General features: G+C 35.5%; 1 protein-coding gene and 2 long non-coding RNA genes across 11 annotated transcripts in view; 2 read left to right on the top strand and 1 right to left on the bottom strand.

Moving 5' to 3' along the window:
* The window catches only part of LOC18432928 (uncharacterized), an 11,303-nt gene extending 6,000 nt beyond the window's left edge, over positions 1-5,303 (top strand). For 2 of the 9 annotated variants that reach the window (XM_020666433.2, XM_020666434.2), the window contains exons 2-3: positions 3,767-3,863; positions 4,024-4,314. In XM_020666433.2, the coding sequence (XP_020522092.1) occupies positions 3,781-3,863; positions 4,024-4,153 (213 nt within the window). In that variant the 5' untranslated portion in view covers positions 3,767-3,780 and the 3' untranslated portion in view covers positions 4,154-4,314. Of the gene's footprint in view, positions 1-3,709; positions 3,864-4,023; positions 4,315-4,342 lie in introns of those variants that run through there. The other 7 variants (XM_020666436.2, XM_020666438.2, XM_088872146.1 and 4 more) reach the window with 7 other exon arrangements.
* Positions 5,304-31,826: 26,523 nt separating this feature from the next.
* LOC148781359 (uncharacterized) lies at positions 31,827-41,316 on the bottom strand. Its single transcript, XR_016059377.1, has 2 exons — positions 38,294-41,316; positions 31,827-32,347 (listed from the first exon to the last, which is right to left on the bottom strand). It is a non-coding gene; the product is annotated as an uncharacterized LOC148781359 (long non-coding RNA).
* Positions 41,316-43,686, top strand: LOC148781360 (uncharacterized). The gene is made up of 2 exons (XR_016059378.1): positions 41,316-41,436; positions 42,552-43,686. It is a non-coding gene; the product is annotated as an uncharacterized LOC148781360 (long non-coding RNA).
* The last annotated feature ends 17,262 nt before the right edge of the window (positions 43,687-60,948 follow it).

The raw sequence follows: 60,948 nt of genomic DNA on the forward strand, positions 1-60,948 counted from the left end.
TATAATATATCTTTTAACATATATTGGCCTCATGTCACTAAAACATGAATGAACAGTTGAAATGGCTTATTCACAGCTCTCTAGAAGCCAAAGGTTCCAGTTCATTCAAACATAGGTACCCAGAACTTCCTTAACATTCCGCATAGGTTATCAAACACAGTTACAAACAATTGCAGAAAGATAACATTCCAATTCTCAGGAACGAAGAACTTCTAGGGAACATTTACCTTCCAGCAAGCAAACAGGCCCTTAAAATCATTTGGAAGTGCTTGACCTAAATCATCTTGACACTTTTTTCATATCTAGATTTTTGGTATATATATCGGGATCCTTAAGACATTATTTAACCAAACTGCGCCTCACATATGTGACATTGTAGCGTGTGACCTAAAATCCTACAACTGCTTATCGGCACAGTTTTGAAGCTAGCGGCACTTTTGGAAACTATTATTATCGAAAAAAATCCAAAGATTAGATTTTTTACGCATGTCCTGAAGTTTCTTATGTAAGTTTCTTGTTTGACTTTCACTTGGTTTCCATGCTTTCCTCTTGGTGCTCCACATAATGTGTGCTTTCCCTGGTTCATTATGCTTTTTACTTCATTTCCCATGCATATTCAGGCAATACATTGCCATGAATTTGTAATCTGTTTCTCTATTAAATCCCTCTGGGTTCCCATTCTTCTTTCTACCGTAGTCCATTTTTTGTTTGGTGTCTGTACACACATTCATTACCCTAGTTAGTTTTTATCTTCCTCTGGCTATTCATACGGACTCTACAGTTTGTCATGCATTAGCTGGGAAATTAACCTTTCAAAGTGATCATAAACGCGTTTTGAAATGAATATATTCGCATTCAACTTAGTTAGGCACTTGAATGCGTTTTATCATCAAAGACTCGGGTTTGGTCCAAGCATTAATTTTTACATTAAATATACCAGAGTTAGTCCCAACAAATTGTTTTTGTGGTAGTATGTATCCTCTCTTTATATTTGACCTCAAGATTGAATCTTGTGGTTTGCACAAGGTGTTTTTGCCAAAACTGAAAAAGTTGCTGAGTTTTTTGGCCAAAAAATGTAAAACTCGGATGAGTTGCCTTGTTTTTGGGTGTATCAAACTGAAGACTGACTTCAAGCTTATAAATCTTGAGTTTGGGACTATGTAGAGTGTGAGTGTGTAGATTCTTGCTATAAGAGGATGGCTGACTGCTGACAATATTTGACAAACAAGGTAACTTTGTTGTGAAGTGTAACATTTAGATATTTTCGTGTTGGTTTAGGTATCTTCTTACCATGTGAAACTTTGTGACACTGACTCCCTGGAGTTTTTATGCCTTCTTACTCTCCAAATCCTGATTATTATTGACAAACTTCCAACTCATATAATGGTTAATATGTCTAACCTAACTTTAAATGTATCGTTGTGATTTTGGTCAGAAAACTTGCATATATAGGGATAAGGAGATGAACTTAATATTTTCCTTTTAGTCTATGTTATCTAAATATCTGAGCAGGTATAAGGAGATGAACTTAATATTTTCCTTTTAGTCTATGTTATTTAAATATTTGAGCAGGGACAGTAACAAAAAAAAAAATCTGAGGGATTTTCTTTGGGAAAATTACGTACATGTCCGTTATGGTTTGCGTTATTACGAAACTACCGAATAGTTTCCGTTATTATCAGTGATTCAAAAAGCGGATCGCCTAGCGCCTAGGCGGTCCAGAAGGCCTGGGCACATCGCTCAGGCCTAGGCGGCCAATCTAGGCGGCAGTCTCTGAGCGGCCGCCTAGGCGGGTACGGAACCCGCCTAATGGTGGAATTTTTTTTTTTTTTTGAAAGTTGATAAAAATTGATCAAAACATTACCCATATTAGATTTAATTTTTGATGTTTTATAAATTTAATGGGTGGGTTTTTTAGAAGATTTTGAGTCCTTAGAACCATATTTGACTGACCATCCTTTTTGGATTCGACTGGGCCGCCCAAGTTCTGGGCGCCTGCCTAGGCGCTGGGCCCCCCAGGCCGTCTAGGACCCGCCTAGCGCTTTTTGAAACTATGGTTATTACCTATCTGTCCGTTTTTTTTTATGTCAAAACGAAATTTTTTAAAAAAGACAACTTTACTCTTTTCGGTTGTTGAACAACCGAAAAGGCTGGATTTTCGGTTGTTCAAAAAGCGAAATGGTTGGATTTTCGGTTGTTGAACAACCGAAAATAGAAAGTGCAACATTGTTTTGAATAGAATGCGGAGGTTTGGCGGTGAGTCATGAAAGCGGAAGAATAGGGAGGGTGAGCAGATAAACATAGCAACCAAATGACTACTACCATCTCTTTTCATCTTTGTCCTTGACGTAGAGAGAGAACCCCTTTTTTTTCTCCCTTTGCTATTGTGTGTTGAGGAGGATGGTTCAACTTTATCCTTGACCTAGAGAGAGAACCCCTTTATTTTTCTTCCTTTGCTATTGCGTGTTGAGGAGGATGGGGGCTGTGAAATCGCAGCATCGCACGAACGAGAGCAATAAGATGGGGGCTGTGAAATCGCATCGTCGGATGAGAGCAATAAGGAAAGAAAAGGGGTTCTCTCTCTAGGTCAAGGATACAGAGCCATTCGGTTGCTATGTTTATCTGCTCACCCTCCCTATTCTTCCGCTTTCTTGACTCAACGCCAGACCTCCACATTCTATTCAAAACAATGTCACAGGTCCTATTTTCTGTTGTTCAACAACAAAAAATAGAACATTATCGGATGTTGAACAACCGAAAATGCTCTATTTTATGATGTTGAACAACCGAAAATAAGACTTTGAGTATTAGGTTGTTTAACAATCAAAAACAAGATATTTTCGGATGTTGAACAATCGAAAATCCAGCGATTTCGGTTTTTGAACAACCGAAAATCTAGCCATTTTGGTTCAACAATCGAAAAAGGGTAAAGTTGTTTTTTTTTAAAATTTCCGTTTGACATGAAAAAAAAGGATAGATAGGTATTAATGGAAACTATTCGGTAGTTTCGTAATAACGCAAACTATAGCGGATATGTACGTAATTTTTTCTTTTTTTTTACTGTGTCATATCTTCATTTCACATTGCATAATTTAATTATTGTTCAACATTTGAAGGCAGATGGTAGATATCATTGACTAATGGTGAAACACTTCAAGTTTCATGATCAATTCTTCCATTATAAAATTGCTTATTCTTTTATTCCATTTTGTTACTAAATTTGTCTTTTGTGATCAACCGCGATGTCATGAAAGAAACTGGCCCAGTGGAATGCTTAAATTTCAACCAAAAACAAAAACAAATATCTTCCATGTCTGCTGTTTCTGTTTTAGTATGTAATGTATGACTTATGCAAATTTAATCCTCGCCTCATAAAATTTGTCTGCATGGTGCATATATTATTTTTTATTGGATATTTACATATCATATGTCCATGTATAGTATGTTAAACTGGATTCTCAAGGATCTAGATCATTGTTTCTTCTGAGAGTTAATGCCATGAGTTAAACCGATTGATCGCTATTTATGATGCTCTTTGGCTTCTCTCTCTTGGAGTTTTTGTTCTTGGTATCTCACAGTACTCTTCTTGGACTTGTCATTTAATTTACACCCTTGGAATTTTTAGGAATTGTGCTGATTGATCTACCGGAATAGGCTTATACTATTTTGCCAAGTGTTGTTGGGAATCAACTACTAACTATTAAAATAGCTCTTTTTATGTCTTTAACAGTTGAAGACTGATGTTTATTGCACAAAATTTCACCAGGATCTCAATCTGCAATGTCTCGATCCCGTAATATCATATTGGCCTCTGGATTACTTGCCTTTGCTGCTGCTGGCTTGTCTTTTCCTTTTGTCTTGGGGTACGCATTATATACTGAATCAAGTTTATGAACTTGTTTTGTATTTCAATTTGTTCCTTTTCCTGTGTGTATCATCTCAAATTGCTAGTTTTTCTTTTCGTCGTTTTGTTTCAGTTTGTTTTTTGTGGGTAAGTTGGGATTCTTTCTCTTCTTTGTTCAGGACATCGAGGATGAGACCTGTAATTGATCCCACAAAACCATTACCCCCACAGGCAACTTTTAGAGGGCCATATGTGAACACGGGATCACAAGATATTGGTCCAGACCCTGGTCGTAACCAAAAGCTCTAATTCTTGGTGGTTTCATGGTGAGTAGGATATGGTGTGCTTCTACCTGAATTGCATATGTACTTTTTTTATACATCTCAACTGTAAGAATTACTGTTCTAGAATTACAGACACAAAGGAATTTCATTTTAACCTTTAGATAAAGGTAGTGCTACTTCTTAACATAACTAGGGTGAAAAACTTATTATGTAGATGGGCTGTTGCTTAATATGGCTTTGATCTCTGGAAACAAGAAATTCTGGCTGGCAATGGGCCAGGCCAAGCCAGCCCTGGTCCTGATACCCGTGGGACGGCCCAGGCCCAGCCCAACTGAGTCGGATCAAATGGACCAGGCAAACAGGCTGGTCCTATCTTGGCCTTGGACCAGGCTCGCCCCTCAGGCATGGTGACGCAGCCTTCAGGCCACATTTTGTGGCCCATGACCTTATTTTAAGGGCCGGACCGACTAGTCCAGGCCGGCCTGCCCAGCTTATGATTGGTTTTTGTTTATTCTCCCTCATGGTTTAGCTGTTTTTGTTCGCGTTATGATTGATTTTCTATTAGATAAACTCAACATTTGGTAGCATCAGCAGCATAAAAAAAAAACATTTGGTAGCATCAATAATTATTCCAGGTCATAGTTTCTCTGAACTTCTTAGTACATTTCAGAAATGATGCACCCTTCCAAGGTGCCTGAGAAGGTAATAGTTCACCATATGAAGCAAGATTTTGTTGACATGGCATGTGCTTTGGATGAATAGCCTGATGCCGGTTACTTGAGCAGTTGTTTATATGGTGAGATCTGTAGCTTGTTGTTGAAAGCAGGTTATATATATGAATGGAGTTAAGAGATTCTCTACTTCAAACCATGGAAATTGTATATACCCTTCCTTGTTTCCTTCAGAGGTTTGTGCAATTCCTTTGTATTTATGGTTAAATTTAGCCTCACATGTGAACGTGAGGGAGTGCGGGGAATGGGGTGGGGGTTAAGATTTTATTTGTTACAGATGTTTAATTTAGTTTGTCAAAGTTGGTGTCCTTAGAGGAAGGAGCTTCCCAGAGGAAGGAGCTGACGTAGCACTAGAGCACACTGTAAACTTACTCTCCCTCGAGCAAAAGAGCTTCTTGGGAAGATTTTTTTGATATGAAATTTTGGGATCCATTTTAGGGTTAACACACTTTTTAATGGTCTCTATTAAATATTAGAATCTTAACCTTTTAGGCACACAAAGTATGTTTCATGTTTTTTTTTTTTGTTTTCTAATATATATATGTAATGGAGTTGGTTGCTAAATCAAGGAGGTTATATTCCATAATTTAGGGACCTAAAGATATTTCTAGACAAGGCTTTCCTTTTTTTTTTTTTTTTTGGTAATTTCCAAAAATATCATTTTTTAACAAATTTGAAGACTGCATAAATTCTTTGAAAATTATGTTCATTTCCATTTTTTTAACTTTTTGTAATTCTTTTTAACTGAACTCCAATGCCCTACTCTCATGCTTCAGGTTGTTTTATAGACCATCACATTACTATTACTACCGTGATGGTCATAATAGTATTGTAATGGTCGTTTTAGAACATTGAACTGTGATAGTACCTTGATGATCCGAATATCATGGTCCTAATAGACCTGTGACGCGCATTGTGGTAAATTTTTTATTATAGAAAGTTAAAGAATAGGTATGGATGTAGATTTCAAGCAATTTGGGTATTTTTCAAATTTATTAAAAAAAGGGATATTTCTAATAATTGCCTGATAATTATAATCCTTTTTGGAATAGAAGGGATAGGGTCAAATAATTCCAGGGAAAATGGTTCTAAATCTTTTTCTTCATCATGATGTTTGATTTAGAGAATGAAGGGCCGAGATTGAAAGCATCTCTTCACTTCATAGGTCACCTCAAATCAATTGTCCAAATTGAATCCGAGATGGAATGCCCTACCCAAAAAACTAGAAATAGGAGTTATCCCATAGAAGGGAATCAGTCCACTCAGAGCTTCTCTCTCTCATCTCTCTTTCTACCCCACGTTCTAACCCTAGCTAGAAATAAAGGGAAGGTGCCATGCCTCACTTAGGTTTCCATTTACTTGGGTGCATGACCTAGCCTATATGTTTTGTGAAAGCTCGAAGTATGTTTCTAGCTATGCACTTTCATACCTTTTAGTGTTCGGTTGGATTAGATAAACATATCCAAATATAGAAAAAACATCAATAAAGGTGATGAAGTGTGACATCTTTCTATAAGCTTAACCATTGAAGGGCTCTTAATTGTCGAAGTGGATTATATTCAATAACTCATGAGCTCTCTCCCTTTTATTGAATGATATTTTAGTCATTTTTTTAGACAAGCAGTGCTGACAGTTTGAAATTTTGGTATTATTTAGATTTGGAATAAGACATTACTTTATTAATCTATTTATTTTGTCTTTTCTTATGTGGCCAAGCTTAAGATGACAAGTATATGCATCAACAACTATTACACAATCAACATAACCAGAATAAGTTGAAATTTTATTATTAGCTTTCTCATTTACATGAAGAAAGAACAAGTTGTGGTCATCAATGAAGTGTCACCAAACATAAATTTGTCCACGCTTTTCAATTGATACTTTCAATGATCGGAAGCGGATTTCAAAGCTCTTTCTAATGACAAAATATAAATCAGTTAATACAAGGTCAATTGTCCCTATATACAACTATAAGTTCCTACACCTAATACATAAGAATAGATGTTGATCTCCATGTAGATGTGTTTCTCTCCAGCTTTTTTTTCTTTGAAGTCATCGAAGAAGCATTTTGAGGTTGCAATATGTCGATTAGCGCCTGAGGTTACCCATCATCTTTTGATGTCGTGGTCTGCCATCAGGCACTCAGAAACCACACAAACAACTTCATACCTCTTGCTTCTATTTTTCGCTATTATTTAGATTTTGTGGGTTTCTATTCTGTGGGCAGCGGTTCTTGAAGTGACCTGACTGACCACATAAGAAGTATTTTGGCGGTCCTAGTTTAGATTCTTCGTTGTAGGGCTTAGTTCATCTGTTTTTGAACCTATTGTTCATCTTATTAAGCTTTCTTTGAAATTTAGGATTGGGTTAGCTAGCCTTGGAAGGTCCTTGAGCAAGTATGAGCTCACTCGTTTTATCTTTGCTCATATGTTCTTGTTTTAAGGGTAGTTGCATAGGTAGGTTTGTAAGAGATTTGACATTCAACCTAAGTGCAATTGTTACCCTCCTCCATGTAGGTGAAAGGCTATTTAAGATTGTAGAAACTTGCATGTGCTCAAGGACTTCTTTCCGAGCAATGGCTAAGTCTTTAGCCGTAATAAGCATTTTGTTTACATGTTCCACTACATTATTACCTATTTTATTTGAATGAGTTATATTGCTGTAATAGCAATTGGAGGTGTGTTTCAGATATTGAGTCATACTTAGTTTTTATTTCCTCCAGCATTTTCTTTGATGTTTTATGATGCTTGAAAGCCTTAATAAAGTCATCTTGCATAAAAGTTAACATGGAAGTTTTGCTATGAGGTCATCTTCTAAAATTTTTTCGAAGTTTTTTTTATCTTTTTCAGTTGGTTTATCATCAACTGCTGGTAGATCATCTTTTAGTACATATGTGATTATATCTTGGATGAGGATATATTTCATCTTCCTCTTCCACATCCCAAAATTGTTTCTGCTCAATTTTTCAACTTTTAAAAGTTTAGCTATTACAATTCTACTAGTCATTTGCTAAGTTTTGTGTGAACAACCTAATACTTTCTAAGTTCTAAAGAAGCTAAACAAGGCACCAAAAATTTATTATATGGTCAATACTTGTACAGAGATAGCTGCAATTATTTCATAAAACAATAACAGTTATTAAGTGATGCATTAAAGAAAATTTAAATAGGTAATCTCTCAATCTATAAGTAAGTCCTAGGACTATCAAGGATAAAATTCCCCCTTATATTTACTTATTTGGGGTGCAAGAGCAATATCAAGGGTGTGTGAGCCCTTATAATAGAATAACAAATATCCAGTATGAGATTCTTTAGAAGACAAATTAATTTATGTATCACACCAAGCCAGTAAGTGCATTAATTGCGTTCAAATATCAACAAAATAAGTCTTCCATAAATTTTTTTTTAAATGGAATATCAGCAATATATAAGGCAACAAAATAGCAAAATATGAATTCTCTAGGTCATTTGTTATCTCATTAGGGACCGTTAGATACAAACAATATAAAATAATGGATTCATACCAAAATTAACGCTTAGCAGTAGGAGATAACAAAATCAACCCTTAGAAGGGTTTGTAGGTACACAACAAAGTTTGGAGAGAGAACACGTGGGCTAAAGGTTTGTGATGGGCTGGCATAAATAATAGAGAGAGAGGGAGCGTTTTATGGCATGCTCAAATAAGTGCCTCCTCTAAAGATGAGTTATTCAAAACTCTCCTTAGCCCCTTCAAACACGTTTCAAAAAACAAAAACAACTGTCCATAGTTGTTATCATCAATACAACGTGGGATCCAATCCCAAGCCCTTATTTTTGTAGATGTTGCAGAGAGTTCCAATCCTAAACCCTTATTTTTATGGATGTTGCAGATAGTAAATCAAAGTGGTCAACTGCCTCTATTTTTATAGATGCTGTAGAGAGTAAATCAAAGTGATTAACTAAAAAAAATACTTAGTCAATCCCATATCACACAGTATTATATATCCATATCACAACTTATCAGACAAAGCAAACAATAGAACCGTAAGTGGAGTCAACTCACCCTCACAATTCAAACACTAAACCAAACCCCATAAAAAATGGGATAAAGGTGATTTGAAATTGATTAATACAAAGGGAGTGCACGCATACTTATCCTTTAATTAATTAACACTGTGAACCAAGATAACGTTGTGAACCAAGATAAGATAGCAACATGTGATATTTGAAGCACGATTGATACACAAAAGATAAACTGGGCATACAAATCACTTTAGCTCTATCGTTAAAAAAAATTCATAGTAAAAAAAATAGGGAAGATGGAACCCGGATGCTCTGATACTAATGATAGTAAAAATTGATGAAGCGTGGATGAGACTAAACCCGATATCATAGAAGGGGTACCATGAGGCTGGTGATCGCAGAGCCCCGAATTTTGCTCCCTTTGCTTTTTAGAGAAAAAAAATGTACGCCTTTTCTTTGTTATTCGCATCATCTCTCTGGCTTACCATTTTATAGGGAGAAGAAAGGGTTGTATTTCTCCAATGGGTCTCTAAGAAAAAAGAGGTGTTCATTGATCTCAGGGATATTCATCCAATGTTCATATAGATGTTGGACCATATGAACGTTGGATATAATTTTGAGATAATTATAATGAACACGGTTTCCTCACTTGTAGGCTATGATACGTAAGGCCTCATAGCCATACGTGTGAACAATTTTTTCAAACACATTTCCCAATCAAGTGGTTCGTATTTTCAATATTACATCTTGCTTGCTCGATGAGAAATCAATAAATTTTGATTTTGTCAACCAAATAGTTTAAACTTTCATTTCTATTAAAATTCTTTAGTATATGTAGAAAGTCAAACATGCACAAAATATGCATATCATGATAAATTTAATCCACATAAATAGAAAGCCAGCTGGGCCTTTCTTCAAATTTTTAAAAATCTGAATTGTGAAGTTCTGTTTTGTCAAAGATACCTTAAATCTCTCCTTTGCTCACATATTCCAAAAGCGTTTCTCCCTTGGAATTTTGGTTTGGGCAGAATCGTAGGCCAGAGCGACAAATGGTTCATAAGAAAGAGATCTTGTCTCGGTCTTGTTCGCCACGGATCATAATTCAAGGGGGCACTATAACCTACCACTAATGACAAAGTTCATGCACGAATCAAAAAGGGGTTATTAGGGGTTTTATTGTTATATTTTGTTTATTGATTAATAAAAAAGGGGTTGTCTATAAAGAGACCATTTATTTTTTTATGTATGGAGGTCACAATCATTCCGACTCGTTAGATGTCAAATTGAATGGTTTGGAGTGAGTGAGTCATAAAATACGAGAAATTTTGTATTTTTGGGAACTTTGTATCTGTTCAACAACACTCTTACAACCACCTATAATGATGTCAAATTGGATGGATTAGAATGAGTTACGAAGTTCGAGAATTTTTTTTAGAGAATTTTGTATTTATTAAGTAGCACTCTTATCATCATCCATTTTGAAATTTAAAAGATAAGAATGATTATGATCTTCATGTACAAAAGATAAGTGGTCTTTTTATGGATAATCCCTTAATAAAAAGTTTCGAATATTTTTTTTTTTTTAAAAAAGTGTAGTTTCCTTTCGCATCGATTTTGGGTGTGAAAACTCGCCAAGCAACCTTGTGCTTAGCTCCGCTTGCAGTACGGCTGCATGAAAAAGAAAGAATGAGTAGATTTGGATACTAACACGCTCCATCGGCTTATCTCTCTCCCCTTCTTTCTTTTTTTCCCTTATTTTCAGAATTTCTAGATATTTATGCTTCAATTCTGGTGCCCATTTTTCTTGATAACATACCAGTCATGAAACACAAAGGAATTTATTATGTATTAAAAAAGAATTTGCTGGAATGAAGTGAAAAATGGGAAAAAGTGATCAAAATTTCCAATTTCGAATCTTATAAAAGCAAATATCTTATAGGTTAATTACATATTGAAAAAAGAAAAATATCTAGAAGGCCAATTCCATGGTTAGTTCTGAATACCCATTATGACATTCAATATAAATTTGTTTTTTTTGATAGAAGTCATGAACTTTATTAATAAATCCTTACGAAAAGGAGATTACATCAGAGGAAACAAAAAGAGATGATAGAGTTGTGCCTCCTTTAGCAAGATAGTCTGTCAAAGAATTTGCTCTCCGGTAAACATGAAGAAAGGCGATAGATAACGGTTTGACTATGTCCATGATCTGAAGCCAACACGACTTTAACTCCCATGAAACCTGACGCTCCTTATTGCACCAATGAATCACATTCATAAAATCACCCTCAATCACACATGAATTGCCAATGTTTCTAGTAAAGATCTTCAAACCTTCAAGAGCCCTTAGTAGCTTTGTATGATTTGTAGTGGCTATACCAGCCGGCCCTGAAAGATAAAAATGACTTCACCAAATGCATTACGGAGCACCCCTCCTATTAATCCACTTAAGGACGGTTTTACCCATAAGCTTCTTGGTCTAACCTTAAAGCTTCCCATGAGAAAAAGATGATGCAAATTTAACAAAACATCAGGTTGCGAGAATCCCCCACCATTCTTTAGTAATTGATACCCAATACCAGATGGAAACTTTAATCTTGGATAGCACTCTCTCAAATGGTAAACAAACCCCGTCAAAAATCCGTTTACTCCCATCTTTCCACAATTCCCACAACACTGCCCCTCTTGCTATTTTCCAAATCACACGACCCAGGGAAGGTAAAAATGTTGAAAGGTTAACTGTGACACAACACCAATCGCAGATTGGGGTAGAATAGAGTTCACCCCAAGTAACCCAAACAACCAATACCAAATCCTAGAGGCAAAAGGGCAATGAATAAACAGATGGGGACCAGATTTACCATCCCGTTTACACATCAAACATATATTAGACAAAATTTTTCCCCTTTCTATCAAATTATCCACCATCAGAATCTTATCTTAAGAAGCCAACCAGATAAAGATCTGAACCATATGAAGGATAGGCCACTTCCAAATTTGAGCCACTACCGGAAGGGGCCATCTCTATCTATCATTAAAAAGAAGATAGTAACAAGATTTCACTGTAAAAACACCGTCACTTTCCATCTCCCAAACTATGTCATCTGCCCCTCTATGAGATAAATATACTCCCTTCAACATACCCATCAACTGATTCCATTGGGAGAAAAGGACTTCATTCAGCCTCTTATAGGGAAGATTAATATTCTATTAGATCATACTACCTCTAACTTCAGCAACCTCCGCTACTTTGGCATTGGGAAGACTCACCTTCAAAAACAGATATGGGAATATAGCCTTAAGAGAATAATCATCCAACCATTTGTGGTGCCAAAAAGATATACTCTCCCCATCTCCCAGCACCCACCAAAAGTATCCCTCAATCATAGGTTTACACTTAAAAATACATTTTCATAAAGCCGATATATCTCTGCCTCTACCTCCACCTATCCATAAATCATGTCTATCCATATCATATTTCGACAATAAGACCAAATATCAAAGCTCATCCCTTAAATTAAAGCTTCGCACCACCACTTACACAGAAGAGCCTCATTCACATTTTCAACTTTCTTAATACCAAGACCAACCTCACTTTTAGGGGTGCATACACGATCCCACCTCAACAAATGATATTTCCTCTCCTTCCCAAACAAACCCCAAAAAAAGTTATGCATTATTCTCTCGATCTTCTTACACAAAGAGGCTGGCATCTACGACAAAGATATATGATAGATGGGGAGGCTTGCTAAGCAAGATCTTAATAGCATAACCCTGCCACCTTTTGGTAGGTACTTTGGCTTCTACAAATCAAGCTTAACTTGAATTCTTTCCAATATATTATCCCACAATGAAATAGAAGGCCGAGAGTCCAAGATGGGTAAACCTAGATAAATAAATGGAAAGCAACCAACTTTGCAACCCAAACTAGAGGCCACAGTGTGTGTGAGGGATGAGAAGCAATGAATTCCAATCATGGAGGTCTTATGGAAATTAACTTTTAAACCCATAGCCACTCCACAACGTTCCAAAAATCTAGTGATATTACTGATTTGACTGTTATCTACCTTACAAAAGATTAGGGTATCATCTGCATAATGCAAATGAGATACACTAGGACCCATCTCAGCAACTTTAAAACCTGAAAAATTCTGACAACTTTCCACCCTCTTAATCATCAAACTGAAACATTCAATGTAAATAGTAAATAAGAATAGAGACAAGGGATCTCCTTGCCTCAAACCCCTCGAGGCATTAAATAAACCAATCGGGCTCCCTTTAAAAAGGACCGAAAAATGTGCTGATGAAAGACAACCAAAGATCCAATTCCTCCATCTATACATATTATTTATTATTTCCAATAATACTCCCCATTCCACCCCATTATAGGCCTTTTCTATATTTAATTTAATGATGACTCCAGGGAGTTGAGTTCTCAATATAGAATGAATACATTTTTCAGCCACCAATGCACAGTCCGAAATTTGACAATCTTGAATAAAAGCTGATTGGGTGCTAGATATAAGGAAAGGTAACACCACTTTTAAACGTACCATCAATACCTTTGCCACTATTTCGTAGAGGCTGGAAAGTAAACTTATCAATCTAATATCAGACAACTCTAAAATAACCGATTTTTTAGGAATAAGAGCAATGAAAATCGAGTTGACCCCTTTAAAGATTTCCCCCCTATTCATAAAACCCCTAACCATTTCCAGCAATTCATACTCAACCAAATCCCAAAATTTACGAGAGAAGAAAAGCAGAAAGTCATTAGGACCAGGAGCTTTATCACCTGGCAATAAGAAACTATTGTTTTAAGTTCTTTTAATGAAATATCCCTTTATACCTTCAACTTTTGCTCTTCAGCTAAGACTTTGAAAGGCACTCTATCCAACTTTGGTGTAGAAGACACCTCAGTTGTAAAGGCTCTATTAAAATGGTTCACAACACCACTTTCCATAACGCCATTATCCTTAAAATCAACCCTTGGAATAGATAGAACGGAAATATCATTTTCCTCCCTTCTTACACTTGCAATAGAATGGAAGAATTTCGTGTTTAGATTACTCTCCTTTAACCATTTAGTTTTTTACCTTTGCTTCCAATATAGCTCTTCCAACCTCGCAAATCATTCAAAGATTTCAGCTTGGCACTTCTCTCCACTATCAAATCATCAGTCAACACACCCAAATTTTGGATATTGAGATCCAAAAATTCAATGTCCCCCAGAATCACATCAATTTTGGATTTGATATTATACCTATTCTCTTTTTTCCAGTTGATTAATTTATGGTTAATGTTAATCAACTTTTTATGTAACTTGAAATCCAAAGAACTAACTGAATTAGTATTTTCCCAAGTCAACTTAATGATCTCTATCATTGCTTTCTCCTCAAGCCATCCAATCTCCAATCTGAAGGGCCTTGGCCCCCCTCTCTCCGAGCTGGTATGCAATAAAATTGGGGTGTAGTATGAAGACAAACGTTGTCACACCCCAAGAATTTACAATACTATTATTCCTTAGATGTGACGGACAAAACATATATACATCTATTGATAGGACAAATTTACAGTGGCGAGGTCTTACATAGTAAATAAAGAAAGCTAGCACAACAACAGTATCTTCCAAGGTTGATCTTGACTAGCACTCAAAATGAATCCGTAGTTATCCTGAAAAAAATGTTTACCACAGTTCGATGAGTTTGGCTACTCAGTAAGTGATCATCATAATCCTAAAAATAATCATGATTGAAAGATATCAATATTTTCCAAAATGAGATCTATTAACAGAAATGCATCAACAGTTTCACTTTCAATAAATGCATAATTTAAGTATAATCCGAGTAATTGAAATGCTTATAACACTTTTAACGGCAGTACATAATTCAAAGGATTTCACAAAATACCCTACTGGCGTCCCAAGTAGGTCACCTATATACCCCATCAGCGTCCTGATGGGTCCACTTAATCCCTATCGGCGTCCCAGATAGGTCCACTTAATCCCTCAGGTCCACTTATACCTCACCGGCGTACCGGATGAGTCCACTTATACCTCACGGGCGAACCGGATGAGTCCACTTGCATACTTAAATTATTTCTAAATCTCTTTAAACATTCGAAAGCAGCAATATCATGTACTCAACATATCACTGAAACCATTAATATGAATTTCACTTAAACCATTAATAACAGTCACTCTCTATAATATTTCAAAAATAACCAATCAAATATTTTGGGCTCAAATTTAGAAAGGTCGCAGTTTGTAAAGGCATTCTAGCATAATTACCAATTTAATATGTATAGAAAAACTCTTATAAAAATTCAAGAATACAGAATTATCACAATTTATGGAATATCAATTCACAAATAAACATTTCACAACAATACTATAATCAATTGCAAAAATGTCAATTTTTAAATAATAAGGCAGTCATTTGCACATGAATTTTACAATGTCTAAATATTCAAAACAGTAGAAAGAAATATCACAATTTTACTAAAAGCAAAAATATCACATTTATTTCTACCAATAGACAAGAAAAATAAATAAATTTATTTTTCTAATTTACAGCATTCAAAATTTCTAACATAGATAAAATATCACAATTTTTATTAAAAAGATTATTTTTCAAGATAATGGGGTCACGTGCGCATAAAATTTATCGCGCCTAAAATTCATGATAATAAGCAGAAATAATTATTTCATTTCATTTTTAAAAAGAATGGATTATTTTTCGAGACAATGGGGTCACTTACACATAAAACTTATAAAATAAAGATCCTGGACGGAAATATCACTATTTATTAAAAACAGACTATTTTTCAGGAAGACGATGTCCCTTACCCACAATTATTTGAGAGGGAGCTTCCGATAAAAAAATTCGGTTCGAGAGAGAAGTTCACTGTGTTTCGACCAGAGAGAGAGATCTCAAAATTTTGTTTTAGGGTGGGAGTGCTCACATCCCCTATTTAAATTCTTATAACGTATTATTATATTATTTTATTACGCTCTACCTCATACTTGAGGTGTCGCGTTAAAAGTCTGCTTTGATCGTACGAAAACCACGTCCGCTAAAGGACGTTGCCAGCTGCAAGCAGCAGGAGGCAAAAGCAGGTAAAAAAAAAGTTAAACCAAAGTAAAATTTTTGAAAATAGTGATGGTCCCCAAGGACCATCATACTCAATCAGACCATCACCTATTAAAAGCATCATTTCCACTTTTTTTTTTTTTTTTTTTTTTTTTTTTTTTTTTTTGAAATTTTAGGATTGTTACAAACGTGGTAAGACCTTGACAAACGATAACGGAAAGGCTTCTGCCCAACTCCCAAATAGAAAAAATCTATCTAACTTTGACATATATAGATTAGTGATACGTTGATTCGACCATATATTTTGAACCCACTACCACTAAAGCCACGAGGGAGTTATTTTCTATAAAACTGTTAAACATTCTCATAGCTAAATTGATCGAAATCCCAGCCAAACATTCACCAGGCCATCTGATAAAGTTAAAATCCTCTCCAATACATACATTAAAATTAAAATTATGAATCACATAACTCATATCATTCAGAAACCCCTCTTTTAAGGTAGGCAAATTCAAACTACAAACATTCATCAAACCCCATGAAAACCCTTGCATAGGGCCATGGAAACTAAGAAGTAAACACCTATCTTTGACAACTGTCTCAAAATTATGTAGGATTAAAGGGTCTCACAAGACCCACAAACCACCTGATGCTCCAATAGTATCAATACCACAAAAAGCCACTGCCCTTGAGCCCCATACCTCTCTAGCCCCAGCAAGATTTGGGCTAGGGAGTGTGGTCTCTTGCAACAGTAACACCACAAGTTTATGTTTAAGTACCAAAAATAGAACATCCCTCTTTCGTCTAGGATTCCCTGAACCCCTTATATTTCAAGATAAAAAATTCATTAAAAGAGAATGTTAGAAGAAGAACTTGGTCCATCAGGACCTTGCCCTAAGTAGAACTCCTCAAGCATGAGAGCATCATCCATAGCCGAGTCCGCTAAGTCCGAAGTATCTGTTGCATCACAATCCCCCTTGGCACCACAATGTATCCTCCGTGAGGTCAATGATGGTAGGTTCATCAAACACAATCCCCCTTGGCACCACAACAATGTTTTTAATGATCCCATGAGCCTCCAACCAGGAGGCGATCTAGAACCCCTGCAAGGAAATTTCTTCTTTTTAGGGGCCTTCCCTGTAACAATTGGGACTTATCATCTTTTGTTGAAGTCTTCAATGCATCAACTTCTGCAGCCTCCTTTCCTGCCTGCTTCAAGGCCTATCTCTTAGCTTTAACCTCCTTCACAAATACCCCCAATGGCACATTTAGGTCCATGCCCATATCTTGAGTGATTGCACCAATCTTTGTCTCTTCAGGGTCAACAGAATGATTGATCGTAATGTCCTCAGCAGTAGGTAGCAGAAGTAGAGGGGCCTCCATTTGGGGTATCATATTCAAGGGGGTAGGCTCTTCCACTTCTGCCACAATTGAGTTCGGATCAAAAGAGTCCACCTCCTAGTTACTACCCTCTTCATTCACCTCCTGGTCACTACTCGCTCCAACGAGTAATGGTGACTCAATAACAACATCATGTAACTCATCATCTACCTCTACAACCATTACGACTAACAGATCAATAAGTAAAAGGTCAAAATGGTTTCTAGGACTCTAAGGCTGACCTTTTATCACAACGGTACGATAAGGCAGAGGATGCATGCTTTTCGATCTCCAAAGGAATAGCGGTAGATACCAAGCAAGAGTCGGCAAAGGACCCTGATACCAGCCTTTTGAGATGAAGACCAGAAGAAGGAATCCCCACCCTGCCAAAATATTTTCCTTCCCTGTTGAGTTCAACGGCCTCTTTTTGGGGACGATATGCATGTATTGCAAATCTGCTACCACAAAGATACGCCTCTCACTTTCCAAAGCCACGCCATCAATCGCCTTTTTTTCGGAACTCGCACCATCAGAAAGAGATGCTTCTACAACACCGCCAGAAATAGAATGAAGTGCTCCTGCAGGACCACCATCAACAACACTCTGATCCAACTGAGCCGCACGGCCAATGACTTTCTCCAAATGTGCCAACAATTCAGCTGATTTCTCCCCATTGTCAGTTATAGAAGGAATAATTGACATATTCACAACCAATAAATCTGGGAATCTAGCAATAGGGATCCACCATTTCACAATTTTGAGATTTTTGAATTTCAAATCACCCCCGTATAAATCTCGCCTAAAAAGTGTTTCTGGTAGCACCTCCTAACGTTCTTTCTCTTCGTTATTCGATTTCCTCTGGCACCAAAACCTAGCTCTGGCAAAGGTTTGCTTGGTTTTCGGTGAGAAACCACAGTCCACTAACACCTACGAGGGACAAACCCTATGATTAACTTCTTGACTAACGGTTGGCTTAGAAACTTCATTCTCCCGTCCCGTCCCTCAGCAGTAATAGAGACAAGGAAGAATTCTTTATCCACTTGTAGACTGATACTACCAGGCAAAGTAGAATCAAATGTTTTCCAAATCTTAACACGCACATTACTACAATCTGCCGCAGTAAAGGTAGCCCAGTCCACATCAATGTAAATACCACAACAATCAGCTAATTTCTGAATGACCAACATATTCCAAACGTGCAAAGGGATAGCCCAGAGCTTAATCCAAACTTGATCCTTACGCACAAAGGATACATAATTCGAGGCTTTCTAAGGATCCAGAGACAACAAAGAGCCTCTAAATCTACAAAATCTGTTACTAATAGCATTCAAAATATCTTCCTCTGAGTGAAGTTTAAAAACCACCTTATTCAGTCCAATGAGTTTGACCTCAGGGTGATACCCTAAATCCCAACCTCATCTACTCCAGACATTAAGACCAAAAAGCTCCTTGATCAGTGGTGAAAAAGAACCAGTAACAAAAAAAATTAGATGAAATCTCTACCTTCTCGACCTCCGACCGCTGATTCAAAACAGTTGGGAGGCCATTACGAACTAGTTTTACATCCATCACAACCAGCCGGATCATCGCCATGGATAACCATCTTTCGCCCTCCTACCGACCCCTATGTCCATCCTAGTACTATTCCCTCCTTAATTTTTTGAATCCTCATCTTTTCTCCTCCGATGACATTCAATATAATTGTAAACCCAAAATTTCCTCTACTTCTTGCTGGAGTGCTAGCCCGACACTAATAAGGACACGATTAGGGAGACCTAAGCTAGTACTCCAAGTGCTGGATCAAGGTTCAAAAAAAAAAAAGAAAATCAAATATTGTACCAGAAAAAATCAAATACATTACAAAATAAATAAAAGGAGGACCCTTGTGTAAATGTGAAAAAATTGGGATTATCTTTAAAATTTGAAAATAAAAAGGATTTTTATGTTCATTACCCAACAAACAAAAATGGAATATTTCATGTGTAGTTTCCTTTTTATTCAAAATCCGTGAGTTTGACAAAATCTGAGGAATGAGAAGATGGAATATGGACATGCACATACAAGAAGTTCAGCCAAGTGGACTCAGACTCAGTAAGGTGTCAAATAGTCTAGAAGATCAGGAGGTGAGGCACATGTACAATGCTTGGATGAGTACTATAAAATAGACTTGCCCAAGTTCTATAGTACTGTGGCTAGTCGACATAGTACTCACTCGCATTGTATTTTGTTCTTGACACAAAAAAAGAAAGGGGCAGAAAATCACTCCCTTTACTCATCTCTGTCTATAAAACAACTTCTTCTATTTCTCAATCCACAACGTTAGAAAAACAACCCAACATTCCCTCCCCTCCCCCCTTCTCTCTGTGCAATGTCCTTTTAAAAGCCCTCTTATCTAGCTCTGCAACTTTGTAAAAACCCTAGACTCTGTGTGTGTACGCCTCATCCTTGGATTTCCCTTCAACAGCCTTCCATGCATCCCATTTCGTTTCCAACAGCCTTCAACAACCTCCAATGAGCTGTCCATGCCTTCTCATTTTCCATATTACATAGGCAGGGACTCGCCCAAGTTACTCAAGCAGAGGCGAGTCTCGAGCCCAAGCCGATCAAGGGAATATGTTCGAAAAAAAATAGAATTTAGATATTTGAAAATTTGAACAAAAACATTATTGGCCTTCTATATTTTTTGAATTACTTATTTATCTCCACAAATATTTCATGGAAAAGTAAATAAGGAGACTATTTATTTTAATATAATGAGGTCACAATCATTATTGTCAATCAAATTTTAAATCAAGTGGTTGTGAGTGTGTTATTGAACAGGTTCAAAAATTTTTAAAAAATTCTCCAACTTCATGATGTTCTCCAAGCCATCTAATTTGACATCTAGTGGCTATATAGATAAATAGTCTTATGGTATATAATCCTATATTTTACTGTGTTTATTTGACTGGTAGCCCATATTTCAAACTTTTTTTATAGATTTGATATTTTCTATTGTTTGGTTATCAAAAATAGAATTTGTACTCTGTAAGGCACATTCCATCATGCATATAGTGATGAAACTAAATTCTACGATGCATTTCATCGAACATACGGTGTTTGCAACAATATCATGAGTTCCCTAGAATAGAAGGTGGCGAGAAATATAACTGGTTTAACTATATATATATATATATATATATATATATATATATATATATATATATATATATATATAAGCAATTACGCGACGTCTATGGGCGAAATTAAACAGTGTTTTCAACCAAAGGCTCGGTGCCATCTGATTTTTTCAGACGATGAGGATTTAAGACCGCCACGGACCTAGCTTATCACTGATGCAGCAAGTCTGTGGTTGTAAAAAAAATACAGAACTGCCACGAATCACGTGTCATTCATTGCAGTTATGTTCAATAATTGCTTACTCGATATATATGATCTCTAGCATGATATGATCCAAACACCATCAACTTACGGTAAATCTTTCTCTGTTACATACAAAAGTAGTCTTTGTTTAGGAGTCTTCGACCCAATTGACCACCCGATGTCTATTAGGTTCTCATGTAGTTTCTGGTGCCATTTTTTTTTTTTTTTTGACGAAAAAGCCATCGGAGGATTGGCTCTACAAGTTTTGTGGAGACAAATTTCAGTTGTTGCAGAATAAGGGATTTGCAATTATAGAACCTACACCACCTGGAACTATCCCTCCAAATATGTCTCTTGAAAATCCTATCCCCCGACTGAGAAAACACACAAGGTCCTTGTGTCCCATATCCTCAGAGAGTCTCTACGCTGTTGCAATGAAAATACCTTCAATCATTAGTCCCTTTCATTTGAAATAGTTTTTTCAGAAGTTTGGCCCTTTAGCATCAACATTACCTTCGGCTTTCTATACTTCTCCATCATAATTCCCATTAGTGTAAGGGAAGTTAAATATTTGGCAATTATTAACAACATTATGTAATGTTGTTAATATATTATGTAAGGGTGTGGTTTGCATAAGGTTGCAACCTTAAACAAGCAAATTAGGGTGCACCTCCAATCATGAGATGCAATTTCGATATAAATAATTCTTATAATAGTGTGAGAATATATTTGGATTTTTAATTATAAAACATTGAACTCCATAAAAGTTCAAATCAAACAGATATATAAATGCATGAGAATCTTGAAAACGGGCAGTCCAGATAATGGGCCTCAGGGTGTGGTTTGCATAAGGTTGCAACCTTAAACAAGCAAATTAGGGTGCACCTCCAATCATGAGATGCAATTTCGATATAAATAATTCTTATAATAGTGTGAGAATATATTTGGATTTTTAATTATAAAACATTGAACTCCATAAAAGTTCAAATCAAACAGATATATAAATGCATGAGAATCTTGAAAACGGGCAGTCCAGATAATGGGCCTCAGTGACAGTAGAGCACACATTTAAATAATGTCAAAAAATGTGGTTTCAATTTAGAGAGCTGGAGAAGCCATGGGTGGAGACGATGGCGAGGTTGATTGTGAGATAGATTGTTTGGGCGCTTCAGTTGTTCATGTAAGGTTTGGTCTTTCATCAGGTCTACTAGCAGGGGCTGGTTTTCATTGTGGGCTCCTTCTCCCCACCTTCTAATGACTTCTTTGATTTGAGCGACTGGGCTAGGAGGGGATGGGGTTTATCCTCTACCCCTATTGTTAAACTGATGGGAGACAACAAGATAGCTTTCTTGACGCGAGCTAAGGAGGTTGCTCTAGTTGCTTTGGGCAATCGGTTTGTTAGGATACGCGGCAAGTTGCTATCTTTGAATTTGTGGAAACCTTCTGCTCATTTATCTTATTTAGAAGGAAAGCATTTGGATTGGTCTTTCTGGTATTCCCATCCATGCATAGATCCTAGATACTATCCAAAAGATTGCTATATGTTGTGGAGAATTTTGTGATATGGACAAAGACTCCTTTGTGGGGATTGATGTTAGTGTTGTCTGAGTTCGTATTTGAAAACTCAGAGGGGCGTCCATCCCCAAAGTAGTGAGTTGATGGTGAGCCAAGATTCTTTCGCCATTGCGGTCTCTCCGGTGGTGAGAAAAAAGCTAACAATGCCTGAGGGTGCCCCTCAACCTGTTGTTGAGGATGGCTGGACGGTGGTTCAGTGTCATGGTTCAAAGTTCAGGGTAAGGAATGACCCTCAAAATAAATTTTCGGCTGTTTGGAATTTTCAATAGTTGCGAGGCTGCCCGAAGTTCAGAAAAGGAGTTACAAATTTTCAAATTTTGAAAATTCACAAAAGATGGATTCTGGTGGGGCGTTTTACGAAAGTACCGACGTCTTCTCCATTAGGTGCTGGTAACGATGTGGAGGGTGTTTTTTGTTAGAATAGTAATGTGGGCACACCTGTTTTGGATGCTCAAAATATGGGGGAAAATCATTCTAAAGGTAGCGAATCCCTGCATGAAGTCTTTTCGGCTCAATTTTCGTGGATGGTTAGGTTGGCTGCCCTAGATTTTTCGTTGACGATGGACAGAGAGTTGCAGGCTAAGGCAATGCCCCCATTTTACTTCTTGGATGCTGGTTCTAAGTTTTCTGCTGCTCCTAAGGTTTTCAAGACTAATTCCTTCCTTTTTCTCTCGGTGCTGGTGGTTGCGAATCAGCGCCACCTCGCTTCGTTGGCTTCCATTGTGCTGATATCTTTGCTTGAAAGTATATATCCTCTTTATCATGGCAGTGGAGCAAGGCATATTCGTTCCACCCCGAGACCGTCTTTTGATCCTTTGATGGTGGATCCATTAGCGATTGTGGCCGTTGAGGAGATTCCTGAGCCCTAGCTGTTGGAAGAAGGTGCAGATGAAGTTATTCTGGATGCTTTGAACTTGATTGCTGCAGATGACTCTATTCCTGAGGGTAACTTACGGGTTCATCTTCCCGTGTGACAATGGATGTTCCTCCTCCTCTTAATGTTAGCCCATAAGAGTCTCATCCACTATTGCTTCAGTTTGTGGCTGATAACCCAATTAACACTAGTATGGATATCTCGAAGGAAGAAGTTAAGATTGCCTCTGAGTTGAATAAGATTGGCTCTATTGCTTATGACTGTGGTATGGATTTTAATGTGCCAATTAGAGATGTTTTTAAAGAGATCATTGCTAAGAAAAAGGCCAAGAAGAAAGTGAAAGTTTCTGAGTGTAAGGAGCCAGAAGGTGATGTGGAGTTTACTCCATCGGCCTCTAGGGGCAAGTTGAAGAACAAAGCTAAAGTGTTTTCTAAAGGAACAAGGTCCTCAGCTAGGTTGCAGGCATGAGGAGATTTGTCGATTAAAGCTGCTGCACTTGGAGTCATCATTTCGGATGATCATGTGTTTGACGGTAGCTCAGATTCTTCGTCTGGGGATGGGATGCTTGGAGATAGTCTTGTTGAAGCAAGGATCGTATAAGAAGTTTATTTTGGTGCTAGCAGGGAGGGCCTAGGTTCTTCCTCAATTAACCCTCTTTAAATGATTGTAATTTCTTGGAATGTTCAAGGTCTGGGTGACCTCAAACGAAAAAAGCATGTTCATTTTCTGGTTCTTAAATTTAGACTAACAGTTCTGTTGTTGCACGAAACTAAACTCCCATGCCCCACCTTGTCTGGGGTTAGGGAAGTTTGGGGTCCAGGTTATGTGGATTTTGTGGGGGTGGCTTCTGTTGGAGCTTCATGGGGCCTTTGGATTCTTTGGGATCCTTCTGTCATTCGTTATTTTTTTTGCGATGGAAAGATCTAACCTTCTGTTGGTCGATTTTGTGGGCCCTTCTTGTGATTTTAAATAGGGCTTGTTGAATGTTTATGGTCCTCAAACTTTTGTTCTTAAAGAAGTTTTTGTCAATGAAATGTCTGATGCTCTTAATTCATTTGATTTTTCTATCTGTTTAGGAGAGGATTTTAACTTTATTAGATGGCCGGACGAATGCAATCATGGTGGGTCAATTACTGCTGCTATGCAACTTTTTAATAGATTCATTGAAACTTTTGCATTGATTGACCTTCCAATTTCGGGCACTGTCTATACTTGGACTAATGGTAGTTCAATGAATTTATCTATATCTAAGCTCGATAAATTCCTGATTTATGGTGATTGGTCTGAGTGTTTCCCTCTGGTTTCGGTTAAAGCATTACCTCGACTCTCCTCCGATCATACCCCTATCATTCTGTGCTCTAAAATTATTTTTAAAGGTCTGAAACCTTTTAGATTGGAAATAGGTTGGTTTCAGGAGAAAGATGTGATTGAGATTGTCAAGAGTACTCGGGAGAATAACATCTCTTTCGGTTATATGGATTTTCAACTTCACAAGAAGCTTCTGAATATTAAACACAAGCTGCTTTCTTGGAATAAGGAGAAGGGGTTTAATATCATAAGCAAAATTGAGAAGTTTTGAGTAAAATTGAGGTGGTGGATTCAGCTGTACAAAGCTTCGATGTTTTATTAGATGAGGTAATTGCTATTAAACACAGTTATACTCAGGAGTTACTTGAGCATAGGAGAGTTGAAGAAGTTTATTAGAAGCAGAGATCTCCGGTTAAATGGTTGAAGGAAGGGGATTTGACGCGCACTCCGTAAAATGATGTGTCTGGCCTTTTGATTCAGGGTGTTGACCCAGAAGATGATTCTGGTATGTCTGATGCAATCATTAGATATTTCAAAAAGGCTTTTTCCTCTGAGATTAAAACTACCCCTAAGCTGCATAGGGTCGGCTTTAATTATCTCTCTTCTGATTTGGCTTCTTTTTTGGAAAAAGATGTCTCTTTGGTTGAATTAAAACGAGCGGTATTCTCATTATTAGAAGATAAAGCTCCTGGTCCAGATGGATACCCTATCATCATTTTCCAAACCCTTTGGTGTTTGGTTTGCAATGAACTTCTAGAGATGGTTAGGGGGTTTTTGAGGAGAGGGGAGCTTTTCAGAGGTGTCAACTCTACCCTTATTGCATTTATTCCTAAGAAGTCTATGATCACTTCCTTTAGTGATATCAGACCAATTAACTCTTGATCAGTCTCTATAAAATTGTGACCAAAGTGCTTGTAGAAAGGCTTAAGGTGGTTTTGTCGTCTATCATTTCGGGTTCTTAGACAGCTTCCATTAAAGAAGGCTGATCACGGATAGTGTTATGGTAGCCCAGGAGTGCATTCATTCTCGGATTCTTGAGGGTGCTCATGGAATTGTGGTCAACATAGATATGAAAAAAGCTTATGATAGGGTGGAATGGAGCGTCCTTCTAGAGATCATGAAGAATATGAGGTTTGGGGATAAATGGAGAAATTAGATTTTCAGGTGCCTCTCATCTCTTCATTTTTCCATTTTATTAAAAAGTAGCTCTATTGGTTATTTTAGGGCTTCAAGGGGTCTCCATCAAGGTGATCCCCTCTCTCCCTTTTTATTCACAATCTATGCAAAGTATTTTAACTTGTTTGTCCGAAACATTGAGATTAATGGACATTTTGCTGGCTTCCAGTTACCAAATGGGAGTCCCTGTATCTCTCACCTTCAATATGCTGATGATATGTTGCTCTTTTGTGATGCTAATGTGGATAAGGTCGACAATATAGCGATCTTTTTAAAATGTTACGAAGTTGCTTTAGGCCTTAAGGTGAACTTTGGAAAAACTTCTGTGAGTATCAATTGTGATGATTCAATGGTGACTGTTTTGGTTGAGGCTTTGGATTCCAAGGTGGACCATTTCCTAATTATGTATCTTGGCATGACTATTTAAGATGGTCATTTGCCTGTGGCAGTTTGAGATAAAGTGATTGAGCGGATTCAAATTAAGCTTGATATGTAGAAATACAAATATCTTTTTTTGGGTGGTAGGATCACTTTGATTAAGGCTTGTTTAGCTAATCTCCCAATTTATCAGATGTCTTTTCTTCAAGTTCCCTCTTCGATGGCTAGAAAGATTGAAATGCTTATGAGGATCTTCCTTTGGGGCTCTTTAGGGGACTCCAAAAAATTTCGATCTTCTTAGATAGGATAGGATGCGTACACCAAAAGGGGAAGGGGGTTTGGGGATTAGGAAAATCAAGTTCGTTAATCAGGCTTTACTCTGTAAATGGTGGTGGAAAAGTTTAAATTTTAAAGATCAGTTTTGGTATAAAGTGATAAGCTCCAAGTATGGTGATGATATATTCAATATATGGCTTGGTGGCAGGCTTGGTAGTAGGAGGGTGTCACATTTTGGAGATCGATTTACTCATGTAAGGCTCTTATCCATAGAGATATCAGATGGTCAGTTGGTGATGGTAGTAATATTTCATTTTGGCACCATAGGTGGTTAGATACCTCTCCTTTAAAATATGTGTTTCCTTTGATTTTCAATAGGGTGGATAATCCTAATGCGTTGATTTCGGATCTCTTTGAGAGGAGGGGGAATCAGATTGAGTGGAAGATTATTCTACCATATAGTAGAATTCCCGATGAGCTGTTCTCGGAGTTTAGTGGTTTGTTCTCAACGCTAAATGATTTGTATGTACCCCTTAATGCAATAGATGAGGTGGTATGGGATATCGCAAAAGATGGTTTCTATTCGGTTAAATCAATGTACCACCTTTTATTTCTTTATCGATGGAGATGATCAATGCCTGAAATTGTTGCTATCTGGAAGTGGCCGCTACCTCTTAAGATCCAAGTTGTTTTGTGGCTGGCGGTTCAAAACAAAGTATGGACAATTGATAATCTCATTAAAAGAGGGAAAATTTTGCCTAATATATGCCTATTATGTAAAAAGGATGCTGAAACAGGTGCTCATCTTTTTCTTCATTGCCTTTTTACTAGTAGTATATGGAGTTGGTTTTTCTCAGGTTAAAGTGGCGTTGATCTTACCTCTAGACGTCTTAGGACTTATTGGAGCATTATCTGTCTCTTCTTTACCCCAAACTGGTGCGGTAATTTGGCTAATAGCAAGAGGGGTAATTTTATGGGAAGTGTGAAAGGAGTGAAATAGAAGAGTGTTACAATAGGCAGAATTTTGGATCGTATACTTCATTCTATTTGGATGTTTTTGTCTCTCACAAAGGTGGGGAGAGATATTATGGAAGTTGATGTTAGGAGAAATCTTTACAATCTTTTCTAGCTGAGTTATAGGAAATGTAAGCCCAAAGGGAGATGGATCGCTCAATTAAGAGGTGTTTTTAAACTCAATTTTGATAGAAGCTCGCTTGGCAATCCAGGTCCAGCGGGTTTTGGAGGAGCCTTACTGGATTAGGAAGGACTCATTCTTTTTTCTTATTCAGGTCATTGAGGTGAGAAAACTGTAAATCACGTTTTTTGGCTCTTCCGCATGGCCTGAAATTACTGAGTGACAGGTTTTTAGGTTCGACTTACATTATTGAAGGAGATTCCCTCAATGTGATCAAGTGGTGCAAGGGGGAGATGAAGTTTACCTTGAGAATTGCATTCTATTTTGCTCAAAATTTTGCACTTGTCCCGATCTTTTTCTCTTTCCTTCGTCCATGTTTTCCGGGAAGCTAATGTTTTGGCTGATGGTTTAGCTAAAAATGACACTTCTCTTTTTGAAATTTTAGTCTCTTACAATGTAATCTCTATTTAGCTCTTAAATAAATTTTTTGAATCATGTCAAAAAAAAAAAAAAGACAGTTCAGATAATGTGTTGCAAGATGCACAATTTTTAAGACTTAAAATTTCTTGTTTTCTCAATAATTATACATATCAATGTCAAGATGATCAATTGGTTATTTTTACGAAATCAAAACAACCTTTGCCGAAGGCTTTTAGAAGTGCACCTTAATTCTACATTTTTAAGGTGTCAACCTTGTATAAACTTTCTCTATTAGGTAATGTGGTCCTTTCTTTTTAGAATTATCAATTTAAGTGAGGCATGTATGGTATGCTACAGTCAAGCCCCATTCTGAACAAGATGTATGGTACGATAGTTATATATGATGCCAGTTCCCTTTGTAGAAAATCAATCAATCTCTCTCTCTCTCTCTCTCTCTCACTCAGTTGAACTAGTAATAGAGAGAAACAAAGATACCTAAATAAAAATTTTATGAGAAAATGGCACTTCTTTCTCTGTCTCTCTTGAATCACAAATGAGACTTTCCTCTGGCGTCTCTCTGTCTAGTGTGAGAACTACAATAGTTTTAGTGGTAGCGCACTATTCTTTTGTAGCTCTGATAAAATTATTCTTGGATAATAGCTCTTCTTTCTCTCTCTCTTGAATTATAGTAGAGAGTTTATGCTCTTGTTTCTCTATCTTTCTTTGGCATGAAAGTTATAGTGGTTCTGGTGGTATTAGACAAATTTTTTTTTTTTTTTTTGCAAGATTTCCATACGACTGGGGGTAATTTATATAATTACACTATGGTCCATATTTTCACATATTTTACAGTGGGTCATCTTTTTTGTGATTTTTATATTTGTCATGTTTAATAGTTTGCCCTGGTTCAGTATTACAAATATCAAGCCAAATTACATTTTTATTTTTATTAAAAAATATATCCATGTTAATATTTTCTTATAAGGTCCCACTCTTAAACAATCGTAGTAAGGAACATATCCATATCTACAAATATGTTTTCAGCATGTATATAGGGAAGCTAATGACATTGCTAACGGCTTAGCAAAACTAGGGGTGTCTTTGTATCAGGTAGTTATTTCAGATGTTTGTCCTTTCTGACTGGTTGTAACCTTTGACTAATTAATAAAAGCATAAGTAAAATTGTCAAAAAAAAGAAAAGAAGGAACATATCCAAATCTTATTAAAAGATGCAGTTTCGGTTATGTAAACACTTACGATTGCTTAAAAATTTATTTCCTACACAATTATGAAAATTAATGGTCCAAAAATAGTTTAGATCAAGCATATCTTTCATCACTTGAAAATTTTGTAACTAGGTAATCTAGATAATATTTTAGAAGATGCACATTTTTTAAGACTTGAAATGGTGTAGATAATCAATTCTAGTATTTTTTAACATCACAACAACCTTTTTGGGTAAAAAAAATTGAGTCAACATATATTGAACATTAGAAAGTTATACCTTAAGGGAAAAGCTTCTACGCTTCCCCTATAGCATAAAAGATATATACTTCCCCCTTCATCTAGCCGTCCAATTGAGATCAAGTGAGCTATTAACCATTTAATCTAGATTCGATGCTTCATGGTTATTTTTTATTTTTTTTATCCTACCTATAAGGAATTGAAATAGGGGTACGTGTCATCATCTCAATAGCGCACACCCAAATAAAATATTAAAAAAATATTTTTTGATAAAATACAATAACCAAAATACCCCTAGAACATGGGGCATTTTAGTCATTTTATTTTATTGACAATTTTCTTTTTATATTTTTTACAAGTGCGAGTTCAAGAGAGGATTGGACGTCCAAATTTTGGTGCAAAAATATTTTGAATAAAAAAATAAAAATAAAATAGTATAGAGGGTGACATTGTGATAGGGGTCATCTAAGCCATCCATTTAGAATGGACGGTTGGATAGGGCGAAGTATAGAAGTTTTGTGCTGTAGGAAAAGCATAGAAAGCTTGCATGTTGTTAAAAAGGAGGTTGAATCTATCCATCAGTCTTCTCAATAACGTTGAGTGGTTTCTACTTGCATAAGATGTCTAATATTGGGATCCCAGTAGGATCATTTTTCTTAACCGACTTGAAAGAAAGTAGCTATATTGAAATCATAATACAAGCACTAGAAATAAAATATAAATACGGATAGAGAAATCCCAAAGTAGTTTTTATCTACGAGTATCGCATCTTGAGATCTACTTGACCAATGAGAGTTATATTATAGGTTTTAGATTATAGAGTTACCTCTATATAATCCTTGACAAAACCTAGTAAAATAACATTTTTTGTCTTGCACTCATAATTGACAACACCAACTAATTACAAATATGGAAGTATATAATGAAACCATTTACCTTGGGTACAAGGTGGTCAAAATTAATCTTGATCAATAGATGTAAAATTGCATGGCTACATTTATTTCATTGTCCAAGCTCAAAGCTCAAAAGAATTTTTCTCGAACTTTGTGACATCCAAGTTATTAGATTTTACATTGGATGGTTATAAATAATTATGACATCCCTAAGACAAAGTTAAATGATTACATTGTATACAATCCTATTATAAATAAATTATTTTATTGCTAAACCATTATACAAGAAGAGGACCTTCAGAATAGCGGAGACTTTCCCTCATTAAAAGAGAATATCAGCCAAAATCATCATGGCGAAAGCTTCTCTAAGGAAACTAGCCTTTCGTACTTCAAAGAGGCACCACCTAATGTTTCTCTTTCTAGGAGGGTCACTTCTCTCTTTGTAGAGGCCTTGCCTTTCTATATAGGAGACCCTTGCCTGTCTCTCTAGAGGAAGCCCTCTTTCCCATATGGTGACACAAAATAGGTCGCACATATTCTTTTCTCTCTCACTCCGTATACATCTATATAAACTTCCAATAGATATATATATATATATATATATATATATATATATATAGTAAAACCTAAGGAATACAACAAATAGTCTTAATCTAGTTGGTCCCAATCTTAACCCTATTTGTGGGAGGATTTCTATGAGATGTTGATTTCCCTTATCACCCGAGGCAACATACTAACAGGCTGAACCAACTAGTTCAACTTCCTTTGGCCAGTACATGTGCTAGTTTTTGTGCCTAGGACTGATTTCAAATTATTTTCTAAAGAAGATGCCCAAATATCTCGACCATAAAAAATTTTTGCTTTTGCAATCTTTTTATCACAGTTTTGATTTTCAACAAGAAACATGGTACTAAGCCTCGAACTTTCATCATTAGGTCCTTTCTAATTCCCATTTTTCCCCAGTTCGAAAGTTCAACATTCAGCCTACGCAAAGCAACAAAAAAATACTAAGTTCATAGGTGATCCAAAACTACAATTTTGGAACCACCCAAAACACAAATAAATCTAGTATTTGCCAATTTGAAAAAGAAATGTACACAGTGCGACCATTTTTACTTTTGCTACAAGGAGGTGACAATTAATTATGACCATTAGATATGAAATTGGATATTTACATCAATTCCATTGGCCAAAGTCAAATTTCAAAAGAAATTTTCTCAAATTTTGTAACACACCCAAGCTATTAGATTTTACACTAGATGGTTATAAGCAATTGTAACCTCCATCTGTCAAAGGCAAATGGTAATCCCAATTGAAAACCTACTTTCGAATCACCCAATGGTTAAAGAAACAAAATATTAGTTTGATATTTTAAATACAAAATAAAATAAGGCAAGCCTTATACTTGCCCAAAACACAAATGTATTAAGCCTTTAAGAACTGTGAACACATACAAAGAAGAAGAAAAAATACAAAATAAAATAAATCGACGTGTTTGGGCGGTTAAAGTTTTTTTTTTAATTTCTTTTGGGCGGTTTGATGGAGGGCTTTTGACATGCCAAAACACATATTGTTCTTGTCTTGTAGGCATTTTGCACGTTCCACTATCAAACTTGAAGTAAGTCAAAAAAAATAAAAGAATTACTTTAAAAATTTCCTCAACATTCTAAGGATCAACACATCAATCCAGAGGGCCTCATGGACCCAAGATCAACATCCCAAACAGCATCAACATGTATTATACACACATTGAATCAATTAGCATAAAAATGCCACAACACATACAGATGAAGGGAACAAAAGGAACATGAAGCAACCACCAGCATTTTGTTGAACTTTTTCACATTGAAATCTGATACACAGTGCTGCAATGATTACCAACCAGAAACATAAAATACAATTGAGAATATGACTATTTTGAGATTTGATGAAAGAATCGCATGCACATTACTGATGAAATCGATGGTTTAAAAATTAAAAAGAAAACAAAAAATGAATGCGTTACTTCAAATGAATACGAAAGAAAAGTTGATTTAAAGCTGAATCTCAAACAATATAGCAACCATGGTTCTGGGCATCATCATTTCTTTTCTACTGCTTCCATATTCCTCTTGTCTTTTTTCTCTTTCCTCAATCTTTATTCTTCTTGAAAACCTTAAAAGAGAAATTGATTCAAAGAAGTAAGAACAATCAAATAACTTTTGAGAGAGAGAAATTGGTTTAGAGAGAGAGGGGGGCAAATAAAAAAAAAATAAAAGGAACAGACAAAGGAAACAAGAAAATGGAATATAGTTGTTTATGCTGATATGTTTAGAAAAGATGAAGAGCTCAGGAACAATCTAGAGAGAAACAATCTTGATCAATCCTCATTAACAATGAAATCCTAAAAGGGTTTATATACAAATACAAATTTAGTGTAGAGGAAACATAAGGGAGAGATAGCGTACCATCAAGATAGTGATTACAAACGTAATAACAATTTACGTTAATATGCTTGGTTCGCTCATGAAAAACTGGATTAAATGCAATATTAATTGCACTTTGGTTATCTGCATATAAAGGTGTGGGATTTGGAATAGAGATACCAAACTCATTGAGAAGAGCACGAACCCAAACAATCTCACTAGGAACAGAGGACATGGCATGATACTTAGCTTCAGTGCTTGACTTAGAAACATTGTCATGTTTTTTGCTCTTTCATGATATTAATGATGACCCAAGGAACACACAATATCCTGTAGTAGAATGACAAGTATTTGGATCACCTGCCCAATCTGCATTGTATATGCACTAAGATCTAAAGAGGATATGGAGTCAAAGAATAATCCACAAATGGAAGTACCTCGAACATAACGTAAAATTCGATGAACTGCTAATAGATGTGGTCATCAAGGATCTGAAACAAATTGGGTCACAACATGGACAACATATGCAATATCTGGGCGAGTTATAGTGGGATAGACGAGGGAACCGACGGGTTTGCAATACATCGTAGGCTCAAGAAGAGGATCTCCAACATGTACAGAAAGTTTAACATTGAGTTCCATGGGTGTATCAACAACCTTCGTATCACTCAATCGGGTACTAAAAACAAGATCAAGTACATACATCTGTTGATAGATATAAATACCACGTTTAGAGCGAGAGATCTCAAGGCTAAGAAAATAAGATACTTCCCCAAAATACTTCATTTGAAATTCTTCTTGCAATCGTAGCTTCACATTCTTAATGGAATTAAAATCATTACAAAAAATAAGAATACCGTCAACATATAATAAAAAAATATAAATTCCATGCTTTGTGGTTTACTTTGAGTGAAGTCAGTTGCAAGAATGACATCTTGAAACCGCTCAAACCACGCACGGGGAGTTTGTTTGAAACCGTAAATTGCTTTACAAAGTCGACAAACTAATGACTTATCTTGATAAACAAACCCCGGTAGTTGATGTATGTAAACTTCATCTTAAAGTTCGCCGTTAAGGAATGCATTTTTTACATCCATTTACCTTATGGGCCACTCACGAATAAATGCGAGTGCAGTAAAAGTACAATTAGTTGTCATCAACTGGAGCAAAAGTTTACATACATCTGTTGATAGATATAAATACCACGTTTAGAGCGAGAGATCTCAAGGCTAAGAAAATAAGATACTTCCCCAAAATACTTCATTTGAAATTCTTCTTGCAATCGTAGCTTCACATTCTTAATGGAATTAAAATCATTACAAAAAATAAGAATACCGTCAACATATAATAAAAAAATATAAATTCCATGCTTTGTGGTTTACTTTGAGTGAAGTCAGTTGCAAGAATGACATCTTGAAACCGCTCAAACCACGCACGGGGAGTTTGTTTGAAACCGTAAATTGCTTTACAAAGTCGACAAACTAATGACTTATCTTGATAAACAAACCCCGGTAGTTGATGTATGTAAACTTCATCTTAAAGTTCGCCGTTAAGGAATGCATTTTTTACATCCATTTACCTTATGGGCCACTCACGAATAAATGCGAGTGCAGTAAAAGTACAATTAGTTGTCATCAACTGGAGCAAAAGTTTCTTCATAATCGATGCCATGCTCTTGGGCATAACCCTGAGCAACTAATCAGGCCTTGTGCTGATCAAGAGTGTCATCAGCTCATAACTTGACTTTATAAACCCATTTACTATCAATGACATTCTTTTTTGGGGGCAATGGGACCAAATCCAAAGTGTGATTTGCTTCTAAAGCTGCAATTTCCTCATTCATAGCTATACACCAACATTGGAGGTTTGATGCCTGAGAATAAGAGAATGGCTCATGAAACAACAGATTAGTAATGGTTACAGGAGAACAAGTATGGTATGGCTAACCACAAGTAAGTTAAGAGGATCAAGTGGAACGGGCTTTCGAAGTGACCGTCGAAGGTGAACAGAACCGGTAAAAGGATCAACAACTGGAGGTGATACATGATCAACACTTGACAAATATGGCTCATCAGAGTTAGATACTGAATGTGGTAATCCCTAATTTTCATGATAATGAGAAGGAGGAATACATGATCAGCACTTGACAAATATGGCTCATCAGAGTTAGTTACTAAATGTGGTAATCCTTAATTTTCATGATAATGAGAAGGAGGAATATCGAAACTAAGAAAAAAAGAAAACTCAAGTTCATGTGTGGTTTAATTAGGGTGTGGGTAGTGTTGGTGGAAGGCTATGTGCTCGAAAAATGTAACATGTCGGGATATTCTAATACGATTAATAGAATGATCAAAACACCAATATCCTTTTTAATTTGTTGGATAACCTACAAACACGCATTTGATAGACTTAGGGGAGAGTTTATCACGTGTAGAAGATGGTAAAAGCACAAAGCATGTGCACCCGAACACACGTAAATGTGAGTAATTAAGGGGTTTTTGAAAAAGCTTTTGAAATGGTGACACATTTTACAAAATCGGTGTAAGAAGAAGATTAACAAGATAGACAACAGTAGACATCGCTTCAGCCCAAATATTTTTTGGGGAAAATGAGCTAATAAAAGGAGAACGAGTGGTTTCAAAAATATGACAATGTTTTCTTTCAGCAACTCCATTATATTACGGGGTATGAGCACATGAACGTTGATGAATAATGTCATTTGTATGAAGATATGCTTGAAATTCATTGGATAGATACTCCCCCCCAGAATCAGACCTGAAAACTTTAATATTTTCCTCACATTGATTTTTTATCATATTAAGGAAGTATTTAAAAATACTAAACACACTTGACTTGTGTTTGAGAAAATAAATCCAAATATATTTAGAAAATTATCTATAAATATCACATAATCAGAAAATCCATTAATTGAAGGAACATGAGCAGGGCCCCAAACATCAGAGTGCACTAAAGAGAAATGATGGGTACTTTTATTATTGCTATGAGAAAAAGGTTGAGCTAAGTGTTTTACTAACTTGCAACTCTCACAAACAATATTCTTAATGCTCGAAAAATATACAAAAGAGAAGTTGATTGACTTATTTCATGAGGAGAAAGGGAAAAATGATAAACTAGCAGAGCTTGTGAAAGATGGGAAAAAGCTTCACTGAAACTAACTATGAAAAGCCGACCCTGCTTAGTGCCTCACCTAATCACTTTTCTGGTTACTAGATCTTGCACCACACAACTTTTATTAGAAAAAGAAACAAGGCACTTGTTATCAACTAACTGGCAAACAGATATTAAATTCAAATGAAGGTTGGGAATATGATGAGCACCTTTCATTGCTAAGAAGTTACCAGATGGACCAGAAACACTAGTATTACCAAAGAGGGTAATATGAAGTGGAGACCCATTAACAGTAAAAGAAGTTATATTTTCACAATGGGGTTCTATCGAGGATAAATGTGAAAGTTGTACTGTTAAATGATTTGATGCTCTCGAGTCTATGATCCAAGTGTTTTATAAAATATTTGAGTTACCTGAAAAACCCATGATAGCTAAAACCTGAGCAAGTTGTTGGAGTGTAGTTGAGTCAACAGAGTGAAGATCTGGCATGGTTACAGGGTTAATAAATTTGGAGGCAGAACATGCTGGTGGGAAGATGAATGGAAGCAATTGCAGCCCATTGAGTCTGACTAGGTACATAAGGCTTCCCACGTGCCTAAAGGCGTTTTCAACAATCATTTATTACATGCTTGAGCTTCTTATAATAATTGTAAAAAAATGCATTTCTTGCACCGATCGGTCTTGGACATAATTGGTATCTTTGTTAGGGAAATTGGATGTGGCCAAAGCTACATCAGTGATATCTTGTGATGTGGATTTGCAAACCCCAAGAGCTTAAGCGAGTTTCTTCAGCAAAGAGATCTGAAAGGCAATCATCTAATGATGGAGTGGGAGTACAATGAAAGATTGATGCTCTCATGCTTTCAAACTCCGATCGCAACCCCATAAGAAAGTGAAATAAGCGAGACCGATTTCGTGCTTTAGTAACAGCTTCAGTTGGTGGCTTTGTCTCCATCAAGTCCATCTCATTCCATATACCTGAAAAAATATTAAAATGATCTTGAATTGCTGTGTCCCCTTGTTGTGTCTTCATGCTCTCATGTTCAAGGGTATACAGATGGGCAGTGTTTGCTTGAGAATAATCTTCTGTAAATAATCCCACATTGCTTCGACACTAGGTTGATACGTGAGGTTGCGCCCAATATTGGGCTCAACTGAGTTCATAATCCATGTCACATTAGAGCTATCTATGGTAAGCCAATCGCTACTCCCATTCTCTTCCTTAGGAAGGGGAACAGAACCATCAATATAGCCCCATAACTTTCGTCCCATGAGAAAACGTCTCATTTGGAAAGATCACAAGCAGTAGTTCTTCCCATCAAGACAAACAGAAATAATAGCACTCACTGTATTATTTTTGCATTCCATTGAGAGATAATTTGTTTTTTTTTTGTTTTTTTGGAGAATAAAAGTTTGCTAATAGGATGGAAAACAACTGCAAATTGCTAGGTTCAATGAAAGACTGTTGCAGTGGGAGAGCACAATAGCTTGCAAAGCATTAGAAAGAAACGTCAAATAAAAACTTGCAAGCACAAAGTGATCAATTGTGTAGGGTTACAAAGAGAGCTTACAAGGCAAATTTTGCAAGCAGCAGTTGTTAAAGAGATTTGCAAGGCAAAGTGTATCAGACAGGCAAATCTTGCAGCGGAAAATTTTTTATGGAGACGAGCCAAACTTGGTGTGGTAAATTTTGATGGAAAAATTTTGCTGAAAAAATAAATAAGCCGTGGATGATATCAATACGAATTAAATAGTTCTCAGATGGCTAGGCGTCGATATGGACGAAGTGAAAACAAATACTCGAGGAAGAGAGAGTACGCACAAATAAAACAGAAAGGAAATGGATAACTACCGAGACAATGGGTTAATAGCCATTGTTTCTTATTACTCTCTGCAATAACAGCAAGAAAATGGATGGAGACAAAAGTGTATTCCTTAAGAGGAAGAAGTTTCAAAGGAGAGAGAATAGAACAATGAAAATTTGCAAGGTTCGGAAGGTTTCAAATTTGCAAAGAAAGTTTAGAGAGAGAATAAGAGAGAATCGAGGGTTTGGGGCATCAGGCAAGGGGAATGTACCGAAGTTCTCTACGCCCATAAACCACATGACATCGTTTGCAATGAAAATTTGCAATGAAACTTGGCAATGAAACTTGCAAACTTGCAATGAAAATTTGAGAGATCAATGATTGCTCAAATCGTATATGATCAGGCAAAGTAAACGGAAGATGGAGATTAAGGTATCCACAAAGAAAATAAAATTTATTTGATTATTGACCTTCACAAAAAGAGCGATTTGTCAACAGCAATTGGAAAGAGATGATCAGATCTTTGTCATTCTGATACCATGTTAGGTTTAGAGACGATGAAGAGGAACGGTCTAGAGAGAAACAATCTTAATTAATTCTCATTAACAAATAATGAAACCCTAAAAAGATTTATATACAAATACAAATTTAGTGCACATAACATTATCGCAACACAAATATACAATAACAATCAAAGACAATTAAAAATTATGAAAATTATACATTTTACCTTGTATACACCTTATTATATGCACACATACCTACATCAATCTTTGAACTTCTGAAACATGCCCTTCTTTTTCGCTCTTTTTCTCTCCAAGTTCTCCCTCTCCTCCACTTTCTCTCTCATCCTCTCCAGGATCTCCCTCTCCTCCACTTTCTCTCTCCTCCTCCCCAAGCTCTCTCTCTCCTCCATACTCTTTCTCATCTTCTATCAGTTGTTCATTATGGTCCTCAATCTGTTCTTCAATCTGGTCTTGGTCATAAAACACAACTGCAATATTCTCGCCTGAATTCCTTAATTCGGTTTACCCAATCCGATTCGGATTCATGGTAAAAGTTTCCCAAATCCCCATTGTTATTCAGGCTGTGCAGGTCCCTCTCCAAGTTCCCTTTCTCCAAAGAAACCAGAACCCACGTGATGAAATTACTCTGATACTACTCTGATATAGTTCTTTTTGCAAAGATAGCTGCTCTGTTTAACTCTCTCTCTATGTATTTCAACAGAGAGAGTCCCAAATAATGAAAGAGCTCCTTGCCCAAGAACGCTACTCTCTTTCTCTTTCATTTTCTCTTTATGTATTCTCTCTCTTGAATTACAAATGGGTCTATCGTCTTCTCTCTCTTTACTCTAATAAGCTCTGTAATACACTGGATTTGGTCATTTCCAGGGATGTGATGAACAGAGAGGGATTCTTTGAACTTCTCTTTTCAGCTACGCGATAATATATAACCGAATTGCCACCCGCTACCAACTTTATTTTCATTAATTTACCATTGATGGAAGAAATGAGATTTTAGTAGTCACGCCTGGGTTATTTTTTTAAACCTATAACACGGGACAATTTTATTGACAAAGGCATCTATTAAGGTTAAGGGGTTAACTGATGTTTTATTTGTTCAAAATCTTCCATATAATCCAATAAGCATTAGACAATTAGATGCAAAGAAGTTATTCCAATTTATCCAGTGAACATAAAGGCAGTTTGGGTACCTAAAAATCTATTACATGACAATAGATTACAAAGAAATATGACGATACATTTTAATAGCAAGAAAATAAAAAGAGATTACCCGAGATTTCTCTAAAAAATAGTAAACCTGCGCGGTGAGGGGTGAAAAATTTATTAAGTGCATTGACGGGGTAACGAGGAGAAATCTTAAGTGAACATCTCTTGGTGATTTTCGCTCCCCAAATCTGTTTTTTTATTCTTGTTATGTTTGCGTATTTTTTGGTGGATGTGCTTCAATTTTTTTTTTCTATTTATTTTTTATGTCTTCTTCGCTTTAAGTAACTCAAAGAAAAAGTATCAAGCTAGTGAGAAAAATACCAACTAGAGAGAGAAACACTTCATATCTCAATGAATTTATCTCTGTTGGTCATTCAGGTTGTACATTCATCGCCTATAAAATCTTGGATATCTGGAAATATATATAACTTCTATGACATGACGGATTTGGGTTCTTTGCTCTATAAATCAAAATCAGTCTGTTTATTTTTTTTGGCTGTTATTCTTGCTAATAAACTCCAAATTAGTGAGTTATTTTTTTTTGCTGCTATTGTTTGAATAAATTTGAAATACTTGAGTTCATTCACAGAGAATCGCCAAATCAATGTGATTGAATTGTTTTTTTTTTTTTTTTTTTTTAGAAAGTTTTTAAAATTAATTTATCTCTTCAATTTCCTCCAATGCCCCATCATAATTTCTCCCCCAATGCATAAAGCCTTCCAGGTTATTAGCCAAATTTCTCCGAACTATTTTTTGTCTTTTGAATTTGCCGTGGAAGTTTTCTGGAAAGAAATGATCAAAAGGCTTTAGCACAAGAAAACAAAACATAAAACATATGATAGCTTATCATAATAAAAGTATGTTATTCCAAAGTGTTAAACATCTTGAAAACATGTGATTCCAAGTTAAGATGCAAAGGCATACAAAAAGTGTGGCGAATTCTTATGCCTGATGCAATTATAAAGTTTAAACTACATACTAATAGCGATTGTATTATCACCCATGTTTTGGGTATAAAGCCAGAAAAAAAAATAAATGAATAAATAAAATATGTAAAGAGTGAAGAGTAGATGCTCTAGTGTCAACAATATCGGGATGGTTTTTGGACTTGGGAATTTTTGTTATCGAATTGATATACTTCCTCTTTCTATCAGTTTCTATATCTATGATAATATTAGTAAATCTTTTTGGAACATTAATAATTTTATTTCACATTCACATTCTCATTCTCTCTTTAAAATAGTGATGATTAAGATCAATATTTTGCAGTCTCTCTATCTTTAGAATGGTGATTATTAATACATTTATTTTTCTCTTTCTCTAAAATGGTGATGATGTTATTATTAGAAAATCTTTTTGGAATGGTATGATGATACTTTAATTCCAAATTTCAATAGAATTTTGTAGCAAAAACAAAATAAAAGATAGTTTATAGGCAACTGCTGATAAAATATTGGTAATGCATTTCTCGAATTTCTTTCAGACATAGCCAAACAGTAGTAATGTATTTCCCAGGTTGCATCTAAATACTACCCACACAGTGACAATCCTTTTGCAGATAATGTATTACGTTAGCAATATATTTCATAGACAATATATTTCCAAGTATCCAAATGGCCCCTTAGATGCAAGGGAGTTATTCCATTTTATTTGATGAACATAAAATCTCCATTAAAAATAGGGAAATTTACGTATGGACCAGAAAAAAGGTATGTTATAACTGTTTGGTCAAAAATGAGCCCAGACTACCAAGAAAGACGGAATCCCCAATTTTTCTTTTGACAACTTCACCCCCGGTTCGATGTTTTTAACATTGGACTACTCTTAACACCTTCGCGTTAAAAACCCCGTGATCAAGTCGTCTTCGTTTTGTTTTTTTATTGTTTTAGCTTCAGTCCGATGTTTGAAACCCCCGATGTTTTGAAATTTTTTTTACTCTCTCTCAAATTTCATTCTCTCTCTCTCAAACTCTCTCTCCCTCGCTTGTCTCTCTCAAATTTCATTCTCTCTCTCTCTCAAACTCTCTCTCCCTCGCTTCCCCTCTGTGAACCCACCCTGCTCTCTGGCATCTCCTTCCCCTTCAACCTAACACCCTCGCCTGCATTTGCTGTTGATTGAAGGTTTAAGGATTGAAGGTTTAAGCATTGAAGGCTTAGGGTTTCTTTAAGATTCAGGTATGTTATTGTACCTTGTAAAACTGGGAACTGAATACAATTTCAATCCAGCTTACTCAGAAAGCATTATCTTAGTGACAATTATCATTATTGGTCGGGGGTTTCATCAGGATACTATTATGTCTTTAATTTGGAAATTAATCATATAATTGCTATCCATCATAATAGCTTCAACTTGCAAAGTCATTGTCAATTCCTAACAAATTGCTGCTCATTTTTTTTTTTTTTGAGATTTTGGAGTTGTTTTTAAGTAAATTAGGTTTCTTTTCAAATTCAAGTTGTGATTTAGCTTTTAGATTGCATATATTATTATTGGGAAAGGTTCTTATCATTATATTATGTGATATTGTGATACATGCATTTAAAGGATATCAGAAGAGCTATCATCGACATTAAATTTATCATGATTTGAAGATATTTGTTTTTTGGGTAATTACCAAAGATAATTGTCACTAAGAGCATTATGAAGAGAACTTGGGGAATTCATCTTGTGTTTTAGATGCTTTTTATTAAAAATAACCTCAACCACGCAAGCCAATTATCAGCCTGGCAAATTTCCTTCAAGTGCATATTTTAAAATTATGATGAAACAAAACTTTACTTTGAATTATTTGGAATTGTATATTATAAGGTCATTTACTTTTATTAAGAAGGCTACAATAACACATAACCATCAAACGTGAAATCTAACACCTTGATATTTGTCTTAATATTCGAAAAAAAAAATTTGGACTTTAAGACGTAGTTATCGTAAGCCAATTTTACATATACCATCCCATTTCTTTCATAGACTTAGTATCCTAATATTTGTCTTTTTATACAAAGAGAATCCCATAAAAAGGATTCTTCAAATATTATTCTCCATATATGACTGTAAAGCAATTCATTCATCAGAAGCATTGTTATGTACTCTTATCAATGATTGTTTCACGAATTTATGAAAGTAGATTCTATTTAGAGAAAGCTTTTTGGAGGGAAATATGACTTTGATGAATGAAACTGTTTTGAATCGCTGTTTGGATGGATAGGTGGTTCAAACTGAATAACTTGTTAGTTATGAATGGGTTATAAGCTAAGCAGAATTTTGACATATGCTTATTTATCTAAATTCCCAGAGGACTATTTGAATACTTGTTCGGTTGTTCAATTTAAGTTCCTTCACAAAATATGCTTATTAAAAAGAAAGTTTGCTAGCACCAAGTAGCAGACCAAGGAGCTCTGCCTTAGTTCCTACAATTGCAAAGGCAGCACGTCTCAAACGATGTTTGGGAAGGAGAGGTAAATATATTTATAATAACTTGAGAATACCTACCTACTTTATCAACACTATCTTGATAAATAATGATTCAAGGACTTTTTTGTTAATTTTGATTGGAGAGAAAAAAAAATTTTGTTGACGAGAGATGGAGTAACATCCGAACTTGGTCTAGGTTCTTGATACTGGCTCAAAAGGGCCCTCTGTGCTATAGCAGGGTTATGGCCCCTTGTAAGGTCGACCATGGCCTAATCATTACAATGGTCGAAAGATGGCAGCCCGAGACCAGTTCAGCACACTTTGATGATCATGTCGGTGAGATGATGCCTATGCTCTATGATTTTTGGATGATACTTCGGCTCAATATGAATGGGGACTTGTCACGACCCCTCTCCCAACCGTCCCCGTCGGACCCACACAAGGCTAAGACTGGCCCGTCCAAGGACAATAGGGCATGGGCTCACAAGCATAGGTAACGAGTGCCTCTCAGGTTAGAGTGCGCTCAACACTTTGAACAGAAGGAATTTCCAGTATCAAAGCCAACCACGAAAGAAACAAAAAATGAAACACAATATGCATAACCATAATCTGCTGGATAGAGAAGTCACAAGATACATGTAATAATCCAAATTGTACATATAGGTCCAAGGCACAAATACCCAACATCAAGACATATAACCAAATCAAAATGGACTATGTGGCCAACTGCCAACCAAAACGTATGCTGTAAATTGGTGCTTCAACAAAAGGGGAGTAAGGGGCTCCAAGCGTGACCACCAGGCCACACTACTCCAAACACGCTGGCTATCACTCTACATGGAGGAAAATTTAAACGAGTGAGCTGTAAAGCCTAATAAATAGATCTAGGTGCCATGCATTCATGCTTACAAATACTATATCATGACAATAATCAGGCTTTTATGCAAGTCTTACAAAACATAGAGTCATGTGTCAAATTCATAATTAAACAAACGTGTGTTGCATGATTTGTTTTATGGTGGGGTAATAACTCATAAGATTAATCAAATATGATTGTACTAAAAAGTCGATCAAATGATTCAGGTCTGAGCATCATAACGGATCAAAATAATTAGGCATGCATGTAACAAGCATAATCAAGATCGACAAATACTAACTAACTCCTAAAGTAGAAGCCCCACCCATCGGGCCAATCAAATCCCGAAGTGTAGAGCCTCTACCATCACAATCAGGAGAGAAATACCACCAACGGGTAAGTCCATTGTGTAGTGCCTCATACACACACATGGTCCCCAACGTGTTTTGGGGCTTTTGATAGGCACTGGCCTTGCAAGACACGGCCCTCTCATATGCCTTTTGGGCGAGAGAGTGTTACACTACCAAAGGGAAAGACCACCCAAACATACACACTCCTAACTCTCATCCTATCATAGAGAACCAGGGAAATATCACAACTGTAGGCACAAACATCTCAGCATGTCTCTATACGCACATATCTTATCAGAAGCATGTCACCATGCCCACATATCTTATCAAAGGCATGTTACTATGAGGTAAACAAAGATGCAATTTTTTTGCCTAATTTAAACCGCATTATGAAAAAAGCGCATTTTAAACATTGTCTAATCTCCAAACCCACAGAGCTTTCAAACCTTGTGGTGTCTCTCAAAAGCCCCATATCTCTATCGCCTCTCTCTCTCCTCTCTCTTTCTCTCTCAGAAACCCACATAGCTCTCAAGCCCTATTGTGGTCTCTCAAAAGCCCTAACTCTCTACAATGTCTATATCTCTTTCTTTTCTCTCGTTACATTTGATTCAGAACAAAGATTACAAATATAGAACAGAAATTCGAAACTTTAATTCGTTATATTTGATTCAGAACAAATATTTCAAATAGAAAGAGAGAAAGAGAAAGAGAGAGTAAAGAACTAGCGGGTGGAGAGAGAGAGAGGGAGAGAGCTCAGGGTAAAACCCCGAGCTTGAAGACATGGCGACTCCTCTTCTCCTTCGACACTGCCCCAAAAACACCGATGAATTTGGTCGTATTTTGAATTTGAAATCGATCTAAGAGAAACAATATTTTATGAATTTTTTAATGAACAGTGGACAGGATTTTGATCGAAATTCCCTGTGTTTTGGTTTCCTAGCATCGAGTTTCCCGTTGTCATGGTTTTCCTGTCGCCGGGAAATTTGCTACGAGAAAATGATGGGGTTGTTGTGGTTTTCTGATAGCCAGAAATTTGCTAAGAAAAAATGATGGGGGTACCGAAGAGTCTAGAGAGAAATGACCAATACACAAGCCCAAAAATATTTCAGTTTTTTGGTTTTCCACAATTGAAAATTATAGATCTTGGCAGATTCTAAATATTGCCATTTTTGTATTTGCATTCTGTCTGGCACCACCTAATTTGCATTACAATTGAGGACAATTTTTTTTTGGCACAATGGCAGCTTCAAAATATTGCAAATTTTTTTTTTACGCACAATGGGCTTAAGCAACAATTCAAGCAAGAAACGACCCTCAAGTTTGGATAATCGAACAAATCAATACACAAGCCCTGTAAAGGCCTCGATCATCATTTCAAATACACAAAAAATAAAAAAATATTTGGTATTTTTATTCAATGGAAAAAATCCTGAAAAATTCATGTATGTAATATCGAGCAAGAAAAAAATTCATATAAAAATATTTACTCAATAATAAATAACCATACCTATTTTAGGTGACAGATGAAGCCTTGATGATCAAAATACACAAATCAATTTGATAAACAACGACCAAATAATCGATGCAAATTCTGTTTTTTTTAATTGAACAACCTAGGAGTTAAAGCAGCCGCTTTTTGGCCCAAAATCAACCCCCAATAATTTGGTTTTCGAACAAATTGAAAGAGGCATATGGTAGATGATTGGATTACTATTGAAAGCCCTCAAGGGTCATAAAAAACCATTGACTAATGAGGATGATATAGATGAAACAGCAGAAATTTCAAAAAGCATGAAAATCTACCTTTTCAAATCGCAACCAGTACGCTGGTTAGGAGTCAAACCACCGGTTAGGACTCGAACCGCCATTTCAATTCATGCCGGTCCGGTGTGCAACGAAACAGGCCGGTTTGACAAAAACAAAGCCGGTTGGACCCCTAAACTGTGGGTGGTCTAGTTAGCAATCTCGCAACCTCTATATGCTCTTTGCTTGAAATCATATATTTCAAAACGAGAATGGAAAAGTTAAAACATGTTAAAGTTCAAATGGAAATCTTGTTGTTAGATATAAGACACATGGAATAAGAATTTAATTAAAAAAGGTTATGGGCTCCAAGGTCTACCATAGTTCTTCGATGGCTACAGAGGTAGACGGCTAAAACCTCTTTTAACAATGTAATGATACAATCTTGATATGGCAAGCACCACTATGTAGATTTCTAAAGATAATTCCTTTCACAAGGGCTATGTGACCTGTCTACATCTGCAACAAATAGTGAAAACATACTAAGTTAAATCAAACCAAACTAAGCAAGAAGACACAACCCACCTGTATAATAGCTAACTGTATAAATAAGTAAGATTTGAAGTTTTGAACTTTAACAATTGAGTGAGGATGAATTGGATGTGGCCATGGAAAGTAAGGGCAAAGTTGTAAAATACTTTAAATCTTGTAGTTGATGTGTTATGTTTTAGGCTTATATGGTGTGGATATAGATTAAGAGAAAATTTGGAGGGGCTTAGAGGGAGGAACATTAAGGCTCAAAGAGAGAGAAAGAGAAGTGGGAGAGTGAGAGGGGCATACCGAGGAGGTTACATTGCTAGGTTGCTGGATACAGGGATAGGGTAGGAGAGAGTGAAAATAGAGAGACAGTTGTGATGTGGACGAGAATGTTCTTTATAAGATTAAAATAGTGGGAGAGTTGCGATGTGGAGGGGGAATGATCCTTGAATTGAACATAGATAAAAGTGGTTCATGCATAGCATCACCTGTACTTTGACACAAACCGCAATCATTTATTTGAATCTTAGTGCACCTTCATGCATCTTGCACCACCAGTACTCTCTCTAGCATCATGTGCGGTATGTGCCCATCAAAAGACTCTCTCTCGATATGATAATTTAGGCCATGGTTGATTCGTGTGCCGTTCATAAGCACTAAAACGGAAAGAAAATAGAGAAAAAGAAGATCATTGAGATTTGAATGCTATAATTGCGATGATGACTATATTATTTTTTTAGAAAATAGTGAGGACATTCACCTATTAGCCAAATAAATTTATTTATAAGCTCACATTTCTACATATGTGGGCTTGGCCGCATAGAAACCGGGTCCTTCACTAAATGCAAAAGATTGCAACTTATCAAATCACATAATAAAATATTTTATTGAATAAATTGAAAATTCCAAAAAGAGAATGATTACATATCTAACACACGCGAGGGATTAAAACTAAATATCAAATATAGATAAAGAAATGTTGTTGAAGAACCGCAAGACCATATTATATAAAAAGGTATTCAGTAAAACCTTTTTTTATTAATTTTATATTTCACTTCATATCTAATTATACAACAAAATATTATTATTATTTTTATATATTGTCAAAAAACTTGGTTTTTCCCCTATAAATTTTAAAGAGCATTGTATTCATTTGGACGCACAAACTTGTTTTTCCTAAACACGTGAAGAATTCAAAATCATGCGTATCCATCTTTCCAAAAATAAATATCTTTCCCCAATAATATGTAAATCCATATTTTCCCAAAATATTTTCCCAAAAGTAATACACGCTAGCACAATTAAATGATCATGAGTCCGTATTTCCCAAAATACATTAAATACTGATGAGTTCAATCTTCCAAAATACACACCACCTTTAAATGCTCCTAAGGATAAGAAAAAACGTGGAACCGCAAGATCATGTTGTATAACAAAGTCTTCAATCGAATTCTTATTATTACTTTTTTTTCACTTTATAAATAATTAAAGAAGGGTAATGATCTAATGCAAACTATTTTACATGCTAAATAGCACTGTAGTCCATCAGGATCACAAAATTATTTTGTTCTTACCTCGGTGTAAACTATGCAAGACATACTTCATAAAGGGAATATGCAAGGTATACTTTAAGGAAGCAATAGAGAAGAAAGATCAATGATATTTGAATGCTACAGTTGCGATAATGATGATAGTATTTATTTTGAAAATAATCACGCCATTCACCTATTAATCAAATAATTATAGGGAGAAGGATAAAATTAACCCATGTAGATTTCACAACCACATATTAGAACATAAAGTAGATCTAATTAATATTTTATCATAAAAAGGAAAAAAAAGTTACATATGCAGTCCAAAAAAGAAAATTGACTCATGCGGGCTGGATTGCATAACTACATATGCGGTCCTAAAAGCGTAAATCACCCATCTTAAAGATGGATGCAAGTAGGTGTTCTATCTTAAAACAATGGAAACTAACTGTCCAAATATTTTCTTACTAAAATTATTAATTATAGTATTTCAAATTTATTTAATTTTTCATATTCATGGTCTCCATGATAGAGATTATATCAAAATGAAGAAAAAAATCTCTCTCAAAAATATATTTATTTATAGGCCCTCATTTCTACATATGCGAACTTGGCCGCATAGAAACCGGGTCCTTCACTAAATGCAAAGGATTGAAACTTATCAAATCACATAATAGAATATGTTTTTGAATAAATTGGAATTTCCAAAAAGAAAATGATTACATATCTAACACACGCCAGCATAAATGCGGCTAAGACCAAATATCAAATATAGACTAAGAAATATTGTTAAAGAACCTCAAAACCATACTATATAAAAAGGTATTAAGTAAAACCTTTTTTTATCAATTTTATATTTCCCTTTATATGCAACAAATTATTATTATTTTTTTTATATTGGACAAAAGACTTAGTCTTCCCTTATAAATTTTAAAGCGCATTGTGCTCATTCATACGCACAAATTGTTTTTCCTCAACACGTGAGGAATTCAAAATCATGCATATCCATCTTTCAAAAAATATATATCTTTCCCCAACAATACGTAATGCCAGCATTAAACGATCATGAGTCCATGTTTCCCAAAATTAATATTAAATGATCATGAGTTCATATTTTCCAAAATACATTAAATGCTGATGAGTTCAATCTCCCAAAATACACACCACTTTTAAATGCTCGTAAGGATTAAAAAAATTGTGGAACCACAAGACTATGTTATATAACAAAGCGGTTCAATCGAATTCTTATTATTAATTTGTTTTTTACTTCATAAATAATTAAAGAAAGGCAATCATCTAATGTAAACTATTTTACATACTAAAGAGCATTGTAATCCTTTGGAGATCACAATATTATTTTGTTCTTACCACTATGCAGACAGTTTAAGGAAGCAATAGAGAAGAAAGATTCTTTGAGATTTGAATGCTACAGTTGCTTGCGATGATGACTATATTATTTTTTTAGAAAATAGTCACGACATTCACTTATTAACGATATAATTATAGGGAGAAGGATAAAATTAACCCATAGAAATTTCACAATCACTTCGAACATAAAGTAGATCTAATTAATATTTTATCCTAAAAAAAAGTTACATATGAGGTCCAAAAAGGAAAATTGACTCATGGGGGCTGGACTGCATAACTACATATGTGGTCCTAAAAAGCTTAAATCATCCATCTTAAAGATGGATGCAAGTAGGTGTTTTATTTAAAAACAATGGAAACTAACTGTCCAAATGTTTTATTTTTAAAATTATTAATTGTAGTATTTCAAAATTATTTATTTTTTCATATTCATAGTCTCCATGATAGAGATTACATCTCATGAAAAATGAACAAAAAAATCCATCTCAAAAATATATTTATTTATAAGCCCGCATTTCTACATATGAGAGCTTAGCCGCATAGAAACCGGGTCCTTCACTAAATGCAAAAGATTGAAACTTATCAATAGAATATTTTAATGAATAAAATGAAAATTCCAAAAATTGAATGATTACATATCCATAACATAACACACGCCGGCATTACATGCGGTGAATACCAAATATCCCAAAATACAAGTTAAAAAATATTGTTGACGAATTGCAAGACCATGTTATATAAAAATGTAATCAGTGGAACCTTTTTTATTAATTTTATATTTCACTGCATATCTAAGTAAGCAACAAAATATTATTAATTATTTTTATATATCGACAAAAAAGCTTGCTTTTCCATTGTAAATTTTAAAAGGCATTGTGCTCCTTTAGGCACACAAACTTATTTTTCTTTATCTATTCAAAATCATGCATATCCAAATTTCAAGAAATATATTTCCCCAAAAATGTGAAACACCAGCATTAAATGGTCATGAGTCCATATTTCCCAAAAATATCTTTCCCAAAATTAATACACACCGGTATAATTAAAAAATCATGAGTCCATATTTCCCAAAATACATTAAATGCTTATGAGTGCAATCTCTCAAACTACACGCCACCTTTAAATGCTCATGAGGATAAGAAAAAGTGTGGAACCACAAGACCATGTTATATAACGAAAGTCTTTAATCGAAGTCTGGTTATTAATTGTGTTTCACTTCATATCTAATTAAAGAAAAACGTATTTTTATAATTTACCATTAAAAATATATATATAGGTTTTCCCTATACATGCTAAAAAGCATTGTATGCCTTCGGGGTTCATAAAATTTTTTGTTCTTACCACTATGCAGGACATACTTCAATAGGGAATATAATATTTTAATAATAAAAATACATTAATATGCATAAAATACTTATGAGTAAATAAGATAGCATGACAATATTATATAAATCAAAATTTGTAATAATATTAACTATTATGCATTAAAAGCGACGACCTGTATCATATTTACATTACATGCGTGAAAGATGCGATGACTTGCACTATAATTACATTAGATGCATGAAATGGAGAGCATGACACTATTATATAAAGGTTATTCGTGATGATGATTATATATCTTAAGCGTGAAAAAATTTATTATGTTTTGAATTTTCAAGGAAAACAAATTATCCCTGGGTCTTCACAGTTATTTGTATGCATTAACTATCTAACATATGGCTCGCATAGTGGCATCCTAGTCTCACAATCATGATCCAATACGATGCATTTGTTTTGTTTTTGCTCAAGCCAATTGTGCTCGAAAAAATAAAATTTATCCTCAGTCATAATGCATACTAGGTGGCGCATGACAGATTGCAAGTTCAAAAATGGCAATATTTGAAAGCTGTCAAGATCTCTAATTTTCAATTGTGGAGAAATATAGAGTGAGTGAGAGAGTGGAAACATATATATAGAGAGAGTGAGAGATGGGCATACTTTGTTGACGGCCACGTGGCTTCGAAGAGTTGCGGGACTCACACTTTATTATATATCACACATTACCTATAGGTACTATAGTGATTGTAACGTGACCTTCGGTCTTTAAAAAATCTATACTCTCCTTACCTAAAAATTGTGCATGAAATGCCAAGTGAATGAAATATTCATCGAAATGATAACATTTGATTACAATTCATTGGTTATAAAATTGGCATCGTTTTATATTTGCCCACCCAAAGGCATTGTAGGCCATTGTGCTGGAACAACAATTTGAAAATCTAAATGTATCCCACGTAGCGCTGAAAGGATACAAGTCCATATGCAATGTGATATTTGGTCTTAAAAACAATCTATACTCTCGTTATCAAAAAATTGTGCATTAAATGTCAGGTGAATTAAATATTCATCGAAATGCACTTGATTACAATTCATTGGTTATAAAAAAAAGTTGTAACATGCCTAAAATTTCCCTGCGTTATATTTAAATAAGTATCATTGCATATTTGCCCACCCAAAGGCATTGTAGGCTATCGTGCTGGAACAACAGTTTGAATTTCTAAATGTATTCCACGTGGCGCTGATAGAATGCAAGTACATATGTAATGTGACATTTGGTCTTAAAACAATTCTATGCGCTCCTTACCAAAAAATTGTGTATTAAATGTCGGGTATTCAGTGAAATGATAATACTTGATTACAATTCAATGGTTATAAAAAAGATTTGTAACATGCCTAAAATGGCCCTGCAGGTTATATGCAAATGGGCATCGTCATATATTTGCCCAGGCATTGTAAGCCATTGTGCTGGAACAACGGTTTGAAATTTATTTGTATTCCACGTGGCACCAACAGGATGCATGTGCATATGCAATGTGACATTTAGTCTTAAAAAAAAAATCTATACTCTCCTTATCAAAAAATTGTGCATTAAATTCCGGGTTAATTAAATATTCAAGTTGTAAACAATTTTGTAACATACCTAAAATGGCCCTGATTCGCATCGTTTTATATTTGGGAAAAGTTTATATAGAGCCAAGGCTCTAAACAATCAAATTAGAACTTATCTCAAAAATTTCAAAGAGGTTGTTTTGATGCCCAAATATCCTCAAGTTGATCATCTCGCCATCAAGATGCATGATCATGAGAAAAAATGGATTTCAAGTTTTGAAAATAGTGTATTTTGTAATGCATTTTTGGACCTTCAATTGTTAAGATTTTCAAGTTTTCATAGATCTATCGACACTATTTTTGAAGCTTTAAAGTTATAAATAAAGATGAAAATATATTTTAAGCCTATCGCAAAGATTTCCAGATAGGCTATTTGAAGGTAGGTTTCTATTTGAAGGTAGGCTCTAATTTGATTGTTTAGAACCTAGGTCCTATTTGAAACCTACCTTCAAATAGCTTATTTCAAGGTAGGCTCTAATTTGATTGTTTAGAACCTAGGCCCTATACAAACCGCACCCTTTATATTTTCCCAACCAAGGACATTGTAAGCTCGAATAACAATTTGAATGTCTTAATTTATTCCAGGTGGCGATGACATGATGCAAGTACATAAATGTCAATCATTGGATTCAGATTAACATACATACGTTACTCTTAAAAAAATGGATATAAAATTAGTTGAAAGTACATATGATTTTGCATTACTGCGTTACGTACGTCCATGAAAGGGCAGACATGGTAACATATAATTCAGTGAATCAGTGTGTAAAGTGAGGGGAAAAGGTTTGGAGTGAGAAAAAATAGAGAGGTGTGTTTTTAAGAAAATAGAGGGAGGATAGCGATGTCAGGAGAGAGAGAGAGAGAGAGAGAGAGAGAGTTTTTAAGAAAACTAAAATACAGATGCGTGTGGGCATTGAGAATTGAGAGTGTAGATTAGGTTTTTTTTTTGGCTAATTATCATCAAATTGATCATCTCGAAATCAATTCGCATGGACACGAGGAAAAAATTAGATTGCAAGTAGTAGATTATGTCCATCTTGTAACCTTTTTTTGTATAGGTTGTCCATTTTTATAAGATGATTAGAACGAGGCCGTGGAAAGATTTTTTCGTTTTCAATTTTTTTAGATAGCTTTATTATCATTAGATAAAAAATGTTAAAAAAGAAAGAAAAGATTTCGAGTTTGTAAAGGTTAAGATCTAGAAATTCACCAAATGAATGGTCTAGATTCGTTGTTTTAGGGGTCTCATTTTTTACCACATCTAGAGTTCAAATCAAACCTTTTTTTTTTTTTGGCGATTGATTATTGAGATGAAGAGAGTGTGTGTGTAAAATTTTGGGTCATACAAATACCACAAACATGGTTTCTAGAAGTGTGGTTGCATTACACTATGATACAACCATTGCATTAGATCGTTGACCTATATATACCCTATACCTATAGTAATATAATACAACAATCTTCGAAAACCATGTTAGGGCTATATTTTGATCCAATTTTTAAAAATATATATTATTTTCAATGTAATGAACAATTATAAAAAAAAGAAAGATTTAAAAATACAACTTAGAAAGTTTTTTTTTAGCCCAATTAACATAGGCCTTCTATTTTGATAGGATGCTTAGATCTAGGCCTTAGAAGGATTTATTCTTTTCAAAAAAAATTGGATTAGATGAACAACTTTAAAAAAGAAAAAAATGATTTTGAATTTGTAAAGGCAAAGACCATGGCTCACATGAACCATATACGTGGATGAGGCCATATTTCATGTACATATGATGGCGGTCGACTCTTGAGCCTAACCAGCTTGGGCCCATATTTCATGTTCATTTACTTATGTTAACTGGGATAATTAAATACTTTCTAATACCTAACCTGTTATCTCGATTCTATGATTGTGGCATGAAAAGATGATATGTGGTCACCACTTGTGGTATCAAAATACTTAAATCCTAAAACCTAACTTGATATCTCGACTATGTGATTGTAGGATGAAAACAAGACATGTGGTCACCACTTGTGGTATCAAAACACTTAAACCATAAAACATAACTCGATATTTAGAATCTATGATTGTGGGATGAAAACAAGACATGTTGTCACCACTTGTGGTATAAAAATACTTCAACCCTAAAACCCAACTCGATATCTCGAATCTACGATTGTGGGATGAAAACAAGACATGTGATCAACACTTGTGTTAACGATAACCTGAACCCTAAAACAAGATTATTAAGGACCATATATTCTCATGATGTTCATGTGGTAATGCTTGATAGATGTACTTCAATTGAAGTTTTGAACCATTTTGAAGTTTGTTAGTTCATATTTTGGGATAAATACATACTATGAGACTATCCTTATATGTTTTTAGTTTACTCGACAATAACGGGTAGTGATTTCATGCAAAGGTTGTATAGTAATATAATGCAACAACCTTCAAAAACCATGTTTGGGCCATTTATTTGATTCATAATTTAAAATATGCACTATTTCATTCAAATGAACAATCACAAAAGAGAAAATTTTGAAAGCGCAACATAGAAAGTATGTTTTTAGCCCAATTAATACAGGCCGTCCATTTTGATCTTCATCTCAATAATCAATCTAAAGAAAAAAAGATTTCAATTTGAACCCTAGATATGGTCAAAATGAGTCCCCTCCAACAACTAATCTAGACCATTCATTTGATGAATTTCAATATCTTAGCCTTTACAAGTTCAAAATCATTTTTTTCTTTTTTAACGTTGTTCATCTAATGATAATAAAGCCATCTAAAAAAATTGGAAACGAAAAAATCTTTCGATGGCCTCAATCTAAGCATCTTATCAAAATGGACGGCCTATGTTAATTGGGCTAAATAAAATCTCTCAAGAGTCAATTTCTTTTCTTTTTTTGTGATTACTCATTAGAATGAAAATAGTGTATATTTCAATTTTTGGATCAAACAAATGGCCTAACATGATTTTTGAAGGTTTGTTGCATTATATTACTATACAACCGTTGCATGAAATCACTGCCCATTATAGTGATAACAAATTACCTGAATACCCCTAAAACTTGCAGGGGCATTCTGGTCATCTATTTTCACATATTTATTCTTTATTTTTCCCCATTTCAATCTAATTTTATGATGGGACGCCCAAAATTTCATCATAACCATTCGATTCAGATCGTACGGCTCAGAAGTGAGGTCGCATATAACTTATGAGTTGTTGGGGTCGCATGGTAACATTTCCCTTAAAAAATATATGGGCAAGCTTTCTATGCTTCCCAACATATATACTTCCCCTTATCAAACCGTCCATTCTGAATGCAGGGCTAAGATTGCTCCAAAAAGTTATATAATCTCCTCTCTCACACCCTCCATTTCTCCATCTCTCACTCCTCATCACTCAAATCATTTACACAAGAACCACCCCACCCCACCCAAATATCACCATTCTTTATCATTCCCTCACCTCTCTCTCTCATTTTACCTCTCTCTCTTAGCAGGCCACCCCACCCTCATGGTCTCTCCCTGCTTTCACCTTTGACGTCTCTCTCGCTCATCGAACTAGGACCACTCTCACAACCTCGCGTCCTTCTTTCATCGAGCTGGGACCACCCTCAGAACTCTCAACTCTCACCATCGCAACAAATAGGAGGAAGACCGCCACAACCGCAAGGTATTTTCCATGGCTTAGCTTAAGATTAGCAGCCATTAGCTAGTTCTCACTTCTCACTTCTCACTGCTTCTTCCTCTCTTCTAATGGCGACTTAAGCTTTTGATTTTCATCTATGGAGTACAAGCTTAAGCATTAGGGCTTACAGTGTTCATTTTTTGCTGAGTTCATCAAAGCCTCAAACAGTTGCTCAATCTTTTACAAAACAAGGGTTTTTAAACTTTATAGTGATCCCAAAACAAGCCCTATTCCTGTTGCTCAATCTCTTGCATAACTATTTTGTAAACTCATTTTTGTAATGTAAACTTAGGAGTTTGAGTTTACAACTTTACATTATTCCGCGATCTTATTTATGTTGCTCAATCTTTTGCAAAGCTGTTTTTTCCACTTTTTTTGTGTTTCCCTGATCCCTGATATACTTTTTGTACTCTCTCTTTCTAGGTTTTAACTTTGTATGTTTCATGAAAAATAGCTTTTAAACTCGTGTGTTGTTACAGGGATTAGTAAGTGAAAGAGCCACACTAGGAGCTGGTTCCTCTCTCTCTCTATCTCAGTTTCTCTCTTATTGGAGTGACTAGAAATGGTTTATAGGTTTCTTCTTTCTTTCTCCTCCTCTTTGTCATCTCCTCGAGTGTTAAAATATGGTCTTTGGGCCACGAAACTTCCAAAATTGTCCATTTCATTTTTTAATATAATCCGCACTCCAAATATTTCATGCATTTTACTTGTATTTTTTAAAGAAGAAATTCAAATATATATTTTTTTCTATAAATCTTAAATTGTTCAGTAAAAGCTGGTAACTTTGTTCCTCTATTATGCAATTTGTGACCTTGATTTCGAGGGTAACTTCTATCAGAATCCATGGCATATCTTCCCCTTTGCGGCTAATTATTGTCTTTAGCTTCAATGAATATTCATTCAATTTCAATGTCTAGGTCTTATTAGTCATGAGTCATGACTCATGACACTGCTAGTCTGAAATCTTGTATGCCTCTCTTCCACTTGTTTTGGTAGTGGTAAGCGTCAAAAGACTTAAAATCATGCCTATCATCCCAACATGCCATTGACCCATCTAAAAGAAACAGAGTCTGTAAGAGACATGTCTCCTTATGTTCTCCATATTAGCATATTACATGTTCCATGTGGTCGCATAAATTTTGTTCAAATTGTAGATTTTATGTCTTGGTTGCATAGAAATTTTCTTGTTCTTTTCACTAGCCACTTTGCTTGCTATTTGATATACGAAGTGTGTTATGGCTTATGGATAATCACTCAAATGCTACTGATAAGTAATGATTTTTATTTCCTATGAATGCTAGAAAGACAAAAGTCTATTGTTACTTATCTACTTGTTTATTGCTTATCTAAGATTACGATATCCACCGTTTGTATGGGATAAGTAACGTTGACTAAAGTCTGAAGTCTAGAGTCTCTGGACTCTGAATATGTAGGCCCTAGTAAATATGAAATGATTTATCATGATATCCATGTGATATGACGTCCAAAGTCTCTCTAGAAGCATATATCTAGGTGTAAATGTTCCCTTAATAATACGCTCCTTCAATGTGTGTTCTCAAATAATAATAGCAATGTATTCATTCATTTCTTCTTATTTTTTTATAGGTTATTCCTTTGCATGTTCTTTATGGAATTAATCAGATTTCTACTTCTATATGCATCTATTACTGAATCATTTGTTTCCTTTTATCATTAAACAATTGGAACAAGTGACGAGCTCATTGTTCAAGAATAGCTGTGATCTTATTCACCATTGCAAAGGTCCTGAATAACATTTTTTTAATCATTTTTATATGTGATAACTCTTATTTAAATCATTCTTTTTATGCTTTTCATATTCCGATAGATTTATTTTATTAGTCATTTTTATCTTTTCAATATTTATATGTTATTATGCATGAGGTTCATTGAATCCCTTAAGTAGCCCCACAATGAGCTGCCATGCATAACATTTCTTTTGTGGACCACTATGGTAAGTTTGTGACTAGTTAATGTGAGAAATAACGAATATTTTAGCGTCAGCTAAAAAACCAAAGAAAAACAAGAGCATGTATAATCCAAGTTCCTACATATAGCTTGACTTTTAAGGCTTTTTTAATATTCCATAAAGGATGACTTCAAGTTCAGACTCTAATGGCTCAACCTCTATCCCTATTGTCGTCCACCACCTTGGGCGCATGCCCGTAGTTTCCAAAGTCGATGAAGTTTTGTCGAAGACAGAGGTTTTCTGTGTGAGGTCCACTCATGAAACAATTAATCCTACACATGGCATAATCCCCATAGAAGATGGCTTCAAAATTTAGTGGCCCAACTACGAGTCTCCATGCACAACTTATCTTTCGGGGACCAATATGGTAATTGGTAACGTTTGTTATGTAGGTTAATGTGAGAAATATCGAGTATTTTAGTTTGTAGTGTTTATTCTTTGTAATGTAGATTAAAGTGTGGGGTTAAAAATGAAAAATAAAGAGTATTATATTTATTCCAAGTTCCAAGTTCTGACATATGGCTTGACTTTTAACGCTTGTCTGATATGACATAGAGGATGGCTTCAAACCCTAATGGCTTAACCTCTATCCTTATTGTCCCCCTGTCCCATGGGGAGATGCCCTTCATTTCCAAGGCCGATAAAGTTTTATTGAAGACAGAGGTTTTTTTGTGTGAGGTTTGATCGTCATATGAAAGATATATTGTGGGTTTGGGCTAATATGAGCGTCTAAAGGTTCGTCTTGACCTAGTCTGCTCCACTCTTGAAGTTGTAAATGCCAGGCTTATGAAATTGAAGATAATATCCAGCGGATTGCTCGTGACTTTGAAGTGGTTGAAGATGGCCTTGAGGAGATTCGCTCCTCAGTCTACAAGTACTAGTTGGGTCTATGGTCATTGGCCATAGTCCTACACTAGTTATTGTTGTTGGGTTTTTTTTTTTAGTGTTTCTTTTATGGTGAGCTCCTCAGTTTACATACATGTAATAATCCACCCGGAATAACGTGAGACAATAAACAAGTACTCACTGCCCTCTTATACTCTCTACAATTTGAGGCCTAGGCCTATACTATATATTATCCTCTTTCTTCTGGTCTTCGCTACCTTTGGTGTTAATATTTATTAATGTTATTCTTAATTTCTTTTACTTAGGTGTATGATAGTTTTGTGTAAATTCAACACTTTTCCTTGGAATTGTGGTATCTTAAATTACAAATGTGGTATGTTTCATTACATTTTTTTAAATTTATTTGCCAATTATATCTTGTATCTTGGTATTTCAAAAATAGGAAAATTGAAACATAGTGCTTCTTTTCTATATTTTTTCTATATATTAGAAGCTCCATTATTAGCGTTTTGTATATTGTTTGTAACAATGTGGCATGATTACCAGATTATACATAATGGTATAATTGTAAGTGTTGTATATTTTCCAACCAAATTAATTGTATTGTATCTTTTTATAATGTCAATAATTAATTTTTACATCCTGGTATTTTTTATAATTGGTAAATGAATCATGGTGCTTATTTTCTATATTTTTGTTATACATTAGAAGCTCCAAGTCCATTATTAGGATTTAGTATTTTATAGGTAAAAAATGGGAGGCGAAACGAGCGATGCTTCTTTTCAACTTTCAAAAGCACCGCACTATAATCATGATGCTTATGACCCAGACATGCCCGAATATATGGCACCCCTTCCCCCACCTCCACCTTCCCCACAGCCTGGCATCCCCTCCCTTTGAACTGGAAATATTTTATGATTACCCTAATTTGGACTTCCCACTCATTTCTTTTAAAAATAGGCTTCAGGAAATTGTAATGTAAGTTGGGGAACCCCTCCCCCAAGTTGTAGTTCATAGTTACGGTCCTCCCCGAGGGATGGTATTCCTGGCCACTGTAACTATGCGTGGCCGCACGTTTTAGGGCGAGGCCTCTCACACCAAAAATGATGCAGAGAAATCTGCAGCCCAAGAGGCCCTTATTTTCATTAACCTCATCCTATCTTCGGTCGATACTTTATCTGAGACCGTTAGGGAGAATGAGGTCCTCCTATTGCGTCAGACCAAATTGTTAAAGGCCCCGGATGCCGCATGTTCTACTTTCGGGAGTGCCGAGAGAGAGCTACTTGACGTTCGTAATGCGATGCAGGCATTATCTCGAGAGTATGATTGGGTTGCGGATACAAATGTCCAACTTAGTACTGAGCTTACGGTTAATCGTAATGAACCTCTTAGTCCTCTCCCACCTCTTGATTTGTATATAGAGGATCTCCAAACCTTTTAGATGCTAGTAGCTGTGTCCCCGTTTCTTTTTTATGCGACCATATTTTTTGTAGCTGAGTCCCTAACTCCCTATTTCTTTTTTATGCCACCATTTTTTTTGAGTGGCTTATGGTTGCCTTAAGGTCTACCATATTTGATTTGTTAGGTGTCATGGTGGTTACAGTTTGTCTATTTTTTGGAGTTCCTTGGTGGAAGGTAGGTGGGGTGGGGTTGGCCGGTGCGTGTAGTCCTGGATCGTAGCGCTTTGAAGCTCCTTGTTTGTGGTCATTGGTGGAGGGTGCCACCTTCATGCTAGATTTTTATAGGCCCCTTGGGCGAATCCTTCTACTCGATCTTTATGTTCTTCTGACTTTAATTATTTACAGTTTGTTGTGCATTTAAGTTATCCTCTCTCTCACTCTATCTTTTTTTTTCATTTAAAATCTTTATAGATTAATGCACTTTATTGTGTATCTACTCTCTCTCTCTCTCTCTCGCTATATATATATATATATCTTTTACTTGGTTATTGACTGCACTTTGATAATGTGCATTTGATATCTCATATCTCTCCTTATCTTGTCTCTTTTCTATGTGGGTTTTTTTTTAATTGGGCTACTACATTGACATTCAATTTGTTGAGCATTTGATATCTCGTCTTCACTTTTCTATTTCTCTTTTATTTGTTTTTTTGTATTGAAAACCTCTTTAGTGTTTAAGTTTTATTTTTTCAAGGTTGATGATGTTAGGGATATGGAAAGCATTGCTTTATAGTATGAAATTATGAACGTTCTTGACATTATTATATAAGTACATCTTCGACAAAGTTTAGGGAGAGAAGAAAAGGTGTATAAAGAGAGTGGAATAATGTGTATGTGTGTATGTAGAGAGAGAGAGAGAGGCCTAGTGAGATAAGGTAAAGATGAGAGCTAGAAAGATGTATTGAGAGATGAGATTAATAAATAATGAGAATTATTTATATTCTTGAATCGATATATAGTAATATTCATTTGTTTAGGTGCAGCA

Source organism: Amborella trichopoda, chromosome 7, assembly GCF_054954075.1.
Source record: "Amborella trichopoda isolate Santa Cruz 75 chromosome 7, AtrichopodaSantaCruz75HAP2 v2.0, whole genome shotgun sequence".
Taxonomy (NCBI): domain Eukaryota; kingdom Viridiplantae; phylum Streptophyta; class Magnoliopsida; order Amborellales; family Amborellaceae; genus Amborella; species Amborella trichopoda.